General features: G+C 45.2%; 1 protein-coding gene and 1 long non-coding RNA gene across 3 annotated transcripts; one reads left to right on the plus strand and one right to left on the minus strand.

Annotated features, from left to right (window-relative positions):
* Positions 1-19,226: 19,226 nt before the first annotated feature.
* Positions 19,227-51,193, plus strand: LOC121855171. Of its 2 annotated transcripts, XM_042350038.1 has the most exons (4): positions 19,227-19,477; positions 28,099-28,221; positions 28,950-29,078; positions 43,674-43,897. In XM_042350038.1, the coding sequence occupies exons 2-4, from the start codon at positions 28,177-28,179 to the stop codon at positions 43,821-43,823; spliced, it is 324 nt and encodes a 107-aa protein (XP_042205972.1). In that variant the 5' UTR covers positions 19,227-19,477; positions 28,099-28,176; the 3' UTR covers positions 43,824-43,897. The 2 variants fall into 2 exon arrangements, 1 of the variants encoding a protein (XP_042205972.1); XR_006086727.1 differs by lacking the exons at positions 19,227-19,477; positions 43,674-43,897 and adding an exon at positions 50,566-51,193 and having other exon boundaries at positions 28,097-28,221.
* Positions 23,548-27,374, minus strand: LOC121855172. The gene is made up of 3 exons (XR_006086728.1): positions 27,057-27,374; positions 25,655-25,774; positions 23,548-25,198 (listed from the first exon to the last, which is right to left on the minus strand). It is a non-coding gene; the product is annotated as an uncharacterized LOC121855172 (long non-coding RNA).
* Positions 51,194-56,613: the final 5,420 nt, after the last annotated feature.

Genomic DNA, 56,613 nt, shown 5'->3' on the forward strand with positions numbered 1-56,613 from the left:
TCAGTGTACTTCGTTCGGTGCGTGTTGCTGTCAGAGGTGTGCAAGTGTCAGGGTGCATGGGAGTGTCAGGTGTGTGCCTGGGAGTGTCTTAGGTGTGCCTGGGGTGTCAGTGGTGTGCCTGGGAGTCAGAGGTGGCACCAGAGTGTCAGGGGTGCACCTGGGAGGTCTGAGGTGTGCCTGGGGTGTCAGAGTGTACCTGGGAAGTGGGGTGTGCCTGGGATGTCAGGGGTGTACCTGGGGAGTGTCGGAGGTGTGCCTGGGGTGTCTGGGGTGTGCCAGGGGTGTCAGAGGTGTGCCTGGGGAGTGTCAGGGGTGCACCTGGGGTGTCAGAGGTGTGCCTGGGGTGTCAGAGGTGTGCCTGGAAGTGTCAGAGCCTAGTGTCTGAGAGGTTAACATGCAGGTGTCAGAGTGTGCCTGGGAGTGTCAGGGGTGCACCAGGGGTGTCTGAGGTGTGGGGTGTCTGGTGTTCCTGGGGTGTCAGGGGTGTGCCTGGGGTGTCTGGGGGTGCCACAGGTGTTGGGGTTTGCCTGGGGTGTCTGGTGTACCTGGGGTGTCAGGTGCCAGGAGGGTCAAAGGTGTACCTGGGGAGTGTGGAGTGTGTACCTGGGGTGTCAGTGGTGTGCCAGGGGTGTCTGGGGGTGTGCCTGGGAGTGTCTGGGGTGTGTGCCTGGGAGGGTCAGTGGTGTGTACCTGGGGAGGTCAGAGGGTGTGCCTGGAAGTGTCAGTGGTGTACCTGGTAGTGTCGGTGGTGTCACTGGGGAGTGTCAAGGTGTGCATAGGGTGTCAGAGTTGTACCTGGGAAGTCTGGTGTCCTGAGGGAATGTCTGAGGTGTGCCTGGCAGTGTCTAGGGTGTACCTGGCAGTGTCAGGTGCGCCTGGGGTGTCAGAGGTGTACCTGGGGTGTCTGGGGTGTGCCTGGGGTGTCTGAGGGTGTGCCTGGGGAGTGTCTGGGAGGTGTACCTGGGGAGTGTCAGGGTGTAACTGAGGTGTCAGAGGTGTGTCTGGCAGTGTCCGAGGGAATGTGCCAGGGAGTGTCAGAGTGTGTACCTGGGAGTGTCAGGGGTGTACCAGAGAGTGTCAGGGGTATGCCTGGGAGTGTCGGAGGTGTACCTGGGAGTGTCTGGGGTACCTGGGGAGTGTCAGAGATGTGCCAGAGGAGTGTCAGTGGAGTGCCTGGCAGTGTCACTCAGGTGTACCTTTGACTCCGTCAGTGGTGTACCTGGTGAGTGTCAGAGGTGTACCTGGGAGTGTCAGAGGTGTGCCTGGGGTGTCTGAGGTGTGCCAGAGTGTCAGAAGTGTGCCTGGGAGTGTTAGACGTGTGTACCAGGGGTGTCGGGGGTGCACCTGCGTCTGGGGTGTGCCTGGAGTGTCTGGGGTGTGCCTGGGGTGTCAGAGGTGTGCCTGGGGTGTCAGAAGTGTGCCTGGGGTGTCAGAGGTGTGCCTAGGGTGTCTGGGGTGTGCCTGAGGGAATGTCTGGGGTGTGCCTGGGGTGTCAGGGGTGTGCCTGGGTGTCAGTGGTGTGCCTGGGAGTGTCCAGTGGTGTACCTGGGTGTCAGGGGTGTGCCTGGGGTTTCAGAGGTGTGCCTCAGGGAGTGCAGGGGTGTACCTGGGGTGTCGGAGAATGCTGCAGGTGTCAGTGGAGTACACAGGGGTGTCAGGGGTGCATCAGGAGTGTCCAAGATGTGCCTGGAAGTGTCTGGGGTGGCACCTTGGGTGTCTGAGGGTGTCCTGGGGTGTCAGAGGTGCACCTGGGGAGTGTCTGAAGTGCACCTGGGTGTCTGAGGTGTGCAGGTGTCAGGGGTGTGCCTGGGGTGTCAGAGGTGTGCCTAGGGTGTCAGCGGTGTACAGGGTGTCAGGGGTGTGCCTGAGAGTGTCTGGGGTGTGCCTGGCGGTGTCTGGGGTGTGCCTGGCAGTGTCAGAGGTGCCTGGGGAGGTGTCTGGGGTGTGCCTGGGGAGTGACTGGGGGTGTCCTGGGGAGTGTCTCAGGTGTTCCTGGAAGTGCCAGGGGTGTGCCTGGGGAGTGTCAGAGGTGTGCCTGGGGTGTCAGAGGTGTACCTGGCAGTGTCAGAGTGTGCCTGGAGTGTCAGGGTGTGGGGAGTGTCAGAGGTGCTTCACAGAGTGTCTGAGGTGTGCCTGAGAATGTCTGGTGTGCCTGCTGGGGTGTCAGAGGTGTGCCTGGGGTGTCAGAGGTGTGCCTGGGGTGTCAGGGTGTGCCTGGGGTGTCTGAGGGTGTGCCTGGAGTGTCTGGGGTGTGCGTGGGGTGTCAGAGGTGTGCCTGGGGTGTCAGGGGTGTGCCTGGGAGTGTCAGGGGTGGCCTGGGGAGTGTCGAGGTGTGCCTGGGGTGTCTGGGGTGTGCCTGGGGGTGTCAGAGATGTACCAGGGGTGTCAGTGGAGTACCTGGAGTGTCACTGGTGTGCCTTTGACCGTCAGTGGTGTACCTGGTGAGTGTCAGAGGTGTACCTGGGAGTGTCAGAGGTGTACTGGGGGTGTCACAGAGGTGTGCCAGAGTGTCAGAAGTGTGCAAGTGTCAGAGTGTGCCTGGGGTGTCAGGGGGTGCCTGGGGTGTCTGAGTGTGCCTGGGAGTGTCTGGGGTGTGCCTGGGGTGTCAGAGGTGTGCCTGGGGTGTCAGAGTTTGCCTGGGGTGTCAGGGTGTACCTGGGTGTCTGGTGTGCCTGAGAATGTACAGGGGTGTGCCTGGGGTGTCAGAGGTGTGCCTGGGGTGTCAGAGGTGTGCCTGGGGAGTGTGAGGGTGTACCTGAAGTGTCAGGGGTGTACCTGGGGAGTGTCTGAGGTGTGCCTGGGGGTGTCAGAGAGCCGGTGTCAGGGTGCACCTGGGAATGTCTGGGATGTGCCTGGAAGTGTCTGGGGTGTGCCTGGGGTGTCTGGGGTGTGCCTGGGAGTGTCTGGGGTGTGCCTGGAGTGTCAGAGATGTGCCAGGGGTGTGTGGTGCCTGGGAGTGTCACTGGTGTGCAACTGACCGTCAGTGGTGTACCTGGTAGTGTCAGAGGTGTGCCTGGGGTGTCAGAGGTGTGCCTGGGAGTGTCAGGGTACCAGGGGTGTCAGGGGTGCCTGGGTGTGTCAGAGATGTGCCAGGAGTGTCAGTGGAGTTACTGGGGGTGTCAGTGGTGTACCTGGGAGTGTCAGTGGTGTGCCTGGGAGTGTCAGAGGTGTACCTGGGAGTGTCAGAGGGGTGCCTGGGAGTGTCAGGGGTGTGCCTGGGATGTCTTAGGTGTGCACCTGGGGGTGTCAGTGGTGTACCTGGGAGTGTCAGAGGTGTGCCTGTGGTGTCAGTGGCACCTGGGATTGTCGGGGGTGCACCTGAGGTGTCTGAGATGTGCCTGGAAGTGTCTGATTTTCCGAGTGTCTGAGGTGTGCCTGGGGTGTCAGAGGTGTACACAGTGTCAGAGTGTGCCTGGGAGTGTCAGGTGTGTGCATGGGGTGTCAGCGGTGTGCCTGGGGTGTCTGAGGTGTGCCTGGGGTGTCAGAGGTGTGCCTGGGGAATTGTCAGAGTGTGCCTGGGGAGTGTCAGAGGTGTGCCTGGGAGTGTCTGAGGTGTACCTGGGGAATGTCTGAGGTGTTCCTGGCAGTGTCAGGGGTGTTCCTGGCAGTGTGGGGTGTACCTGGCAGTGTCAGAGGTGCACTGGGGAGTGTGCAGAGTGTACCTGGGAGTATCTGAGGTGGCTGGGAGTGTCTGGGGTGTGCCCCCGGGGTGTCTGGGGTGTGCCTGGGGTGTCTGACGTGCCTGGGGAGTGTCAGGTGTACCTGGGTGTCAGAGGTGTGCCTGGCAGTGTCAGAGGTGTGCCTGGGAATGTCAGGGGTGTGCCTGGGAGTGTCGAGGTGTACCTGGGGAGTGTCTGGGGTGCCAGGGAGTGTCAGAGGTGTGCCTGGGGTGTCAGGGGTGCACCTGGAGTGTCTGAGGTGTGCCACGGGGTGTCTGGGGTGTGCCTGGGGTGTCAGAGATGTGCAGGGGGTGTCAGTGGGTTCCTGGGAGTGTCAGTGGTGTGCCTGGGAGGTGTCAGTGGTGTGCCTGGGGTGTCAGAGGTGTGCCTGGGGTGTCAGAGGAGTACATGGGAGTGTCAGGTGTGTGCCTGGGGAGTGTCTTAGGTGTGCCTGGGGAGTGTCAGTGGTGTGCCTGGGAGAGTCAGAGGTGGACCTGAGAGTGTCAGAGGTGCACCTGGGAGGTCTGGGGTGTGCCTGGGGTGTCAGAGGTGTGCGTGGGGAGTGTCAGAGGTGTGCCTGGGGGTGTCAGGTTGCCTTGGAGTGTCAGAGGTGCCTGGGAGTGTCTGAGATGCCTGGGGTGTCAGAGATGTGCCTGGAAGTGTCTGGTTGTGCTTGGGGAGTGTCTGGGGTGTGCCTGGGGTGTCAGAGGGTACCACCGAGTGTCAGAGAATGCCTGGAAGTGTCAGGGGTGTGCCTGGGGTGTCTGGGGTGTACCAGGGAGTGTCAGAAGTGTGCCTGGGAGTGTCAGGGGTGCACCTGGGGAGTGTCTGAGGTGTGCCTGGGGAGTGTCTGGGGTGTTCCTGGGGTGTCTGGGGTGTGCCTGGGGTGTCTGGGGGTGCCACAGAGTGTTGGGGTTTACTGGGTGTCTGAGGTGTACTGGGGTGTCAGAGGAGTACCAGGGAGGGTCAGAGGTGTGCCTGGGGAGTGTCAGAGTGTGTGCCTGGGGAGTGTCAGTGGTGTGCCTGGGGTGTCTGGGGTGTGCCTGGGGTGTCTGAGGTGTGCCTGGGGAGGGTCAGTGGTGTGCCTAGGGGTCAGAGGTGTGCCTGGAGGTGTCAGTGGTGTGCCTGGTGTCAGTGGTGTCACTGGGGTGTCAAGGTGTGCCTGGGGAGTGTAGAGGTGTGCCTGGCAGTGTCGGGTTGTGCCTGGGAGTGTCAGGGGTGTACCTGGGGAGTGTCGGAGGTGTGCCTGGGAGTGTCTGGGGTGTGCCTGGGTGTCTGGGGTGTGCCTGGGGTGTCTGGGGTGTGCCTGGGGTGTCAGATGTGCAGGGGTGTCTGAGATGTACCTGGGGAGTGTCTGAGGTGTGCCTGGGGTGTCAGAAATGTGCAGGGGAGTGTCAGTGGGTTCCTGGGCGTGTCAGTGCTGTACCTGGGGTGTGGTGGTGTGCCTGGGGTGTCAGAGGTGTGCCTGGGGTGTCAGAGGTGTGCCTGGGGTGTCAGGGGTGTGCCTGGAGTGTCAGGAGGTGCTGGGGAGTGTCTGGGGTATGCCTGGGAGTGTCTGAGGTATACCTGGGGTGTCTAGGGGTATGCCTGGGAGTGTCTAGAGGTATGCCTGGGGTGTCTGAGGTGTGCCTGGGGAGTGTCAGAGATGTGCCAGGGGAGTGTCGGAGGTGTGCCTGGGGTGTCGGAGGTGTGCCTGGGGTGTCAGAGATGTGCCAGGGAGTGTCAGTGGGTTCTGGGAGTGTCAGTGGTGTGCCTTGGGGTGTCAGTGGTGTGCCTGGGGTGTCAGTGGTGTGCCTGAGGTGTCAGAGGTGCATGGGGTGTCAGGGGTGTGCCTGGGGTGTCTTGGGTGTACCTGGGGAGTGTCAGTGGTGTACCTGCGAGAGTCAGAGGTGTGCCTGAGGTGTCAGAGGTGCACTGGGGAGTGTCTGAGGTGTACCTGGAGTGTCTGAGGTGGACCTGGGGGTGTCAGAGTGGTGTGCCTGGGGTGTGGGGTTTGCCTGGGGGTGTCAGAGGTGTGCCTAGGGTGGGGTGGACCAGGAATATCAGAGGTGTGCCGGGTGTCAGAGGTGTGCCTGGGGTGTCAGGGGTGTGCCTGGGGTGTCAGGGGTGTGCCTGGAGTGGCTGGGGTGTGCCTGGGGTGTCTGAGGTGTGCCTGGGGTGTCAGAGGACTGCAGGGTGTGGGGTGCACCTGGGGTGTCTGAGATGTGCCTGGAAGTGTCTGGGGTGTGCAGTGGGTGTCTGGGGTGTGCGGGGTGTCTGGGGGTGTGCGGGGTGTCGAGATGTACCGGGAGTGTCAGTCCGTGCCTGGGGAGTGTCATGGTGTACCTTTGACCGTCAGTGGTGTACCTGGTAGTGTATGAGTGTGCCAGGGAGTATCAGAAGTGTGCCTGGAAGTGTCAGAGGTGTGCCTGGGAGTGTCGGGGGTGCACCTGGGAGTGTCTGAGGTGTGCCTGGAAGTGTCTGGGGTGTGCCTGGGTGTCAGGGTGTGCTGGGGTGTCCAAGAGTTTGCAGGTGTCAGAGGTGTACCTAGGGGAGTGTCTGAGGGTGTGCCTGAGAATATCTGAGGTGTACCTGGGGTGTCAGGGGTGTTCCTGGGTGTCTGGGGTGTGCCTGGAAGTGTCTGGGGTGTGCCTGGGGTGTCAGGGGTGTGCCTGGGGTGTCTGGGGTGTGCCTGTATCTGGAGTGTGCCTGGGGTGTCAGGAGGTGCCTGGGGAGTGTCAGAGGTGTGCCTGGGAGTGTCAGGGGTGTGCCTGGAGTGTCTGAGGGTGTGCCTGGGTGTCAGAAGAATGCCACGGGTGTCAGGGGTGCACCTGGGTGTCTGAGATGTGCCTGGAGTGTCCGGGGTGTGCACCTTGGGTGTCTGGTGTGCCTGGGGTGTTGGGAGGTGTGCGGAGTGTCAGAGATGTGCCAGGGTGTCAGTGGGTGCCTGGGAGTGTCACTGGTGTGCATCTGGCCGTCAGTGGTGTGCCTGGTAGTGTCAGAGGTGTACCTGGGAGTGTCAGAGGTGTGCCTGGGAGTGTCTGGAGTACCAGGGGTGTCAGAGGTGTGCCTGGGTGTGTCAGAGATGTACCAGGGGTGTCAGTGGGTGCCTGGGAGTGTACTGCGTGCCTTGTGCGTCAGTGGTGTGCCTGGTAGTGTCAGGGTGTGCCAGGTGTCAGGAGTACCTGGGAGTGTCAGGGGTGTGCCTGGGGAGTGTCGGAGGTGTACTGGGGAGTGTCAGGGTGCCTGGGGTGTCTGAGGTGTGCCTGGGGTGTCTGGGGTGTGCAGGGTGTCAGGAGAGCCAGAGTGTCAGGGGGTGCACCTGGGATGTCTGAGATGTGCAAGTGCTGGGGTGTGGGTGTCTGGGGGTGCCTGGGGTGTCTGGAGGTGTGCCTGGGGTGTCAGAGATGTGCCAGGGGTGTAGTGGGTGCCTGGGGTGTCACTGGTGTGCCTGTTGCGTCAGTGGTGTACCTGGTAGTGTCAGAGGTGCTGGGGTGTCAGAGGTGTGCCTGGGTGTCTAAGGAGTGCCAGGGGAGTGTCAGGGGTGTGCCTGGGTGTGGGGATGTGCCAGGGGTGTCAGTGGGTTGCTGGGGTGTCAGTGGTGTGCCTGGGGTGTCAGTGGTGTGCCTGGGGAGTGTCAGAGAAGTGTACCTGGGGTGTCAGAGGGTACTGGGGAGTGTGGGGTGTGCCTGGGGTGTCTTAGGTGTGCCTGGGGTGTCAGTGTGCCTGGGAATGTCAGAGGGTGTGCCTGTGAGTGTCCAGAGTGGCACCTGGGATTGTCAGGAGTGCACCTGAGTGTCTGAGATGTACCTGGAAGTGTCAGGTTGTACCTGGGGTGTCTGAGGTGTGCCTGGGGTGTCAGAGGAGTACCACGGAGTGTCAGGTGTGTGCGTGGGGTGTCAGTGTGTACGTGGGAGTGTCAGCGGTGTACCTGGGGAGTGTCTGGGGTGTGCCTGGGGTGTCAGGGGTGTGCCTGGGGTGTCAGGAGTGTGCCTGGGTGTCAGAGGTGTACCTAGGGGTGTCTGGGGTGTGCACAGGGAATGTCTGAGGGTGTCCTGGCAGTGTCTGGGGTGTTCCTGGCAGTGTCTGAGGTGTGCCTGGCAGTGTCAGAGGTGCAGCTGGGAGTGTCTGAAGTGTGCCTGGGGATGTCTGAGGTGTGCCAGGGAGTGTCTGGGGTGTGCCTGGGGTGTCTGAGGTGTGCCTGGGGTGTCTGACGTGTACCTGGGGAGTGTCAGGGGTGTACCTGGCAGTGTCAGAGGTGTGCCTGGCAGTGTCAGGGGTGTGCCTGGGAATGTCAGGGGTGTGCCTGGGAGTGTCGGAGGTGTACCTGGGGGTGTCTGGGGTGTGGGAGTGTCAGAGGTGTGCCTGGGAGTGTCAGGGGTGCACCTGGGTGTCTGAGGTGTGCCTGGGAGTGTCTGGGGTGTACCTGGGGAGTGTCCAGAGATGTACCAGGGGTGTCAGTGGGTTCCTGGGAGTGTCAGTGGTGTGCCTGGGGAGTGTCAGTGGTGTGCCTGGGGAGTGTCAGTGTACCTGGGAGTGTCAGGGTACATGGGAGTGTCAGGTGTGTGCCTGGGGAGTGTCTTAGGTGTGCCTGGGGGTGTCAGTGGTGTGCCTGGGAGAGTCAGAGGTGTACCTGAGGTGTCAGATGTGCACCTGGGGAGGTCTGGTGTGCCTGGGAGTGTCAGAGGTGTGCATGGGGTGTCAGGGTGTGCCTGGGGTGTCAGAGTTGCACCTTGGAGTGTCAGAGGTGCACCTGGGAGTGTCTGAGATGCACCTGGGGTGTCTGGGATGTACCTGGAAGTGTCTGATTTGTGCCAGGAGTGTCTGGGGTGTGCCTGGGGTGTCAGAGGTACCACCGAGTGTCAGAGGAGCCTGGAAGTGTCAGAGGTGTACCTGGGAGTGTCTGGGGTGTGCCAGGGATGTCAGAAGTGTGCCTGGGAAGTGTCAGGGGTGCACCTGGGGTGTCTGGTGTACTGGGAGTGTCTGAGTGTTCCTGGGAGTGTCAGAGGGTGTGCCTGGGGAGTGTCTGAGGAGTACCACAGGTGTTAGAGGTTTACCTGGGGTGTCTGGGGTGTGCCTGGGAGTGTCAGAGGTACCAGGGAGGGTCCAGGGGTGTACCTGGGAGTGTCAGGTGTGTGCCTGGGAGTGTCAGTGGTGTACCTGGGAGTGTCTGAGGGTGTACCTGGGTGTGGTGAGGTGGAGGGTCAGTGGTGCCTGGGAGGTCAGAGGTGTGCCTGGAAGTGTCAGTGGTGTACCTGGTAGTGTCAGTGGTGTCCTGGGAGTGTCAAGGTGTGTACCTGGGGTGTCAGAGGTGTGCCTGGCAGTGTCGGGTTGTACCTGGGAGTGTCAGGGGTGTGCCTGGGAGTGTCGGAGGTGTGCCTGGGGTGTCTGGGGTGTGCCTGGGGTGTCTGGGGTGTGCCTGGGGTGTCAGAGGTGTGCCTGGGGTGTCAGATGTACAGGGGTGTCTGAGATGTGCCTGGGGGTGTCTGGGGTGGCCTGGGGAGTGTCAGAATGTGCCAGGGGTGTCAGTGGGTTCCTGGGGAGTGTCACTGGTGTGACCTTTGACCGTCAGTGGTAGTGCCTGTGGTATTAGTATGAGGTGTACCAGGGGAGTATCAGAGTGTGCCTAGGGGTGTCAGAGGTGTACCTGGGGTGTCAGGGGTGCACCTGGGAGTGTCTGAGGTGTACCTGGATGTCTGAGGTGCCTGGGGTGTCAGAGGTGTGCCTGGGTGTCAGTTTACCTGGGAGTGTCAGAGGTGTGCCTAGGAGTGTCTGAGGTGTGCCTGAGAATATCTGAGGTGTGCCTGGGGTGTCAGAGGTGTGCCTGGGTGTCTGGGGTGTGCCAGAGTGTCTGGGGTGTGCCTGGGGTGTCAGAGGTGGCCCTGGGGTGTGGGGCATGCCTGAGAATATCTGGAGTGTTGCCTGGGGTGTCAGAGGTGTGCCTGGGGTGTCAGAGGGTGTGCCTGGGAGTGTCAGGGGTGTGCCGGGGAGTGTCGGTGTGCCTGGGGTGTCAGAAGAATGCCAGCAGGTATAGAGGTGCACCTGGGAGTGTCTGGGAATGTGCCTGGGTGTCTGGAGTGCCAGGTCTGAGGTGTGCCGGGGTGTGTGGGGTGTGCCTGGGGTGTCAGAGATGTACCAGGGAGTGTCAGTGGAGTACCTGAGAGTGTCACTGTTGCCTTTGACCGTCAGTGGTGTACCTGGTAGTGTCAGAGGTGTACCTGGAAGTGTCAGAGGTGTGCCTGGGGTGTCTAAGGAGTACCAGGGAGTATCAGAGGTGTACCTGGGTTTCGTCAGAGATGTGCCAGGGAGTGTCAGTGGAGTACCTGAGAGTGTCACTGCGTGCCTGACACGTCAGTGGTGTACCTGGTAGTGTCAGAGGTGTACCTGGGGTGTCAGAGGTACCTGGGGTGTCAGGGTGTACCTGGGAGTGTCCGGAGGTGTACCTGAGAATGTCTGAGGTGTTCCTGGCAGTGTCTAGGTGTTCTGGCAGTGTCTGAGGTGTGCCTGGCAGTGTCAGGGTGCACCTGGGAGTGTCTCTGAAGTGTACCTGGGGTATCTGGGGTGTACCTGGGAGTGTCTGGGGTGTGCCTGGGGAGTGTCTGAGGTGTACAAGTGTCTGACGTGTGCCTGGGAGTGTCAGGGTGTACCTGACAGTGTCAGAGGTGTGACTGGGAGTGTCAGAGGTATGCCTGCAGAATGTCAGGGGTGTACCTGGGAGTGTCGGAGGTGTACCTGGAGTGTCTGAGGTGTACCAGGGTGCTGCCTGGGAGTGTCAGGGGTGCACCTGGGAGTGTCTGAGGTGTACCTGGGGTGTCGGAGGTGTGCCTGGAGTGTCAGAGATGTAGGGAGTGTCAGTGGAGTCCTGGGATGTCAGGTGTGCCTGGGGTGTCAGGGGTGGCCTAGGGGTGTCTGGGGTGTGCCTGGGGTGTCTAAGGAGTACCAGGGGTGTCAGCGGTGTGCCTGGGAGTGTCAGAGGTGTGCTTGGGGTGTCTGGGGTGTACCTGGGGTGTCTAGGGTACCAGGGAGTGTCAGAGGTGTGCCTGGGGTGTCAGAGTGTGTGCTGGAGTGTCGGCAGTGTACCTGGGAGTGTCTGGGGTGTACATGGGGCATGCAGGTGTACCTGGGAATGTCAAGTGTGCCTGGGGAGTGTTAGAGGTGTGCCTAGTGTCTGAGGTGTATCTGAGAATGTCCAGAGGTGTACCTGGCAGTGTCTGAGGTGTTCCTGGCAGTGTCTGAGGGTATACCTGGGAGTGTCTGAGGTGTACCTGGGATGTCTGGGTGTGCCTGGGGAGTGTCTGACGTGTACCTGGGAGTGTCAGGGGTGTACCTGGCAGTGTCAGAGGTGTACCTGGCAGTGTCAGAGGTGTGCCTGGGAATGTCAGGGGTGTGCCTGGGAGTGTCGGAGGTGTGCCTGGGAGTGTCTGAGGTGTACCAGGGAGTGTCAGAGGTGTGCCTGGGAGTGTCAGGGGTGCACTGAGGTATCAGCAGTACCTGGGGTGTCTGATGTACCTGAGTGTCAGAGATGTACCAGGGAGTGTCAGTGGGTTCCTGGAGTGTCAGTGGTGTACTGGGAGTGTCAGTGGTGTACCTGGGAGTGTCAGAGGTGTACCTGGGGAGTGTCAGAGGAGTACATGGGAGTGTCAGGTGTGTACCTGGGGTGTCTTAGGTGTACCTGGGGAATGATGGTGTGCCTGGGAGAGTCAGGTGTGCCTGAGAGTGTCGAGAGGTGCACCTGGGAGGTCTGAGGGTGTACCTGGGGTGTCAGAGGTGTGCGTGGGAGTGTCAGAGGGTGTGCCTGGGAGTGTCAGAGTTGCACCTTGGGTGTCAGAGGTGCACCTGGGGAGTGTCTGAGAGATGCACCTGGGAGTGTCCTGAGATGTGCCTGGAAGTGTCTGATTTGTACTTGGGAGTGTCTGAGGTGTGCCTGGGAGTGTCAGAGGGATACCACCGAGTGTCAGAGGATACCTGGAGAGGTGTGCCTGGGAGTGTCTGAGGTGTACCAGGGAAGTGTCAAGAGTGCCTGAGATGTCAGGGGTGCACCTGGGATGTCTAGTGTGCCTACGGGAGTGTCTGAGGTGTTCCTGGGAGTGTCTCAGGGTGTACCTGGGGTGTCTGAGGAGTACCACAGAGTGTTAGAGGTTTACCTGGGGAGTGTCTGAGGTACCTGGGAGGTCAGAGGAGCACCAGGGAGGCCGAGGTGGAATCTGGAGTGTCAGGAGTGCCTCTGGAGTCAGTGACCTGGGAGTGTCTGAGGTACCTGGGAGTGTCTGAGGTGTACCTGGGAGGTCAGTGGTGTACCTGGGAGGGTCAGAGGTGTACCTGGAAGTGCTGGGGGAAATGGTAGTGCCGGTGGTGTCACTGGGAGTGTCAAAGGTACCTGGGAGTCTCAGAGGTGTACCTGGCAGTGTCCGGGTTGTACCTGGGAGTGTCAGGTACCTGAGGTCGGAGGCTCTGGAGTGTCTGAGGTGTACCTGGAGTGTCTGAGGTACCTGGGAGTGTCTGAGGTGTACCTGGAGTGTCAGATGTACCAGGGAGTGTCTGAGATGTACCTGGGATGTCTGAGGTGTACCTGGAGGTCAGAAATGTACCAGGGAGTGTCAGTGAGTTCCCGTGTCAGTGCTGTACCTGGGAGGTTGGGGTGGTACCTGGAGTGTCAGAGGTGTACCTGGGAGTGTCAGGAGGTACCTGGAGTGTCAGGGGTGTACCTGGAGTGTCGGAGGTGTACCAGTGTCTGAGGTATACCTGGGAGTGTCTGAGGGTATACCTGAGTGTCTGAGGTACACCTGGGAGGTTCTGAGGCATACCTGGAGTGCCCGAGGTACCTGGGAGTGTCAGAGATGTACCAGGGAGGCTTGAGGCCTGGAGGCCGGAGGTACCTGGGAGTGCCGAGATGCACGGAGTGTCAGTGGAGTTCCTGGGAGGTTGCAGTGTAACTGGGAGGTCAGTGGTGCACCTGGGAGTGTCAGTGGTGTACCAGAGGCAGAGGAGTACATGGAGCAAGTTCAGGGGTGTACCTGGAGTGTCTTTAGGGGATACCTGGGAGTCAGTGGTGTACCTATGAGAGCCAGAGGTGTACCTGGAGGTCAGAGCACCTGGGAGTGTCTGAGGTACCTGGAAGTGTCTGGAGGGACCTGGGAGGTCAGAGGTACCTGGAGTGCTCAGAAGTTTACCTGGGAGGTCAGAGGTACCTAGGAGTGTCTGAGGTGACCTGGAGAATATCTGAGGTGTACCTGGGAGTGTCAGGGTGTACCTGGGAGTGTCAGAGGTGTACCTGGGGTGTCGGGGTGTACCTGGGAATTGTTGAGGTGTATCTGGGGGTGTCTGAGGTGTACCTGGGAGTGTCAGAGAATACAGAGTGTCAGGGGTGCACCTGGGGTGTCTGAATGTACCTGGAAGTGTCTGAGGTGTACCTTGGAGTGTCTGAGGTGTACCTGGGAGTGTCTGAGAGTGTACCTGGGAGTGTCAGGAATGTACCAGGGAGTGTCAGTGGTGGAGTACCTGGGAGTGTCACTGGTGTGCCTTTGACCGTCAGTGGTGTACCTGGGCCAGTGTCTGAGGTGTACCAGGGAGTATCCAAGTGTGCCTGGGAGTGTCAGAGGTGTACCTGGGGAGGTGTCAGGGGTGCACCGCAAAGTGTCTGAGGTGTACCTGGAAGTGTCTGAGGTGTACCTGGGAGTGTCAGAGGTGTACCTGGGAGTGTCAGGATTTACCTGGGAGTGTGTCAAGGTGTACTAGGAGTGTCTGAGGTGTACCTGAGAATATCTGAGGTGTACCAGGGTGTCAGAGGTGTACCTAGAGGTATGCAAGGGTGTACCTGGGAAATTGTCTAGAGAGTGGCCCGCACCAAGTGTCCAGAGGTGTACCTAGGAGTGTCTGAGGTGTACACAAAGAATATCTGAAATTGTACCTGGGAGTGTCAAGTGTGTACCTGGGAGTAGTAGAGGTGTACCTGCAAGTGTCAAGAATTGTACCTGGGAGTGTCTGAGTGTACCTGGCAGTGTCAAGAAAAGAATACCACGAGTGTCAGGGGGTACACCTGGGAGTGTCTGAGGAATATACCTGGGAGGTGTCTGAGGTGTACCTTGAGTGTCTGAAATTGTACCTGGGAGTGTATGAGTGTACCTGGGAGTGTCAGGAATGTACACCAGGGGAGTGTCAGTGGAGTACCTGGGAGTGTCACTGGTGTACCTTTGACCGTCAGTGTGGTGTACCTGGTAGTGTGAGAGGTGTACCTGGGAGTGTCAGAGGTGGCCTGGGAGTGTCTAAGAGTACCAGGAGTGTCAGAGGTGTACCTGGGTGTGTCAGAGATGTACCGGGAGTGTCAGTGGAGTACCTGAGAGTGTCACTGGTGTACCTTTGACCGTCAGTGAGTGTACCTGGTAGTGTCAAGAAGTGTACCTGGGAGTGTCAGAAGGTACACAGGAGTGTCAGAAATTGTACCACCAAGTGTCTTGGGAATTGTACCTGGGAGTGTCAGTGGTGTACACAGGAGTGTCAGAGGTGTGCCTGTAGTGTCAAGAAGTAGCACCACAGGAGTGTCAGAGTGCACCTGAGAGTGTCACAGAATGTACCTGGAAGTGTCTGATTTGTACCTGGGAGTGTCTGAGAGGTGTACCTGGGAGTGTCAGAGAGAGTACACAGGTGTCAGAGTGTGTACGTGGGAGTGTCAGTGTGTGTACGTGGGAGTGTCAGCTTGGTGTACCTGGGAGTGTCTGAGGTGTACCTGCAAGTGTCAGAGGAATTGTACCTGGGAGTGTCAGTGGAGTACCTAGAGTGTCACTGGTGTACAGCGACCATCCAGTGGTGTACCTGTCAGTGTCAGAGGGTGTACCTGGGAGTGTCAGAGGTGTACCTGGGGAGTCTAGAGTACCAGGGAGTGTCAGGGGTGTACCTGGAATTGTGTCAGAGATGTACCAAGTGTCAGTGGAGTGCACAGGAGTATGGTGGTGTACCTGGGAGTGCCAGTGGTGGCAACTGGGAAGTGTCCAGAAATTGTACCTGGGATGTCAGAGGAGTACCTGGGAGTGTCAGGGGTGGCCTGGGAGTGTCTTGGAATTGTACCTGGGGTGTCCAGTGGGTGTACCTGGGAGTGTCAGAGGTGTGCCTGTGAGTTCAGAGTAGCACCTGGGAGTGTCAGGGGTGCACCTGAGAGTGTCTGAGATGTGTACCTGGAGTGTCACAGTTTGTGCCTGGGGTGTCTGAGGTGTACCTGGGAGTGTCAGAGGAGTACCACGGAGTGTCAGGGGTGTGTACGTGGGAGTGTCAGTGTGTGTACGTGGGAGTGTCCAGCGGTGTACCTGGGAGTGTCTGAGGTGTACCTAGGAGTGTCTGAGGTGTGCCACGAATGTCACAAGGTGTTCCTGGCTTGGCAGTGTCTGAGGTGTTCTGGCAGTGTCTGGGGTGTACCCGCGGTGCAAGGGAGTGTCTGAAGTTACCTGGGAGTACATCACGAGGTGTACCTGGGGTGTCTGAGGTGTACCTGGGGTGTCTGAGGTGTACCTGGGAGTGTCTGACGTGTACTGGGGCAGCCAAATTCTGCCTGACAGTGTCCAGAGGTGGCACCTGGGAGTGTCAGAGTATACACCAGGAATGTCAGAGGTGTACTTGGGAGTGTCGGAGGTGTACAGAATTGTCACAGAGGTGTACCAGGGGAGTGTCAGAGGTGTGCCTGGGGGTGTCCCGGGGGGTGCACCTGGGAGTGTCTGGCAGAGGTGTACCTGGGAGTATCGGAGGTGTACCTGGGAGTGTGGGGCTGTACCAGGGAGTGTCGGAGGTGGGTCCCTGGGAGTGTCCAGGTGTACCTGGGAGTGTCAGAAGGTGTACCTGGGAGTGTCTGAGGAGGTGTACTGGGAGTGTCACAAGGTACCAGGAGTTTCAGCGGTGTGTACCTGGGAGTGTCAGAGGTGTACCTGGGAGTGTCTGAGGTGTACCTGGGAGTGTCTAAGGTACAGGGGAGTGTCAGAGGTGTACCTGGGAGTGTCAAGAGTGTGTACGTGGGAGTGTCAGCGGTGTACCTGGGAGTGTCTGAGGTGTACATGGGAGCGTCACAGGTGTACCTGGGAGGTGTCAAGTGTACTAGAGTGTTAGAGGTGTACCTAGGAGTGTCTGAGGAGGTGTATCACAAGGAATGTCAGGGTGTACCTGGCAGTGTCTGAGGTATTCCTGGCAGTGTCCCAGAGGTATACCTGGCAGTGTCAAGTGCACCTGGGAGTGTGGAGTGTACCTGGGAGTGTCTGAGGTGTACCTGGGAGGGTGTACCTGGGAGTGTCTGAGGTGTACCTGGGAGGTCAGAGATGTACCAGGGAGTGTCTGAGGTGTACCTGGGAGGTCTGAGGTGTACCTGGGAGGCAGAGATGTACCAGGGAGTGTCAGTGGAGTCTCAGGATGTCGGTGGTGTACCTGGGAGGCAGTGCAGGTACCTGGGAGTGTCAGTGGTGTACCTGAGGTCAGAGGAGTACATGGGAGTGTCAGGGGTGTACCTGGGAGGTCTTAGGTGTACCTGGGAGGCCAGTGGTGTACCTGAGAGAGTCAGAGGTGTACCTGAGAGTGTCAGAGGTGTACCTGAGAGTGTCAGAGGTGCACCTGGGAGTGTCTGAGGTGTACCTGGGAGGCAGAGTTCTGGGAGGTCTGAGATGTACCTGGATGTCTGATTTGTACCGGGAATGTCTGAGGTGTACCTGGGAGTGTCAGAGGAGTACCACGGAGTGTCAGAGGAGTACCTGGGAGTGTCTGAGGTGTACCTGGAGATCAGAAAACTGGGAGTGTCTGAGGTGTACCTGGAGTCAGAGGAGTACCACGAGTTCTCAGGAGTACCTGGGAGTGTCAGGGTGCACCTGGGAGGTCTGGAGATGTACCTGGAAGTGTCTGAGGTGTACCTGGGAGTGTCTGAGGTGTACCGAGTGTCAGAGGAGTACCTGGGAGTGTCTGAGGTGTACCAGGGAGGTCTAAGGATTACCAGGGAGGTCAGCGGTGTACCTGGGAGTGTCAGAGGTGTACCTGGGAGTGTCTGAGGGTGTACCTGGGAGGCTCTGAGTGCCCAGGAGTGTCAGAGGTGTGCACCGGAGTGCTGAGAGTGTGTACGTGGGAGGCTCAGTACCTGGGAGTGTCTGAGGTGTACATGGGAGCGTCACAGGTGTACCTGGGAGTGTCAGAAGTGTACCTGGAGGTGTTAGAGGTGTACCTAGGAGTGTCTGATGGAGAATGTCTGAGGCACTGGCAGTGTCTGAGGTGTTCCCAGTGTCTGAGGTATACCTGGCAGTGTCAGAAGTGCACCTGGGAGGTGTGTGAGGTGTACCTGGGAGTGTCTGAGGGTGTACCTGGGAGAGTCTGAGGTGTACCTGGGAGTGTCTGAGGTGTAACCTGGGAGGTCAGTGGTGTACCTAAGAGGCCGGAGGTGTACCTGGGAGTATCGGAGGTACCTGGGAGTATCTGAGGTACCTGGCAGTGTCAGCGGTGCACCTGGGAGTATCAGGTGTACCTGGGAGGTCAGATGTATACCTGGGAGTATCAGAGGTGTACCTGGGAGGTCAGAGGTGTACCTGGGAGTGTCAGAGGTGTACCTGGGAGTGCCAGAGGTGTACCCAGGAGTGCCAGAGGGGTACTCCTGGAGTGCTCGGAGGTGTGTACCTGGAGGTGGGAGCCAGGCGGGAGCAGGTGTACCTGGAGCAGTGGGAGTGTTGAGGTGCACTGAAGTCAGAGGTGTACCTGGGAGTGTCAGAGGTGTACCTGGGAGTGTCAGAGGTGTACCTGGGAGTGTCTGAGGTGTACCTGGGAGTGTCAGAGATGTACCAGGGAGTGTCAGTGGAGTACCTGGGAGTGTCATTGGTGTACCTTTGACCGTCAGTGGTGTACCTGGTAGTGTCAGGTTGTTACGCCGTCTCTTAATTTACTTAAATATCCAGGCTCTAGGCGTAACCAAACAAAAAGTGAAGTAAATTAAAAGAGAATAAAAATAAATAAAGTAAACCTTTAAGAATTTAATTGATTAAATATTAACACAATAAAGAGCCTCGTAGGCTGTCACAACAAATTGATTCACCATCGAAACTTTTAAGACACAAGTGATACTAAACATCGAAACATCAAAAGAATAAAAATAAAGCATTGGATTACGTTAACACTGCATAAACATATAAAAACTATCACTGAAATTAACTAACGTGAAACAACACTGAATTACTTGAATACAACTAAGCAAATACTGATGGACACAAACAGAGACATAAATAGGTACTCACAGATATACCACATTGGTGGCGACAGGAACAACACAAATAAATTAAGTATAAGTAACAAGTGACACTCAAAGGATGTGGACTGTATGACAAGAGGACTGAACTAACTCAAGTCAGTTGGTGGGTCCTATATATAAGGTCGGCTCCCGCCACGCGACCCGCCGGTGGGTCGTTTAACGATGCAGATGGTCGTTAGAGAACAAAGAATGCTGGTTACAATACAAAATAAAGAAATAAGATGGGCTTGAACAAATAATGACAGTTAAAACTTTAACAGCACAGGGTAAGGTGACTAGAATATATAATAGTAAATTTAACACATCATTACAGGAATAATATGGAACATGGGAGCACGTTATATATACAAAAATAGAAAAAATTCGACCAAGTCGTACTTGGGTGTGTCTGTTGTGTACCTCGAGCCCCCACAAGGGCCCTTCAGGTGTACAAAATAAAAAGAAATTACACTCCAATAGCCTACTGTTATGCAAATTAAACGTAAAATCCTCAACCAATCAATAGCAGAATTGACTCACGCAGATATGAATACATTCTACATATTATCTTATCTTCAAAAAAGCAATTGAAACACACAATACAAATAATATTATACATTTGACATTTAAAATTGCCCTCAAATATTAGTCACATCACATACTAAAACACATTACTTATTGCCAACTCAATCGAAACAGATTTTCAGTAAGTATCTCACAAGGGAAGTAAACCCTGAGTTGGTAACAATTGCTTAAAACTTTACCCCACAATCTTTTTGTATCTCAAACTAATTCATTACACACAGGCTCTCCAACAACCTAACACCCAACAAAATTTCGCATTTTGTATTATACACATGATAAAATATATCAAAAGATTTCATCAAACACATAACATACAGTAATAATAGACAAACGCACATAGTCTCAAGACATAAGGCAATAAGTGTACATTACAAACAGGAAATAATACCAAAAACGATTTTGGTATGTATTTCAGCAAATTACAGACTCATTTGATCACAAAACATCAAAGTTACATCTAACCTCATTTAAAAAACGCATAGAGATCAATGTAACTGAACAAACCTTTATATAAATCTTACAAACATTAATATTATATGAGCCTGACCCCCACACCGACACAAATCACCAATTAACATAATACAAATTACAACTTCTACCAATAACATAACTATTTCACAACACAAAACTAAAACTAGGACAACCACAATTTTTTCCGTTAATACATAAGATCAATGTCAACTGAAACTAAGTGAAATTAACTCCGACAAGTTTACAAAACATTAAAAATATGGCGGTATTACCGATTTAGGCAAGAACAAATTAGCAACTGATCCCTCACCAGTGTCAGTTACACTTTGACATTTAGTTGGGTACCACGTCTTCAGTGTTGATATCAAGCTCGAAAATTAGGGTACATTTCTTTATTAGTGTGAAGGCCTCAGGGCTGTTTTCAACACATGAGAAAACATAGGAAATCTAACATCAGGAACATTGGGCCGTCTCTTGTAGCTCACGCGGTTTCAATAACAGTTGGCCTTTGGGAGGAGTTACATTTGATACTGTGTCCTCATGGCGGCAAAAGGCAAGTCAATATTACGTTTGAGCAATTTACAATACGATAACCAGCTATGGATTTATTGTGATTCTTTTCTAATAACTAGTACAAGAAACTAGCGTCATTAAACAATGACAGAACAATAAGAGTAGATTACTACTAGTTTATTGTGTGCTGTTGTAGCCCATGATACCACTTAGTCAGTATTCTTGCTGTCTGAATAAGTGGCATTAACACTACATGATTTTTTAAGTTATTTGCATTATAATTATCTACTTATTATTTTTATACATTGTTTTGGGATCCAAAAATGTCCAATAGATACTGTAGTGTTGAGAAGAGGAGGAATAGTGCATATTGGCCAACCTGTCCTTGATAGGCATAAGTGTACAAATGGTTTAAGCAACAATGCAGAGCTGGTGTACTTATTTATGGGACATTTGTTGGAAAAGGCCAATCAGTTCATTATTTTAAACAGAGCTTTTTAGCTTTACACCTGACTGTTAGCATAAATTTTAGTTGATTCGTGGGATTCACTACAAAATTTTAGTTGTGAGAATTTTGGCCCATATTTATAAAACCAATAAAAATTTTAAATCACACATTAATGTGTCCCTGAGAGGACAAATTTTTTATGATTTTCTATACTGCATCTGGAAGTGATGAGGCCTATTTATCATGGATATAATATATGGTTATAATCTTTGGCTGTATATTGTGGTAGTATTGTATAGCTATAGTGCAATCATTACTTTTGATTCAGTTGCTGTTGAGAACATTAAAGCAAATTCTTAAAGTAACTCATTAGGAAGAAAATATGAAAATAAAGTATAAAAATGACAATGGATCACATTTTTCTTACATTATCAAATTCCAGGGGCCGGATACTCAAAAACATTTATGGGACTGTATGTCTTTGTTTACCCCGTAACTGGACTTACAGTCTCAGATCGGTATACTTAAAACACAGATGGCATACTCAAAACACAGATGGCATACTCAAAACACAGATGGCATACTCAAAACACAGATGGCATACTCAAAACACAGATGGCATACTCAAAACACAGATGGCATACTCAAAACACAGATGGCATACTCAAAACACAGATGGCATACTCAAAACACAGATGGCATACTCAAAACACAGATGGTATACTCAAAACACAGATGGCATACTCAAAACACAGATGGTATACTCAAAACACAGATGGTATACTCAAAACACAGATGGTATACTCAAAACACAGATGGCATACTCAAAACCTGAATTGTTAAGAATCCGAGGAAAACCGTGAGAATAAACTTTTTGGGTGAGGGACATAAACTCTTGGAACCGTCCCACCAGAAAGTGTTGTAATGACACGAAGTGTAGGCTCTCAGAAGACTTATTCAACACTGGAGGGTTCAAATTGCAGGGGCAGTGCATGCCCAAACCTTCTGCCAACAGTCGCGTGACAGAGGCGTGACCGGTCGCCAGGTATTTCACGAAGGCAAACGCTTTGATTGAAAATATAAAGAAAAGAGTCGTGACCGATGGCTTAAGCGGCTAACAAGCCCCGATCAATGGCGAAAGATAAAAGTAAAAAAGTAAAGTAAAACACAGATGGCATACTCAAAACACAGATGGCATACTCAAAACACAGATGGCATACTCAAAACACAGATGGTATACTCAAAACCAATATTTGACATCGAACTCCGTAAGTTACCACAAGTAACTTACTCCAGCTCCCGAGGTTGTGTAACACTCTCAACCCGGATGTAGTAGTGACTAATTCCCGATTGTATAGAAAATAATAATAATATATGTTGTAATAATGCTTGTTAGACTTGTTTTATCATAGAATAATGAAGAAAATGTTTTGTACATCAACATCTGAAATATAATATTTCACTTTGTCTTTTTCGTAACTTTTTTGTTGTATAATAAGTGTTTGTGTTTGTCTCAGTTTGGAAGAGACGCATCTTTTGTCTTCTTACACATTATAAAGTATTTCTTACCAAAATAGAAGGTTTGTATTGTTCACACTTAGGGTAAAAATATGTTTTATGACTGAGTAAACTTGCAGATAGAACTTATTAATGTTGTATAGCCGTAAATATCCCTCAGTAATGAAAGCCAAATATGAGGTCAAGTGAACATTCCTGCCAAGACTTCGCCTTGTTTTTCTAATATTCAACCAATAGTCTTAGCCTATTTTCTTATGTATATGGCTTATGATAACATGAAAGGCTATAAATTTCCATAGGCTAGCGAAAATTAAATGATATTAGGTGTAAAATATGGATTGCAATTAACTTGATTAATAGGTGCCTATATATAACTGCTTTTTCAGTCTTAGGCAAATAAATGTTTAAACATGGGGCCTACTTAATTTAGTTAGAACATGAGGATTATTTAAATAAGAAATTATACTAATAGGGTATAGGTTAGATAGGTTTGGTTTGGTTATGTTATGGTATGTTAGGTTAGAGAATGTGTACATGGTTTTTTGGTGAGCGTCAGGCCGTCAGTGAGACACTTTGTCTAGCAGCTACCTTAGGCCTAGTTCCAGACTTTCCGTGAACATTATCATAGGTAGAGTATTAATTTAAGAAAATTTACGGCTAATCCGATATATTTTCAGGTTTTAAATTGTTGTTTTTTGTATGAACTTGAAGACAATTCAGACCAAATGTTCCCAACATTGAAAGGAAAACACCAGGGTCTAGGCTAAATGAGTAATTTAAGAGAAGTGATTTGTCATTTAGGTTAGGCAAGGCTATACTATCATTAACCAATTTATTTGAATTTGCCCAGAATAAGGCTATCTTAGTATAGCTTATGTGTCTTGTCACAGGCCAACATTATGCAAGGGATTATTTACCTAAATTCTAGTGGGGTAAAACACCAAATACTGTGAGATCTCTGTTAGCCGGAACAATTGGTGAAGAGCACTACCGTGAATGAATGAGTGTTTTCCCGTTAACGAGACAGTTATCACAAATCAAGAAAATATCCCTCATCCCCAGAATGTTTATGGTAATGGAAAAATTTTCTCGGTAGTTCCTGCAATTGCCCATTACATCATCTCTCGAACCCGGAAATATATCCCCCATCTCCGGAATTTTCTCGGTTATCTGGGAAACTTTCCTCATAGTTTTCAGGAAAATGTGCCTCTCTGAAAGTCATTTACCTAAGCCGTAAGTTTCCTGCAAAATCATGCTTTGGGAATTAATTTTAGATAAAATTTCAATTACGGCTTTCAGAAAGTTCCGGGTTTCAAGGATTCCGGCTAACGGAGAAGGCTGCTGTTCCTACCAGAAATCAGTTTCAAATGCGAGTATTTGACAGACTTTGAGGCAAGAGGATGTCTTTTAAATGTTTTTAACACCCTTATTTACTTGAATAATGAACAATTTTTTTCAAATTTAAATGAATAGAGATTTTAACACGTGCATTTTTCAGTATTTTACCCCTAAGAGCCAGGCAAAACCTTAAGGCCGTAATTTTTGTTTTTCACAGGCATAACCCTTCTATTCTAGGCCTAATGATAAAACTTTGAATTAGTTAGTATCAACATAAAAACAATACTGTAACAAACTTCTAAACCATTGCATAATTTTTTGTCCTGCAGATTGATCCTGTAACACTTGGACCTCATTTTCCAGTTACCCTGCAATGGATCTTGTTGTAGCTTATCTGCATGATCGAGCTTTACGAAGTGAACGAAGGTATCGGGACCCTTTGGATCCCATAAATATAAGCGATGAAAATCTAATTAGTTATAGGTTTCCTCAATGTGAAATTCTAAGACTGTGTGAAGATTTAGATCCATTTTTAAGGCGTAGAACGAGAAGATCTCATGCTGTTCCCATACACACGCAAGTGTTAGTTGCCTTAAGATTTTACGCCAATGGAACCTTTCAACATGTACTTGGTGATACAGCTGAAGCTGTAGCAGGGACAGGCCAAGCAGTCTGAGCCAATGTAGTCCGTAATTGGTTTACTTGATGAATTAAAATCAAATATCAATTCACCAATACAATTTTCCTCTATGTTTAAATAGTACTTTTTAGTGCAGTATACAGAGGTAATGCGAATAAAGCGTACATTGATTTAACTTTTATTTTCAATATTCTGTACATAAAAAAATAAACTTCTTTATAGAAATTAAATGGCTTTCTTTTACCTTAATAATATATGTACTATATCCTTGAGCAAATTTGATTCCAATACAGTATACTTTTAATACTACTAAATACCAAAGGCACTAAAGTTTGTGAAACAAAAAACCCTTACATAAAACATATTTGAGAAATTGAAACAATAAAAAATATTGCAACTGTTTGCATCTTAAACTACACAATTTGACATGGGTCACCACATCGTTGTGAAATAATGATACAACTACTGTTATTTGTTGCCATTTTTTTTATTTAAGAATGGAATACAGTATAATTTTCATATGTCTAGAATTACCTCCATCAATACCAGTAAATTAAAAGAAACTTATAACCCAATACTGTACTACTACAAGTAATAAAGAAAAAAATAGAATACTCTTTGCTTGTTAAGCTATAAAATGTAACATGAGACAGCACATCCTTATGAAAGATCCAATGCAACAACTTGCGCTTTGGAGACTAATGTGTGTTAAATAGCAGCGATTACAGTAGGCTGTTGGTGAATTTGCACCATTATTTCTGTTTCAACCTACTTGAATCATACTTCACAAACTACAAACTAATAAATAAAACTCGTTGAACTGGAAATTGACTACGTCTTACAAAATAAAGGAACCTTTAAAAAATAAAAATGTGTACATAAGCCTGTTTTCAAACATAATTTTGAGTGTGGTAGGAACTTTTACCCAAAACCTGGGTAAACATTACCCGTAGTAGCACTGCAACCCATGTTATTAGTTGACAAATGTGTGTCTTTCACTTAGCTTCGTGATTTTAATGAACTTATGGAGAGCTAAATATTCCTGTTACATTTTCATGACTAGTATAGGCTGCAAGTGAAAGTTACACAATTTTTTAACAAGCCGTCTTCCTTCATAACAATCACTCAAAGGAAAATTTACAATAAATGTTTGATGACTTTTCAACTACGCTATTATCACATTTACCAAAAGTAAAGGACTTACCTAAGTAAACAACTACATATACACATATTGTACCATAAACACAGCATCATTGGATAGGATTTTTCGACTGCATAACTTTTGCAATGCATAGCATTGCAGATGCAATGCACTCTGTGTTAGCTACAAGCTGTAAAAAACTGTCCCTCATTTGTGTTTGAACACGAAGCATCTCTCTCGAAGATCTTCATCTTTTCGTGCAGAAGAGGTTCGTGGCCTCCTGCCACTTCTGTTCGCACTTGGGATTGGAGGTGAACCCATTTCATCAGTGTAATCACCAGTTACAGTTGACCTAACAGCTGTGGCAGAAGGGGTACTATACCTACTTCGCTGTTCCGTGGTAGCAGCAATAGGTTGACGAGTATTGCTTGAACTACATGTTTCTCTACCTCATATGTTCCGGATGATGAAAATCCAGGAATGTTTGTAGGTGCTGAAGTTTCAGGTTCTAAATGCACAATGGGTACTGTGATATCATGTTCCTGTATATCCTCATTCAGAATGAGGGTTATAGAATCATCTTTCTCTTGAACGAGCCGAAACATAAATTCCTCTCGGAAACAACTAGCTGTAAACCTAGCTCCTGAGGGTCCGGGGGTTGGTTCTCTTTCTTCTTCTGGAAAGAAATGTAGTATAATAGGTTGATTGAAGTCTATGTTAAGAGTATAATTAAAATATTACACTGTATTTCCAAATATACAAAAGCTTTTAGGAAAAATAATGGTTTGAAAAATAGTGTTGACCATCTAAATATATTTGTTTAAAATAGTTTTAAATCTAAATATCAACTAGGCGTTAAATTTCTTATATTTGCACTTCTCAATTTTGTCCATTAACATACGAGTTATAACAACAGTTAATATATAACTTAGGGAAGCAATAAACAAGCTAGAAATGAAACCAACTTACTAGTGTTGTTATTTTTCAAAATTATATAAAAAATCAGTATACTGTACAGTATTTCCAAATCAAGATGTGAAAAAATGTCTCCAAAAGTTTTTTTTAAATAAAAACAAGGACAGAAAAGAACAAAATATATCAGGGGGTTGGAAAAATATTTTGACTGAATTACCAGTAATAGGTTCTTCACTTTCAACATCCCCTGGAATCCCATGTATAGAGGCTGGATCTAATAGTTGAAGAATTGCATCTTCAATTGCAGTGTATGTAATTTCAATTTGGGGGCCGCCACCTTGAAGAGAAAATATAAATAATAACTGTCTTACTGTGAGCTGTGGTTACATACACTATACGCTAACTATGTTATATTTGGCAGAAATCATAGTTACAAAGGAATCTACTGAAATAGTTCCAAACATTATAACCTAACCTATCATTGTAGCTGTAGCCACAAAAATTCTCCTTTATCTATGTCAAAAGTTAATTAGATTTAAGGTAACAAACAATAAATGGTAAAATAAGTCAAAAAAAATAGTCGCAGCCAGAAATTTTCAACCTGTATTAGTTGTAAACTCATAGGATAGAACATCCTTGCCTATAAGCCTAACAAAGTAAAATTTACATATTAATGTATACCAAATATGAATATAAACCTATTGATGAATGAAAATTAACGACATAAAAAAAGGAATTCTATGGCAACTTATACATTATGACATTCATTACCGTCGGAAATAACGTAATTATTAATATGTAGTTTATAACAGTAACCAAACCTACCTAACATAGCTTCCTTTACCAACGAGAGGCCTCCGCCGCCCTGCCACACAAACTCATATTAACTATCTCTGTTCCACGTCAGTTGCGACACAATGACAAGTGTGTCTTAAAATTGTGTAATCTATATGATAGGTATAATAAGAAAATCCAAAAGTTCTGGGGAAATTATTAACAGTAGTACAGACTTCCCTGACTACCGGGTGGGAAGATATTGGAAGCATAATGTGTTGTCTAATGGTAGACCCTGCTGCCATATGGCATCACGAAAATTAGGAGCAAGTCTAAGGTTGCTAATCTGACTAAATGTGTCATTTACACACAATTGCAGGGTCGCAATTGTTTCTCGTAATATCGACAACACAACATACATACTGTATATTGATTCTCACTTTTTGTGTTCTCATTTCGGTATTTATCGTTATTTATTATTAATATTATTATTAATAAAGTGGTATTTTTATTAATAGTACTAAATAATTATTATTACAGGCCCCGACGTGAGTCAGTGACTGTGCCTGGGTTGGTTAATCCACGTAAAAAGAAAAAAAAATTTAGGTTGAACGGTAAAGTTGTTTACTATTTACTCACACGGAAAACTTCGAAGAACGATGTTTCTTTTAATGAATGTGCTCATATAAGGAAAATATGTGCATTCATTCACGATGGAGAGCCACCACACTACTTACTTCCTTGAGTTTACAAACACGTAAAATCGTACCAAGCCTCAGAAAAACCGTAGTTAAGTTTGTTTCATATTATCAATCAATAACCACGCTAACAATATTAAGACTTACCTGTTCCACCAGCATATTTCTTATCTTGTGCTGCTTTTTTCGTAACGCTAACACGAAGGAAAACTTCCGCCGAATTTCAGTAACATTGCGGGTGACTCTACCAACAGCATTCACCGCATTTAACACTTCACCCCAGGCTGGTTTTGAGTTGAAGTGTACAACTACTTGAGTCCAACTTCCCTAAAATCATTTCTTTTCGTTTGGCTACCTCAGTCACAAGAGCGTATACTTCAGCCTCACTGAAATTAGGTCGTCTCTTCTTGGCTGGTGGTCCTTCCATGTTTACAAAATAATATTACGTGCGTCGCTCTCAGCTGATTTCTCCTTCTCTTGTGATTGGTTGATGATTTTGTTAACTGAGCGTTGATTGGCCAACTAGCATATGCACTGACATCTACCGTCCGACAAGAGAACTTAATTTACAGGGTAAACACTAGAGTTACGAGAACTTACGGAAGTCTTACGGAACCATAATTAAATTTTGAGTATGCTAAATTTATGGTACTGTAAGGCTTCCGCAATATATGGTACTGTATCATGCTGAAAAACGTAACTTATGAGGTGTTTTGAGTATCCGGCCCTTGGTGTACTTATTTATGGGACATTTGTTGGAAAAGGCCAATCAGTTCATTATTTTAAACAGAGCTTTTTAGCTTTACACCTGACTGTTAGCATAAATTTTAGTTGATTCGTGGGATTCACTACAAAATTTTAGTTGTGAGAATTTTGGCCCATATTTATAAAACCAATAAAAATTTTAAATCACACATTAATGTGTCCCTGAGAGGACAAATTTTTTATGATTTTCTATACTGCATCTGGAAGTGATGAGGCCTATTTATCATGGATATAATATATGGTTATAATCTTTGGCTGTTTATTGTGGTAGTATTGTATAGCTATAGTGCAATCATTACTTTTGATTCAGTTGCTGTTGAGAACATTAAAGCAAATTCTTAAAGTAACTCATTAGGAAGAAAATATGAAAATAAAGTATAAAAATGACAATGGATCACATTTTTCTTACATTATCAAATTCCAGATTGATATTTGCACCGTGTCATTTTCTGATGGCAGAGCATTTTGTCTTCTTCACCATTATTAACCTGACCTGATTCCTATGGACCTTATCAACTGGCATCATACACAGAAGCTACCATCTCAGGTAAGTCTCCTGGTCAGATTTCTCATTTAATTTCTAAGTATGCTAGTCTGGGGGGTCTGCAGCAGGACCACAGTGAGTAAAGTTTCCTGAAACTGGAAATTTACCATTCCTTGAATGCACAGAAAATAAAATTGTGTATACAGTAATAATCTCCCTTAGAAACCCAAAATTGCCTTATACTGTATGAATTTCATAAATTAACTAGTATTTTTCATGTTACGAAAGCTTCCCCGCTTATAGGGAGTTTGGTACGGGCAAAACATAAACTCACACTCCCCGACAATCAACTAGGGCAGCATCATCCACCTAGCCCCCTCTCTAACAGGCTCAGGTGGGACTTGTTCCCCTCCTTCCTTGGTCTTCTTGTGAGTTACCTTGGCAAACAATTCAACCTAAGAAAACTGCTTTCAACATTAGTCTTTTTGTAAATGATCATGTCATTTAATGCTAAAAGAACTTTAATACAATGTGCTACGTGGTATGCAATGGAATCAGTACCAAATTTATTGTTGTATATGCTCCCCCCATCCCCCTCATAATTTACACATTAATATTGTAGAAATACTAAAGAGGAGCTTTGGTAAAAAGAAGTACTGTATACCTCTGTCTGTCTGTCTGTCTGTCTGTCTTTGTGGGTGACGGATTGGGTAGTGTAATCTCTCAGGTAATTTGTGTTGTTAATATTGTTATAGTATCCCCGCCTTCATATATCTCATGTTTTCCCACAGGGAGTTGATTTGATCATGTCACTGGATGACAGCTTCATTGAAATGACATACACAGACACAAGTACTAAAGAAGATTACAACCGCACGCATGCGATTGAAAGGGACAATTTGGCTGTTTTCAATGACAAGGTATGTATTGTCTCCCAGATAATATTTTTTAAGGTCATTACATAACTTATGCAGTTTGCATTTTTGATTATTTAACAGTAAGACAGTATTACGAGGCTATGTTCCTCCCCATGTAGTGGTGGGGGAACTTGAGGTCATGTTCTCCACAACACAGTTAACATTTGAATTAGTCAAGTGTATGTCTGGACTATCATCATCTGGCAGTATTTTTCAATAAAGGCATAAGATGTAGCCTGGAGGTTAAGAATCCGCTTATTTGGGCTGCCCCTCAACTCCTAAAAACACCCCTGGCCCCCATGTCCTCATTTACCGTATATACCTGTGTGTAGTTCGAGTATTTTAGACCGATTTTGGGTGCAACAAATTGGGGGGGGGAAATCTAAACGGGTAATAGTTTCGTTAGGTTGAAAAATATTTACAAGTAACTACCAGTAAACAATGGAAACGACGCAACACCAGCTGTGAGTGTCCGAGCAGTTGCCAGGGCACATCTCTTGCGTCATCATAGTAAGCCCAAAGTAGTCAAATGCATGGTATGGTAGCACAGGACGATGTAAAACATAAAGTATTCATTTTTTAAAGTTTATTTAGAGATACATTAATTTTTGTTCATTACATTTGAAACATCAATCTTTGTTAATTAAATTTTAAACAAAAGAAAACTATGTTACCATATTTCTAAATAACGGGTATTTTCATTAAAATATTACATCACAAATATATTTTTCATTAACTGTGACTGAATGAATATATTCTCAGAAATAAATATGGAAATGTAATATTTTGGCTGAAATTACGTACTTATTACAGTGGAAAGTGGGATAAAATCATGACGAAAACAATGACTTTCGCTTTCTTTTGTTTGTGGGGTATGGGATGTTTGGTTCACACTCAGGATGGGATCGAGAAAGGAAACTCACAATGTGCTCTCTGTATACATGTTGTATTGGATGTACAATGCAGCTTGGTGCTGGGAAGGCAGCATGGTTACAAGCGTGATGTAGAGAGAGCTGGTTGGTGAGGGTGCTCAGAGGAGGACAGCTTGTGGGTCGCCATGCTCGCCGACGGGAGCGAGGACCGCCAGGCAGGCGGAGGAGGAGGTGGTGTTGCTGGCTGGTTGGTGTAGGTAGAAAGAGAGAGATCACGAATCGAATCGAAAAATGTTAGTGACAGGGTGGAAGGAGGTTCAGGGGAAGAATAAAGGGAGGATTGAAGTGAATTTTAGGAGGAGAGAATAGATGCAGTGGCTAAACACCGCTTGCGTGAGGGAGTATAAGATGGAGGCAGCAGCAACTCGCCTGGACGGGGCCGGGAGGCAACAAGACAGAGCCAGGCTAGCGTCAGGTGCGTGTTGGGTTGGGCAATGGATATTCAGTGCTTGGTCGGCTTGATTGTGTGTGTTGGTTTCTCGTGTGGAGGAGATGTCTTGGTCTTCTTAGCTTGATGTCGATTTTCTTCTCACTCTCCTCCTCTTCTTGCTCTCTTGTAGTGTCCATTCGTTTGTGTTTGGGTCTTGTTGTTCATCTTCCTCGTGTATTAAGTCCTCATAGGTGTGGAAGAAGTCAGAGACGGTGAGGTTGACCACGTGGGCTTCAGCTCCACGGGCGACGTGGTGGTCTTGGTTCTGTGTGGTGGGCGTCTTCTCTTGAGTTTTCTTTTCTTGGTTTTTCTTTTCTGCTGGTTTTTTCTTTTCTTGGGAGCGTACAGCAAGGAGGGCCTCTTTGTAGCTCAGTTTCTTCTCAAGACGAGCCTTGGCTACCCTGCATTCCTCCTTCCATTTGGGGCAGGTCCGATCGGCGGAGGAGTGTGGGCCACCACAAGCAGCGCATTTTTTTACTTTGTTGGGGCAGACCGTGTAGCGGTGTCCAGGGCTGCTACACATGGAGCAGGTGTCCTCCTGCGCCTCACACTTGTTTACAGTGTGTCCATAGTGCTGGCATTTGTAACACCGTTTCGGTCTGCAGTAGGGCTTGACTGGCACAGTTACCCACGCCAGTTGAGCCTCCTCGGGTAAGGTGGAGTGGTGTCCGATGAGGGCAGTGGTGTTGGACAGCTTCTTCGCAACTTGAAGTTACCCCTTGAGGAGCTCACTCAGCTCTGCTTGGTCCATGTGGGCAATTTCGGTGTGGGAGATTACTCCCAGCTTCAGGTTGTCCCACATGTAGGCAATCATTTTAAATGGAATGCCGTTAATGTCTGGGATCTCCGCGAGCTGTACGGGCATGCCCTTCTCGGCGAAGGTGATCTTGATGTCACCATGGAGCTTTAGACGTTCCACCTTGGTGACTCCCATGATCCCATTACTTTCAAAGAACTTCTGGATAACTAGGAGGTTTAGTTTCTTGGGGCAGGTCGGCGTATCCGGACGTATCCGTGCCACGTTATCAAACTCGTAACCGTTCATGGTGAGAGAGAGGGTTAGAGAGTGACTGACAACTGAGAGATCACCACGAGGTCAGGTCTTAAATAGCGGGGGTTGGCGTGGCTTAGTAGTTGACCCCCGCTCCGTGGGCGGAGCTGGTTGACCCAGACCACTAGGCATACACTGGGGAATTCAAGGGGTGGGCTACGCAGCGACAAACAGCGTTTGTAGGGGAGAAATCCACTACACATTGTTCTAAAGATTTTACCGTAATCGCTTTTCGAATGGTTTTCAGTTAAAAACTGTTGTACAGTATTACAATAATATTCTATCCTAATTCACTTGAATAAATACTACGATACCTTATTTCTGAACATTTTCATTAAAATTCATCAAAATTATTTTCCTTGTCATCGTCTTCAGCACCAAACAGCTCCTCCCAGTCTTCTCCTTGAACAGGGCGAGAGGGTACGTGCTTTTCGAATCGTTTTCAGTTAAAAAACTGTTACAGCACATGTATATTTTACCTAAACTGCACCTCAATGAATATATACTCAGAAATAAATAGTAGTTTTGCTGAAAAGTAATGTATTTCAATGTAAATTAGGATGAAATACATGACGAAAACAAAAGACTTTACCTAACCTTACGATGTTCAAGAGATGTTACTCGTTTTCTAATAGTTTTCAGTTAAAATACTATTATATTACAATGATATTCCATTCATACTGTGCTTGATTTAATACATTCACGGAAATGTAAGATTTTGCTGAAATGACGTACGGACTTGTGGAAAGTGGGATAAAATCATGACGAAAGCAATGATTCGCTTTCTTTCGTTCAAAAGATGTTACTGTAATCGCTTTTCGAATGGTTTTCAGTTCAAAACTTTTGCATCACAAGTGAATTAGGATACAATATTATTGAAATAAAACAGTTTTTAACTGAAAACCATTAGAAAAGCGATTACGGTAACATCTTTTGAACGAAAGAAAGCGAAAGTCATTGCTTTCGTCAGTTTCCACTGTAATACAAACATCATTTCAGCAACAATAATACATTTCCATATTCTCAGAAATAAATAGTAGTTTTGCTGAAACGTAATGTATTTCAATGTAAATTAGGATAAACTACATGAAAACAAAAAACTTTACATAACCCTCCAATGTTCAAGATATGTTACTCGTTTTTTTAATAGTTGCGGTTAAAATACTGTAATACAGTCAACCCTCACTTTACGCGGTCCCACATTCCGCGTTTCCACGTTTACGCAGTGCCCTGCCGGAACCCAGGATGCTCACATTCCGCGGTGAGTGTACCCCTTTACACGGAGAGTGTCCGGCTCGTCGCTATTTTTAGATTCGCCCCACCCACCTGCTCCCGCCTCCTCCCTCCTCTGCCTCCGTCTGGCCAAGCCGCGCGGTAAGGTTGCACAGTGCATGTCTCTGTTGCGTTATCACTGACGTCATATGACGTATTGGACTGTGATTGGCCATGCATCCCTACCTCCCTCCGCTGCTAGCTGTAATTGGTTTAAAGTAATATGACGTGTCCACCCGGGGGAGGGAGGGAGGGAGGGAGGGAGGGAGAGAGGGAGAGAGGGAGGGAGGGAGGGAGGAAAGACGACGCTTGACCTAGCCACGGCAGTTTCATCCCTCCAGGCCACACCGTGTAATCGTGCATCCATTGTTCTGTAAAATGGCTTCCGCCGGACCACCACCCCCAGAGAGAAACCTTTCCTTGCCTGGACCCAGCCGTCCTAAGCCCAAGAAGAAATGACGTTCCTTAAGCTTCGAGGTGAAGTACAAGATCATCCAAGAGTTAGAGAAAGGAACAAGACAGGTTGATTTTGCGCGCCAGCATGGTGTGAACGAATCTACGATCCGGACGATAAAGAAGGATGCAGCCAAGATAAAGGAACACATGAAGATCACAAAGTCTACAGGTGCTTCTATGATCAAGTATTTTCACAACCAGGTGCTTGTCAAGACAGAAAAATTACTTGTGAGCTACTTGGTGCGTCAGGCGCGACGGAACATGGCGGTCGACACGCGCTCTGTTAAGGAGTACGCACGTGAACTGTATGCTGCAGTGTCAAGAAAAAGATGGTAATTACAGAGCCCAAACCCTTTAATGCTTCCTCTGGGTGGTTACAGAGGTTTAAGATGCGGAACAAGATCACCAATATAAACATTGGTGGTGAAGAAGCCAGTGCTGACCGTGCTGCGGCTAGGGAATTTCCTCAATTTTACGTGAGATTATGGAGGAAGGACAGTACACCGACGACCAGGTGCTTAACATGGACGAATCTGGTCTTTTCTGGAAGAAGCTACCTTCCAAGACCTTCGTTGTGAAGAATGCCAGCAAGTGTCGGGGCCGGAAGATGCAGAAGGAGTGCATCACCGTCCTGTTTACCACCAATGCCTCCGGTACCTGTAAGCTCAAGTTATCGGTGATCCACACAGCCCGCAAGCCGCACGCCTACAAGAACGTGGACATGACCAAGCTAAATGTCCACTGGCTGACCGCACGTAAGGCGTGGATGTTCTCTACACTGTCCCTCTCCTGGTTTGATGACTGTTTCGTTCCGGATGTAAAGAAATTCTGTGAGCAACAGAATGTGCCATTCAAGATTTTGTTGCTGCTGGACAACGCACCAGGACAGTCGCCCCTACTGTTAGATCGTCACCCCAACGTAAAAGTGCTCTTCCTTCCTCCCAACACTACGTCTATATTACAGCCCATGGACCAAGAGTTAATCTGCAATGTAAAAGCTGCATTCTCAACAAAAAAATACCAGCTCCTGAACGACTACACCAACACCAGGGAAGAGTTGCGTAACCTGAGTGACACCACCACCGATAGCAAGAGCGAAGAAGACGAGGATCAACAGTTGGCAGAGCAAAAAATACTTTTCAAACAATTCTGGAGAATATTTAACATCAAGAAAGCTGTGGACTTCTTGGTGGAGGCATGGGATCAGCTGTCTGTAGCAACTGTTCGTCACGCATGGAGACATGTGTTGCAAGGCATTCCGGGCATAAGGCAGAGTCAATCTGTGAATGGTGAGGTTCAGACTGTTACAGTAGTAGTGGACCTTGCCAGAGAAGCTGCGCAGAGTGTTACAGCTGCAGGCTTCTCCGAGACCACCAACGACGACATCCTGGAGGTGATAAGGGATCCTGATGTGACTACCGACGAGATGGTAGATGATGATGACGATGACGTCAGTGAAGAGGCAGGTGGTGCGTCATCCCAAGAAGAACACTGCTTATCCCACAGTAATGTTAGGGGTGCCATCGAGTGTGTCGAGAAAATCAAGCTCCTCCTTTCCGACGACCATGACACAAACAGGTATGAAATCTTCACTACCCAGCTGTTGCAGACTATGGAGCCCTACTTCAAGGTTTATCACGACAACATAAACACCAGCCGTCAGCAAAGCATAACAGAGTTCTTCGCCCGCAACCCACCACAGCCAGCCCAAGCCAGTGATAGTGACAGAGGTAGAGACAGTGAAGATGACTTTGAGGGATTTGTCAGGGAGGCCCTGACAAGTGTGGATGACAGTGATGGTGACTCACCTGAGGGCCAGTAGCCTGCCCTCTGCCTCGGAACCAGCCTCCATCCCTGTACGCCGACCCATCTCTTCTACTAACGTAAGTCTTAAACCTAACTTTTAGTTGTCCTAACCTAACTTTTAGTTTTCCTAACCTAACCTTTATTTTTCCTAACTTAACCTTTATTTTTCATAACCTAACTTCTTCTATATTACTTGTGTGTGCATACCATCATAAAGTTAAGATAAAATTTTTACAACAACATAGTTGGGTGTCGTGAAAAAGTGGAGTCTGGGGGGTCGGCCCGGTCTCTATTTCAATTAATCCCATATGTTATGTTGTTCACTTTACGCGGTACCCTGTGGGTTATATTGACCGCGTAAAGTGAGGGTTGACTGTATTAGTGATATTCTATTCTTACTGTGCTTGATATAATACATCCCCGTGTGCCCAGCCATCTTTTCTACTAATGTAAGTGTTAAAAAACCTAATATTATTGATATTTCTCTTAATTATTAATTGTGTGTGCATACCATCATAAAGTTAAGATAATATTTTTACAACAACATAGTTGTGTGTGTCGTCAAAAAGTGTAGTTTGGGGGTCGGGCCAGTTTCTATTGGAATTAATCCCATATGTTCTGTTGTTCACTTAGCGCGGTTTTCACTTAACACGGTACCCTGTGGGTTCTATTGACCGCGTTAAGCAGGGTACTACTGTAATCGGTTCTAGGGCTTATATTCCTTAATATTTTAGTAAATATCAAGAAGTTTATACTATTCAATAATTTTAAAAGTTTAATTTTATTTTTTTTAGAAATTTTAACAATTATTGAACATAATTGAAGATAAGGTAACTAGTTTTATGCGCGCCATCCAGCCTGTCAACACACCAAACAGACGCCAGTCTCTCTGTCTTTTCAGTGGAGGTAACATCTTGCTTGAGACTCTCTTCAACTAAATGCTTTTTCTGTGTTTGCAAGCAAATTAGTGGTCATTTTTAAATGTATTTTACATATTGATAATACATAGCACAGTGCAGTGTTATTTTAAAGAAAATATTCTTTATTTACAGCAAGTTTAAACTGAAAATATCACGTGTTGAGATTGTTTGAATCCAGCATGGGGCATAAGAGATCAAGAAAAGCGATTTTAATCCAAGTACAGCGGAAAATTATTAAAAAAAAAAGAAGGCATTAGAAGAAATGCGCTATGCAAAGAATATGGCATGTCGACATCAACTGTGTAAACGCCTTAGTTAAGGTCGTTCAGGTGACGGGCAAGTCGAAGGGAATGATTGAAACCCGTCTTTTGACGCATTCAATATTTATTGATGTGGTCAAAACCTGCAGACAACAAGGCGTTCATTAGTATTACATGGTGATCTATCTGATACATAATTAGTTAGTCTCACACAATTTATCTTAATTATAATTGATTACTGAGCATAATGACATGATACAAAGTTCATAACTCTATTAATCTTAGCTACACTTCATTCCGCGTTGTCTTATTGCTCCATATAAGGCAGGAACGAGTGGGCATAATTAGTCCACAATATTTCAGTACTGAGGGGTATGTCATTACTTTGGCTGTACTTAAAAGTGCGGGTCAATGCGAACCAGTATGGTGTTCCAAGGGAAGATAGTTCTGTGCAAATTGTTTCAGTACAAAACTCGGCCAGGATTGGGAGTTGTTGTTCACCAATGCTAGCAGATTGTTGATCCTCACAGCATCACTTGAGGGGGCAGTCTCCTGGAGTCCAGGTGGCCACACCGCCTTTTAAATCATACATTAGCAGAGTCATGATGTCTTCTCCGCAAACACCGCCCACCCCCTAATCTTTGTTGGGTAAGGCAGCAAAAACGTCAGCACTGACACTAGTGTTGACGCCAGACGATGAAGACACTCCCGGCGATGCCAGCACTTACGCCAGTAGCGATGACAGTCCCGGTGGTAAAGTGTCCAGATGGCCACGCCGCCGTAAACACCGCCCACCCCCTAATCTTTGTTGGGTAAGGCAGCAAAAACGTCAGCACTGACACTAGTGTTGACGCCAGACGATGAAGACACTCCCGGCGATGCCAGCACTTACGCCAGTAGCGATGACAGTCCCGGTGGTAAAGTGTCCAGATTGCCACGCCGCCGTAAACACCGCCCACCCCCTAATCTTTGTCGGGTAAGGCAGCAAAAACGTCAGCACTGACACTAGTGTTGACGCCAGCGATGAAACACTCCAGGCGATGCCAGCACTTACGCCAGTAGCGATGACACTCCCGATGGTAAACACTCCCCCCACCCCGTCAGCTGCCAAATCTGTCGAGGCAACAGGTCGCGTGGGGGGTGGGAGGATCACTCGAGAGGGTGATCTGTGTTATGAGATCCATGACGCCCTCTCAGCGCTCACGCCAGTGTTGATGACACTCCCGATGGTAAACACCAGCCCCCCCCCCCCGTCGCTACATCTGGTGTGGTAACAGGCCGCGTGTTGGGTGGGGGAGGCACATGGTTGTTGACGCCAACGATAAAGCCAGCGGCGATAACAAACTGTGTCGACAATTCTTGCACAGAAAGACAAATTTAAAGAAGTGAAAGTGAGAGACAAATCTACCAGAGTGTTTAAAAGTAGATCCCTAATTGCAGAAACAGAGGTTACTTCTCATCTGGATTAGGGAAAAACAGATGAAAGGTGATTCAGTTTCTACTGAATTTATTTGTGAAAGAGCCAGGGAGATTTACGAACATTTAAACAAAGATCGACCTGGTTCTTCAGGCACAGAATTTGAAGATTTTAGGGCCAGGAAAGGCTGGTTCGAAAAATTTAAGAAAAGAAGTGACGTTTTTAGTGTAGTTAGGCATGGTGAGGCTCCTAGTGATGATAAGGAAGGGGCAGCAAAGTTTTTAGTGGAGTTTAAAGAACTGATGGATGAAGAAAATTATCTTCCACAGCAAGTGTTCAATGTGGACGAAACTGGGCTGTTTTGGAAAAAGATGCCCAAAAGAACATTCATCACCAGAGATGAAGCCTCTTTACCTGGGCATAAACCCATGAAAGACCATCTCACTCTATTGCTTGGTGCCAATCCTTCAGGGGATTTCCGACTGAAGCCTATGCTTGTCTACCACTCTGAGAACCCCAGGGTCTTCAAACAACAAAAAGTGGTAAGAGGAAAGCTTGGAGTTTATTGGAAGTCCAACCATAAGGCATGGGTGACAAGACAGCTCCTTAATGAATGGTCTGTTGAGGTGTTTTGCCCTTCTGTGAAGAGCTACCTAACCACCAATAAATTCCCTTTCAAGGCTCTTCTCCTCATGGATAATGCCCCTGGACATGACCCTCAACTTGCCAGAACTTTGGAGTCTCAATTTGACTTTGTGAAAGTGTTGTTTTTGCCTCCCAACACTACATCAATCATACAGTCAATGGACCAGAATGTGATCAGCAACTTCAAGAAGTTGAACATGAACAAAATGTTTAGGAGGTGTCATCAGGCATTTTCCACTGATCCTGAACTAACACTGAAACAGTTCTGGAAGACACAATTCAACATCCTGGAGGCTGTAAAATTGATTGTGTCATCATGGCAAGAAGTCTCCACTACATCCCTCAATTCTTCATGGAAAGCACTGTGGCCATCAGTAATCCATGATTTTCAGGGATTTGAGGAAGAAACAGAGTTGGACCAGGAGATTGTGTCCATTGGTCAGTCATTGGGCCTTGAAGTGGAGAAGGATGATGTCGAAGAGCTTGTGATGTCTCAAGAGGAGGAACGTACTCCTGAAGACTTGAAGCAACTAGATGAGATGTTAGAGGCTGACAATGGTGAGGAGGAAAAGGAAAGTGATGACCATATGTCAACTTCATAGTTGAAAGATGTTATTCACCACTGGAAGAAGTTCAGGAAAATGGCTTCAAGGCACCCAGATGTCCAAAAATATGAACTAACTTTGTGTCATGTTGAGGACACAATGGTCTCCTTCTTTAAACATGAGTTAATGATGAGGAGGAGAGATGCCCCACAGGCAAAAAATGACACTTTCTTCAGTAAAAGATAGAGGGAACAAGATGCTAGCCCTCAGCCTTCCACTTAAAGAAGGAGAGAGGATGTTCCTGGTGAAGAATCTGTCAGTCCAGAGGTTCCTGACAGTAAATTGCTTCTCCTCCACCTCCACTTCCTTCTCTTCTCCCTTCTGCTCCTGCACCTCCCACTTCAAATTCACATCACCATCATCATCCAGGAGCCTTCTACATACACACCTCAAAGTAAGTGTACTTTTCTACCTTTTTAGTTGAATTTAAGCAATTTTCGGTAAGCTGTAATCGATTACCCAAATACCCATTGAAACAATGGTTTCAGTTAATGAGTTTTCGGTTAACGAGCAACCTTCTAGAACGGATTGTGCTTGTTAACCGAGGGACCACTGTACTTGATAATTTATTAGATTTATCACTATTCAAGTTATTAGCTATTAGACAGTCACTTACCTCCTGGCTGACCACTTCACATTGTCACCAGGCACTGGGCTGCACAGAGTCTTGAATAGTCCATAGCACGTACCCGTACTAGTATAGTCCAGTCGTCACGAAACTCTTTATACTTAAGGCACTCACGACATTAGTTAATTATTTATTCTGTGAATTATTAATCTGTTTACATGAAATGTTCTAGGCCAACAAATTAGTTCTCATGGTCTTACAAACAAGACAATGTTAATTCCCTAAGTCTGAAACTTCCGTAATTTGAACACGCTCCAGCTTGGGGGGGTTCAGTTGTTGTTGTGCTCCACTCTTGTTTGTTCTTTTCATCTGTATATACTGGTTCCCAAGTGTATTATTAGGGCCTGTAAAGGCAAAGCAACACCACCGAGAACCATAACGTTGGCCAGATTTACCGTAAGTGCATAATAGATAATGTATAAACGTAACTCAGTATAAGTGTGAGTATGTACCGTAAGTCCTACACTGGACCTTAAGAGTCATCTGCTACAAAAAACTAAGTACAGTGTGAATGTATACTGGCAATTTTAAATTTTGGGGGGAAGGAATTTTTCAGCCAATTGATGGTTGAAAGATTCCAGGGAGGATAGGTTACACTTACATCATAAGTCTAGATAAGAGGGATAGCCTCAAGCCCCAAATAGTCCGACTTAGGGAGGTCTTACTGCAAAAATAACTATGAGGGATTGATCTCTGTCTGCTATCTGTATAATAAATCAATTTGATACAATATACAGTAATGTTTGTTTCACAGTTGATATAAGTTGTGTAAGTGAACTATGTTAATATTTTTCTAATTGGGGCCAGATCAGAGCTTGCCAGTTGAGTGGGTGCAGCACTTTCCTTCTGTTCTGGGGTTTAGTGGTTCGATTCCAGCCTCCCATGTGCCGAAGGCTTCGTATACTATGTGCCGTATCCTCGCTGTCCCTTATGGGCAGTCGTGCTTTTGTGACTCACTTGCAATTGGGCCAAAAGTTATTTAAATTTAGATGAAATATGGATTTGTAAATTGTCTAATTTTGATTGAAACAGGCTAATATTTATATTTTGGTTCAAGCTGGAATGCGACGTCAGCAATGTTACCTAGGTATGTTAATTCCTAGCCAATTCGCCAGGCCAACATGCAGGCAATTAAAACATCTAATAATTACTTAATAATTAATATTAGGAGGACACGTTGCTACCTGGCATTTAATTGCAATTCTCAAACCCCCTCCTTCACCCCCAACCTTACGCATCACGATCCTTATCTCTTGCCTGGCGATTCAGCTATAAATGTACACAAAGGAAAGCTCCGTGAATTTGTGTTCTAATTGCTGAAATACTCACCTCCAACAGGATATTGTATACGGTATTTGTACTTAATAGCACAGTGATGAAGTAAGAGTGACTTTTATTTTGTTAAGTCTCTCATTTATTGTATTTGGGACATTTTCTTATACGACTTTTGGTCAGCATGGCGACCAAAACACATTTTCTCTGTGAAGTCGTTTTGATCGTTGTGACTATCCCTTGCCTTTAAGTCACTCAGTGAATGTCGCTGCGCCCTCCCGGGCTCGTCTTCACTGAAAGAGAATATGTGAATAGATCTAATTATATATACATATATATGTATATTGTTTATGATCTTCTTTGTCAAAATTATTCACGTGCTAGTAGAATGCCATGACTGTCTGTTCCTACTCTTATGTTCGTTCACAAAAACCTTTGGGCTTCCGCCCTCGGGTTTCTAATTGCTCTCAGCATAAAGGCCAGAGTTGAGTTTTTCTCTTCATAATTTTATTTCATTCATGTCCTCAGTAGCGGGTTCAGCCTTTCCAGGCGAACTTTGAGGTTGCTAGACTTAGCGTTCCTTCCGGAATGTTGACCTTCCGGTCTTCCTAGCAATCTAGAGTTATGTTGAAATGGACTTTACATCCTTATATGGGTTATACGAGAACAATTCAGGGTGGAATTCTCAACCCAATAAATATTGCTAGAGTAACAGTGAACGTTGCTGCCAATAGAGCGCTATGTTAGTGTCTCAGCACTGTCAACCCTGCCGGGTGATAGTACGCACTAGGAATTTTCCCTTAAGTGTTTACTTGGTGGATAATGTCTGTGTCCCTGATTGGCAACTAATACAAATCTTGATGATCCCTCTAAATAAAATTTTCTGATTGAAATTATTTTGTAAAAATAAAAAATACAGTGGTCCCTCGGTTAACGAGCACAATCCGTTCCAGCAGGTTGCTCGTTAACTGAAGTTAAGAATCTTATGGAAGGTAAATTGTTAACCGAGGCGCTCGTTAACCGAGGGATCACTGTAAATAAATAAGTTTCATTGAGTTAAGGGATACTTGATATAAGAGTCTTATAATCCCACAACTGAAAACCATTCGAAAAGCGATTACGGTAACATCTTTTGAACGAAAGAAAGCGAAAGTCATTGCTTTCGTCACTTTCCACTGTAATACGTACATTATTTCAGCAAAAATATGACATTTCCATGTTCTCAGAAATAAATGGTAGTTTGGTTGAAACGTAATGTACAGTATTTAACATTAAAATGCAAAAATAGCTATAAAAACAATTAATACACACGTAATGTACTGGCTGGCATCTCCACTCGTCCCTGCTCCCGCCAGTCACCTCCTTCCCGCTCTATCCCTCCGCCTCCTCCACATCGTCACTACTGTTGTATTACAATAATATTCTATCCTAATTGACTTGAATAAATACTACGATACCATATTTCTGAATATTTTCATTAAAATCCATCCAAATCATTTTCCTTGCCATCGGCAGCACCATACAGCTTCTCCCAGTCCTCTCCTTGAACAGGGCTAGAGGGTACGTGTTTTTCGAATCGTTTTCAATTAAAAAAATGTTACATCACACGTATATTTTACCTAAACTGCGCCTGAATGAATACATTCTTGGAAATAAATAGTAATTTTGCTGAAACGTGATGTATTTCAATGTAAAATAGGATAAAATACATGACAAAAACAAAAGACTTCACCTAACCTTCCAATGTTCAAGAGATGTTACTCGTTATTTTAATAGTTTTCGGTTAAAATACTGTTATATTACAATGATATTATATTCATACTGTGCTTGATATACTACATTCACAGAAATGAAATATTTTTGCTGAAATGACGTAAGTATTACAGTGGAATGTGGGACAAAATCGTGACGAAAACAATGACTTTCGCTTTCTTTCGGTCAAAAGATGTTACCGTAATCGCTTTTCGAATGGTTTAGTTAAAAAACTGTTGCATCACAAGTGAATTAGGATAGAATATTATTGTAATACAACAGTTTTTTAACTGAAAACCATTGGAAAAGCGATTACAGTAACATCTTTTGAGCGAAAGAAAGCGAGTCATTGCTTTCGTCACTTTACACTGTAATATGTACGTCATTTCAGCAAAATATTACATTTCAATATTCTCAGAAATAAATAGTACTTTTGCTGAAACGTGATGTATTTCAATGTAAATTAGGATAAAATACATGACGAAAACAAGAGACTTTACCTAACCTTCCGATGTTCAAGAGATGTTACTCGTTTTTTAGTAGTTTTCGGTTAAAATACTCTTATATTATTGATATTCTATTCATACTGTGCTTGATATAATACATTCACGGAAATGTAATATTTTTGCAACTACAATGCTGATGTCAACACAAGCGTGGTTACAGCGAGACTGACTGAGTGAGGGAGAGCTATGCGTGTGTGTGAGGTTGCGGGAGCGGGCGGTGTCCCGTGTTCGGTGCCGCGCGCGAGTTGAATGGCGCGCGATTTGAATGTATTTAAATTACTTCAATGTACAGAATATTCCTCTGGCAGGGCAATCTGCGTATTTGCGAATCCGTGAATGCTAAACCCGCGTATGTGAAGGGCCGACTGTACTTTCATCAGGGACACTGGTTGCTCGTGCATTATTGTCTCTGAGGAAGCCCTGCCTGACGATGACATCTCCAGGTACCCGAAGGTTAGTGTCTCCGATTATTTAGGCCGTGTTGACCAGTTCCCTGTTGTTAGGTGCTACCTGCGTTGCTCCTATTTCACTGGTTGGTCTAATGTGGTAAGAGCTCCCATTAAATTTGCTAGTGTCCTCATTGGTAATGTTCTCGGTGTTCGTGACCCTAACGAGCTGGAACCTTTAAAACTTTCCTCGCCACCAGCACCAGTCTCCTCGCCACCAGCACCAGTCTCCACGCCACCTGCCGACATCGACAACTCGCCACCAGCACCAGTCTCCACGCCACCTGCCGACATCGACAACTCGCCACCCTCACACACCGCCACGCCTCCAGCCAAGTTCCAAGCTGTAGAGACACGGACGGCGAAGGTGAAACGGCTGCATCCCCTGATTCTGCTGAATTTGTTGCCACTGACTGTGACGCCCAAGGAGTTCACCAAGCTTCAAGACTCGTGTGCCAGGGTAAGGGAGAAGGTGACTTCCGTGGAGGAGGATCCGGTGAGAGATGGGTTGGTTTTCAAGTTTGTTTCTATTAATGGGGTGTTACACAGGTCTTGTGTGTCATCCAAGCGACCAGCTAAAGTAGGTCGGTTTTTACTTGTTGTCCCTGCTGTTTGTCGGAGTAACATTCTCTCTGTAGCTTACAAGAGCCCTCTAGTAAGTCACTGTTCTCGTAGGAAAACTTATAGGAAGGTCGCTGATCAGTTTTACTGGCCAGGTATGGGGGTGGATATTAGAGCTTTTTGTAGGAGTTGTGATCAGTGCCCACGTATGTCCGCCAAGGGTAGAGTCCGTCCTGTTCCACTTGTTACGACCCTTGGGCCTCTTAAGGGTGTAACAATATCACAAATTACACATTGTACTATAGGTCCAGGAATAGATCCCACCAAATTATCACCTCATTACTATGGGGTATATTGAAATACATGCAGCAGTTTTAATAGCAGAATATATTAACAAATAAACATTAAAATAAATATATCAGTATGTACAAAAATTAACAAATACAAGTTAAATCTGATCAAATAATTGACTCAACCAAGTGACAAAATAATGAACACAAAAGTAAAGACTTATTTAGTCTAAAAACTACGATGAACAACGTGGTCTATCCACCACACGAAACCTCATAAATAAGTAAGTTATTTTCCGTGGAACTCCAAAATATGATTAACAATAATCTTTTACAAATAATACTTTACTTGGTGTTATAAAAGTCGAGCAAGGTTTACACGTTATACCACTAGAAACATACAGTACAATAAGAAAGGAGATACTCTGTACTTAACTTAAAACTGCCGGGCCCATACTACTGTAAACAAAGCGAGCGGACGCGGCAGAAATGACGTCACAAACAAAAGACGTTCACGTTGCGAATGCACAACCAACGATGGAACGCTCACTCGTAACACACCAGGTGGTTATGTGATATCCCTTACACAAAGCACCCACAGGTCTAACCACTACATATATATTTACTTTTACTTTTATCCTAAATGAGAGTTTGCTGTATCATTTAATTTGTTGTAGTTAATAGTGTTTTGGTGAATATGAATGGAGAGATGGTGTAAAAAGAAGAGACAGAAGAAACCTGTTTTATTATACTATATTGTCCTTCAGACTCAGCCTTTATATTCAACTCATGAACTGTGCCACATACCCCTCAGCCATTTAGTGTTGAACACCAAGGTGCTCAATATGGGGGAACACCAGTCCTTCCTGGCTCTGGCTCCACGAAAGTTGGCTGACATAAATCAAACTATTCTCACACTGAAACGGGCCAGTGAATTGCATACATGATGCTTTTGTTATTAATGTTGAACTGTAAGTTTGATGCTGATAAATGTCTCTTGTTAGGTAGAACTATTGTCTTTCCTGCATGAATGCTTTTATCATGCAATTATCAGTTTGATCCAAAAAAAATAACATTTGCTGCTCGAGCTGGCCACATCCTCTGGTGTGCTAGAGTAAATGTCCAAGAAGCTATAAGGATGGTTATTAATACCAGAGACTACTGATTAAAGTCATCTTGAAGTCATGTTAACATGTACATTATTTACAAACCTAATTTATTTATATCCACTGCAATGTTTAGCACAAAGTGCAGAATAGCTAAATTTACTTCCTTTGTGGTGTAGTAATTATCAACAGATGTTGAACTTTTGCTGGTACATAAATAATCAAACACCATACACGCGTTCCTGATCAACAGGATCAACTTGCTAACATTCTTGATCTTTGTTTTACCTCTAACCTCTCACACTATTCATACTCAATTTTGGCCCCCTTAGGGTCTTCTGATCACAACCTTATTTCTATTAAATCAAACTGGGCACGACCACCTACCCCACCCCCCTCTAAACATCAACTATGGCACTATCGGAGGGCAAGCTGGCAATCCTTACGAGAATTCTTCACCGACTTTCCTTGGGATGAATGTTGCTTTTCCACTCGGGACGCCTCGGTATGTGCTGACAGCATTGCTGGGGCTATACGGGGCGGTATGAGTGCATTTATCCCATCTTCTACCAAAACTTTCACATTTCAATCATGGTTTGATCGGGCCCGCTCTCTTGCTTGCAGGGTGAGAGATAGGCATATCGAGCTATGAAACTATCTCCTTCTCCTATTACCCACACCTCTTTCATTACTTAGGAATCGTTGTAAGACTATTCTTCTCAGAGGCTGCTGAATTTGATTAAAAGAAAGACCGCTGTCCTGAATTTTCCTGTAATCCTTCTGTCTTTAACTAAAAACATTCGTAACAACTTCTTGCACGCTTTCTTTCTCCCCTCTTCCGGCCCCAATAACTTATAGCCAATTATCCCCTTATTATTAATCTTTTGGCTCCTTATTCTCCTGATTCCACCTTAGACTATCTCACTTCCATCCTCCTACCCTGAACCCACGTGACTTTACTGTAATCACCCAGGGTTACGTGTTATCCAGGTTGATGTGAATACATGGACCGACGAATACCCCTGCTCTGAGGGAGCAGCCCTGGCCCCGCGGTTACGCGCCTCTTGCCTTTTGCCTCAAAAAACTCAAACTTTTCCTTCTTCTGGAAGAACGCTTTGTCCAGCCCCAAGTATCCCAAGAAGGGTGACCATTCTAATCCTCAACCATTTCCATTGCCCAACTTCATCCCTCTCTAAGATTTTCGAAACTCTAACTCCCCATTTTCTCCGGGCCACCTTGAACGCCTCTCTTTGTCGGATCATCAGTATGGAGCCGCCAGGCAAGATTCCTACTGGTGATCTGCTCTCCATTGCACCCATCTTTGTCATCCTCTCTTAGGGATTATAGCGTGAACTTTTGTCGTGTGGTTTCTTGACATCTCCCAAAGCATTTGACAGGGTATGGCACAGTCTTTTGCTTTTCTAAACTTCCTTCGCTTTCCCCACTTTTGTTTTCATCTCTAGCTTCCCTTTGGAGAACCATCCATGGCAGTTAAGGTCGTGAGGAATCGATTTCTCGCCTTTTCTATCAGTAGTGTATGCCCCCACAGGGTTCTGTTCTTTCACCTACTCTTCCTTCTTTTTTATCAAGGATTTACTTCACACTACAACTAATTCTCTCCATTCTACGCTTGATGATTCTACTCCTCACATTTTCTTCTCCCTTCCCCAACTCTCTCAAAGTAGATCTTGTTTGTAGAACTGATATCATTACTTTATCAACGAGATCTGTGCAGCATCTCTGAATGGGGGAGGAAACTTGCTGGGTTCAATAGTAATAAACTCAATATTTACTAATTAGACGCATCTCCACCAATTACATTTCCCAGGATGCTAATATCCTCCCAAATTCTGAAATGTATATGTTAGGCCTCACCATTTCTCCAATATGTCCTGAAATCACACACCCTTAGGTATAACTAAAGCTGTCTCCCCGAAGCTGGGAATAAGCACAGATGCCTCAAGAGCTACTTAATTCTGAGCAGTTGCTCCAAGCATATAAGTGATCTATCTGTTCCCTAACTCTGGAGTACTGCTCTCATATTTGGGGTGGCTAATTTTCTGTCCAACTATTAGGATAGGAGGAATCAAAAGGTATTTCTGCCTTATTAACTCTCAACCTTTTAGCTGTCGGTCAATCTCTCTTCCTTTCTCTTCGGCCGCTAATGTTGTTTTACCTCTTTTTCTCTTTTATGGTGTACTAACAGGCAATGTTAGTGATTTGGCATCCTAGGTATCACGCAAGGCCGTGGGGTCTGCATCATTGCCAAGAGTGCCCACTGCTTTCTTCTGTGGATGTCAGGTCACACGGCTAACAACCCATTATAGTACCTCCTTTCTTTCTCACATTAAAATAAACTGTGGAATGCACTGCCTTCTTCTGTATTTCCATGCTCATACAATGTCTCACTCTTAAAAAGCTGGTTTTCCTGCTCCTTCGTGCTGTAGATTAATACAGCATAATTTTTTTCTACAGCACACCCGCTTTTGTTAATGCAGTTTCTACTCCTTTCCATGATTTCTCATTTATATGTACTCACAGAACCGGACTTTCACTTTCCATGCACATGGCGCCTCTTGCTTATATGGGTGCATCTACTCATATATATGTGAAGTAAAATTTTTTTTTTTTATTCATTTCATACAATTCATACAAATTACTCGCCAGAATATAATTTATACTGCTGGAATTCTACAATATGATGATCAGTTTTGTATATAAACACTATGGATTTTGCATTAGATATCCCACCCTAAGATCTACGTAATAATTTGGTTAACACAAAGCAAATATTTTATCATTTGTGCAAATATATGAAGTTTAGCATTCAAAAAATATTCCCCTGACCTACAAGGAATCCAGAAAACAATTATTATCCCAATATCTTGATATTTACAAACAAATATATTTTCTCCCCAAAGCTTCTGGGAGGAGGAGGGGGAGGGAAGGATCCACCCAGCTAGGGCGGGAGTATTTGATTGACAGATAGTGTCCCTTGAAGAAATATTTTCAGATGTATTTACTGAAGATATATGTTTTAGCTTATAAAATTCATACAATACTCTGGCTAAGAATATACTTATATTTAAATTTTACAATATATGATCATTTTGAATATAAACATCGCGGATTTTGCATTAGACATACAAATTTTTGTGATCTAATGTAACAACTTGCTTGCTAATAAAGCAACATTTTATCTTTAGCAAGTTATAGTTTAGTATTCAAAATATTCCTGACCTGGGTAAGGAACCCAGAATGTTTAAATTATATTATCCTTAACTTTAGTCTGAGATATATTATTTATTAAAAGAAAAATTAGTATTTTCTCCCAACATTTCTCTGGTAGGAGGAAGGTTGGGACAGACCCACCCAGTTGGCGTGAGGAGGAGGGGGAGGCACAGGGGTACTTGGATTGACAGATAGTGTCATGAAGAATATTTTTTTTTTTTTATTAACTGAAGATATTTGTTTTAGCCTGGTAAAATTCATACAAATTACTCTCACCAGAATTTAATTTACATTGCTGGAATTCTTACAATATGATGAACAAAAATTTTATCTTTTGTGCAAAATATATGAAGTTAACATTCAAAATATTCCCTGATCTGCAAGGAATCCAGAAGTGTCAATTATATTATCCTAACATTATCCGGAGGTATTATTTATTACTAAACGTTAACATTTCTCAGAGAGGTAGATGCTAGTGAGCTGGGAAGAGGGGTGGGGGGGGGGATTTGAGTCCATTATATGAATGGACATTAACCTGGCGACTGTATTTCTCTTAAATATTAATTGTGTGAGCATACCATCATAAAATTTGATGTCCTTTTTATTACAACATAGGTATTGTGTCGGAAAAAGTGGAGTTTGGGGGTCGGGCCAGTCTGTATTGGAATTAATCCCATATGTTCTGTTGTTCACTTTACGTGGTTTTCACTTTCTGCGGTACCCTGTGGGTTCAATTGACCGTGTAAATTGGGGTACTACTGTATTTACAATTTCTTTCCGTTCTTTTTTTTTCTCGCCCCCCAGGCTCCTTTGTGGGTCATTTGACCTGTGTCCAGGTGGGCTAATTCCCGTAAAAAACAAAAAAAAACAAAAAACATGTACTGTAAGGTCAAAAAACCACACCACCACCATATTCAATGGGTATAATTATCTGATGAGAAGTCACCTCATAAGTATGTACTGTAACATTTGCAGGCAAATGTTGGTCACATTAAATTTTAATTCAAACTTTGGTTATCCACAGATACAACAATATGTTACCTCACTGAGCATCTTGGTCCTGATCATTTATAACAAAGAATTACTCTTTTATAAACAAAAGGTCACTGGTCCACCTTTTGGACAATTTGGACCTGTAGCTACAACGATCACTCGTAATGGGTGTGATTATCTAATGGCATCTCTTTTAAGTAATGCAGGTGGTAATCACTCCGCTAAATCAAATACGTACAGTTATCCGTAAATTGGGCAATGAAGTGGGTAGTATATCCGTGAAATCCACTTTCTTCTCAGAAACTTCATTGTCAGAGTTAGATTTAAATTTTAATAGGTTTTAATCCTTTGTTATTGTGTATCTTGCATGTGTCAAAAATTAACCCAAACTGCTATAATAAACAATAAAATGATACATAGCGCTTCATCATATATAGTAGCACATATTTTAAGTTAACAAAATTGCTCTAGGCAATGCTAAGAATTAACCACACAATTCAGTCAGCCAGCTGACTCAGATGTGTGTGGCTGCTAAACTGTGCTGTGTGTACACCATGACATCACAGGTAGTGGCCTGGAGCACAGCTGGCTGGTGACTGTTTCAGTTATTGTTGCCCCCACACATTTGTTTACTTCCCACACATACACACCCATGCTCTACATTGTTTCTTTTATAGGTACATCCTGCTATAGTTGTACAATGTTCTACACCCACTAGATATATGACACCTGATCTCCTGCCTAAAAGAATGTGATGAAACAAAGTGTTTCAATATCTTATGACAACTCTTGTGTTGCTCATGTTACATCAAACACAAGTCTTCCCCCTCACAACATTTCACCCTGTGCAGTATATATGTATTTAGTTGTTTATTTATTTAATTTCATTAATGTTCTATCTTTTGGAACAGATGGGTGCTCTTGCTGTCAAATAATCTCATGGTGAGATGCCTTCCCTAGATGGTAATTTATCATTCTTAGGAGAGGTGCTTGTAGCCCTTCCACTTCACCCCCATCTTGCCAAGCTGATTGTGATTGGCTATCTGTTCGGTTGTGTCATGGAATGTAAGATTATTGGTGAGTAAAGATGTTATTCTCATTTAAGATCTTAAAATTTGTCTCTGTTTTCTGCCTCTTTGTTCTACAGGATCCATATGGGTTAATTAGTTTGTCATGGTAGAATGGATGCTTCACTTGTAACAGTACTTTGACTTAATGGATCATACTGTTTACTGTCAAGCATTGTATGCCTTCTTGTTTTGTATCCTAGTTAATTTATGGAGTTCTTTTGGCTGTCATAAAATTATTGTTGGGGATGGGGAAGACAACATATAGTGGGAAGATAGTTTTTATGATTAATAATAGATGGGTGAGTGTATAGGCTGTCTGGCCAAACTGTCTACACTGCTTTATAGATTTTATTATTAATTGTGTGAATGATTGTATTATAACAGCCACATTCTTTTTGTAAGGCAGTGCATAAATTTTTTGATAATCTGTATATTATAACTTACTCAAGTAGAATAAACATGTTAATTCCTTAGGGGTTACATTCCAAACCAAATCACCATTGAGGTTGAATCTGGGAAGTGAAGGAAGAAAAATTAACATTACATTAGCCTCTTACCACTGATTGGCCTGTAATCCACTTTGACTGTCAATCAGTACTCTGTTACACACTGTTGGCACAAACTGGGTATACACTGGCTCCAGAGTGTATCTGTGCCAGCATTGGTCAAGTCAGGTCTTGAATGATCTAACTCTTGGTGCTGTCTCTCATTGTCAGATTATTCATATTCATCTGACAGTGATGGCCAATAACAGGCACATTTTAACATTGCACAATATCAAATGCAACATATCACATTCTACTTTTTTATACCACAGTATTTTTTTCCACAATACATGTTTTTTAATTATCCTTTAGTTAGCTTAGGTGTGAAGTGTGATTTATTACACTATAATCTTTGTGTATTTAATGATGCCTTTGCTTTTAATCTATTTATTTTTTATTAACATCAAACACATTTGTTTAATTAGACCCAACTTATCAAATGCTACCTCACTGTAAATAGACTTTGTAAATTTTATCTGTCAATGGTTATTTGTTTTCTCTACTGTTATTTCTTTTCAACTGCTGGTTTGTCATTGAGAGGCATCCATGCCCAACCATTCCGAGATGAGCTAAATGCCTATCTTTCCAAGGTCTCCTGGGCTTGTGGCTCCTCTGATTGCATTGCTGTTCTCAACATCTATGGTGTAAAGATACACACACACACACACTTTATTATTATTATTTATATTTACTATCAGTATTTTGTCTTTTTAACTCATTCATATTATATGCCTATAGGCTGTACACTCCTACATACAAATGTTTGCAGACAATGACAAGTTATTTAGTTAAATTAAGAATCATACTGACTGCGAAGAACTGCAGAAAGATGTCTGTGAGATTCAATCTCAGTCAAAGGAATGGCTACTAAGATTCAATGTCAAGAAGTATAAGAGGCTGCACCTGTGTCATACCAAGGGTAAGGAGGCGTATCATATGTCCCAACAGGACAAAGAAACTACATTAATTGAGACAATGTGAAAATAACCTGGGTGTATATTTTGACTACGAGCCAAAGTTCTCGCTCTATTGCGAGAAGGTGAAGCAAGCAACTAAATTATTAGATCTTATAAGAAGGTCGTTGAGATGTAGACGGTTCGTCCCTTGTAACGATCTTCAAGAGTTAGGTGCTTCTCTGTCTGGTCACCGAGATATGCTAGGGACTGTCTGTGGATTGCAAATGTCCAAAGGAGGGCCAGCAGACCAATGCCCTTGCACTACGGCACCTCAGCTATCAAGAGAGATTATAGTGCCTGCAATTGCGTTGCTTTTACTACTCACGGGCAAGAGGTGACCTACCTTTGAGGTGTATAATCATCTCAAAGGGCACTTCCCAGCTGAGTGTGTTAATACCTGGAGATGGCAGAAGCTCGCCCCACTATGGATCACAGCTCAGAGTTGATGAAGCCGCAAACCCAGAAAACTGTGAGGGCAACTTTTTCGTAGTGAGACTTGTGAACTCTTGGAACAATCTGCCAGAGAGTGTTCAGATACATGCAGGAGTCAGTGCATGCCCAGTACTTGCCAACAGTGTGTAACAGAGATGTGACCGATCGCCAAAGCAGCTTTATGAGCCAATCAAAAGTGAAGAGGATAAAACGAAAATTAACTTTCTCTAAAATTGTTGTTCATTAAAAAGAATAGGTAAAAAATTTTTACTTGTTGTAGCTGAAATGCATTCAGATCTGCAACTAGCTGTGGTCATAGTATTACTATTACTGTTGAATTGCAGTGTAGTTGGCAATTCAAAGGTTTCTTAGTTCTATAAGTCTACGATCCTTGTAGTTGTGTAGCTCCATAGTGCCGAGGTGTTTATGAACGAGGAAGATGGCAATTGGATGAGAAACAATTGGTGGAGAGTACAAAAGTTGGAAAAAAATTTCCCATCCCCGGAATTTTCCGTAAAATGTACCCCTCAGTAAGTCTTTCCCAAAGTCTCAATATTCTAAAAAATTCTGCTTTTGTGAATAATTTTCTGACCTAATTTCAGTTACAGCCAGCGGAGATATAACCATAAATTACTGTACTTGAATTAACGAAAAATGTGAAATAACCAAATTCATAATATTTTAACATTATAGTTTTTGACTATTTCCTAATTTTTTATTGGATTAATTGTTTTTATTCTAACCAACAAACATACTCAGTTACCATCTCCTGGCTGCCACAAAAAAGTAATCTATTTGTAATTACAGTACACTGTACCCTGGTTAATTACAGTACACTGTACCCTGGTTAATTAAAGTGAACTGCACCCTTGTTAATTACAGTACAATGTACCCTTGTTAATTACAGTACACTGTACCCTTTATTAATTACAGTACACTGTACCCTTGTTAATTACAGTACAGGTTGTACCTCTAGTCCGGCAACCTCGCGACCTGGCCGGTGCCGGACCATGGAAATTCACCCTTTACCTGGATAGATACACTAGCGTAGCTGGGGGGGTCCGACCCGGGCGGCACTTTTGGGTCTGCTCATCACCCATATCTGCAGCTACTGGAGACGTTAATCCATCCCTTTGTATCGGCGGCAAGTTAATCCTTGTCGTGTTTGACCTAACACCTGACCCACATCTGTCTCCTACTATTCAGAACGAGTTTATAGAAATTTTGGGAGAAAACGTAAGAAGCAAAGTCATCAAGCAAGTAAAAGAAGCAAAGTACTTTTCCATGATATTCGACAGCACTCCTGATATTTCACATAAGGATCAAACGAGCCAAGTTTTACGCTATGTTATGATCGATGGAGATAAAGTGAAGGTTGTGGAATCATTTGTCGATTTCATTGAAACAAAAGGTAAAACCGCCGAGAATATTTCAATGATGATTTTGGAACAATTAGAGAAAGACGGAATTGATATTCAAAATTGTAGAGGGCAAGCATATGTTAATGCTGCGGTGATGGCTGGTGTTCATACTGGTGTTCAGAAACGTATCAAGGAAATTAATAAAAAAGCAGAATTTGTCGCTTGTACAAATCACTCGCTGAATTTGGCGGGTGTTCATGCGGCTTCTGTTGCTGTGAATTCTGTTACCTTTTTTGGATGTGTGGAACGTTTGTTTGTATTTTTTCCTTCATCAACCCATCGCTGGGATGTTCTAACTTCAGTCACTGGTCAAAGTGTCAAGCGCATAATAGAAACTCGGTGGAGTGCGAGGGGAGAAGCTGTAAGTGTTGTAAAGAAACATTTCTCAAAAATCTTAAGTGCCCTAGAAAAGTTAACTGGTGAAGAAGAAAATACAGCTACCAGGGCAGATGCTGGTGTTCTACTTGGTGCGTTGCAATCATTTTCCTTTTTGTGCTTTCTTGGCCTGTGGGGACCCGTCCTTCTAGAAATTAACGACACACAGACTTACCTCCAAACCAAGGGCTTGAACATACAACAATGTGATATAAAACTCAGGGCATTAGAAACATTTCTAGGTGAAAACAGGGACAAGCTAGTGAGTAATGGAGTTAACTATGCCAAAGAAATTTGCAATGATCTGGGGATAGTCATGGAGCGTCAGCGTCGACCCAAAAAGAAGAAACAAATGTTTGGTGAAGGATCACGAGATGCTGAATTGCCATACGACATTGAATTGAGGAGAGAAATGTTTTCTTCGCTGGACAGAGTGATCCAAGAAATAACTTTGAGATTTCAACAGCTTCATGAACTTGCTGAGAAATATGCCTCCCTTACCCCATTGAATCTTTTGGATGATAAATATGAGTGTCAAATAGATCACGATCACGACGACATTGATAAAGAGGAGTTCCTCGTTGAGAGAAAAAGACTTCAGCATTTTGTTGCTGTTGCTGCTATAACTATTAAAGACAGAATACAGACGTGGAAAGAAGGCCCCCTTGAACTTTTGCAGTTTATTCAAAAGTATAACCTTGGGAACTCGGTTCCAAATATAGTAATAATGCTGAGGATTTTCCTCACAATTGCTGTTAGTGTTGCTACCTGTGAGAGGAGTTTTTCGAAACTAAAACTGATCAAGAATTACTTAAGATCTACTATGAGCACCTTGCGGTTGAGAAATCTTGCCATACTGTCTATAGAGCGACAATTGACAGATGAAATAGTTTTTGACAATGTCATTGAAGAATTTGCCAACAAAAAAACAAGAAAAGTTACTTTGTAGAAAGTTGTAGTTTTCATTTCAGAAATAAAGATGGTCCTAATTTTTTACACTTTTTTACTTTTTTCCCTATCCTATATGTCGTTTTTGCTTTTTGTTTAACTGTTACTTATAAAGTTTAAGTATGTTTGGGGTGTATTTAAAGCATACTATATTTGAGTATGTGAAAGTAAAGTTGTAGTTTTAATTTCAGAAATAAAGATAGTCCTAATTTTTTACACTTTTTTACTTTTTTCCCTATCCTATATGTCGTTTTTGCTTTTTGTTTAACTGTTACTTATAAAGTTTAAGTATGTTTGGTGTGTATTTAAAGCATACTATATTTGAGTATGTGAAAGTACAGTAATATTATAATGGTACACAAACTATTTAATATATATATATATATATATATATATATATATATATATATATATATATATATATATATATATATATATATATATATATATATAGTTTGTGTATATATATATATATATATATATATATATATATATATATATATATATATATATATATATATATATATATATATATATATATATATATATATATATATATATAGAGTGAGTCACTGTAATATGTTATTTTTTGTGGGGAACGCAGGCAAACTCAAGGAGGCACTTTCCACACACACTCTAGCTCTACTGATCATATCAGAACTCACTGATGAAAATAATATAAGAAAATACACAGTATTAAAAGTAACTCGTTCACGGATTAGTCTTATATATTAACCGTTTTATATTCTAATTTCGAAAATATCTATATTTTTCGAGAAATTAGTAGATACTGAAAATAATAAAACAATATTTAGGGCTCTGAACAGCGGTAAGAGGCTAGCTTGTTAAACGTAATCAAACGTGACTCAAGCAACTGAATTATTAAGTCTTACAAGAAGGTTGTACAGATATCTAGACGGTCCATGTCCGTCCCTTGTAATGATCTTCAAGAGCGAGGTGCTTCCCATCCTGGAGTACTGTCACCCTGCCTGGTCCCTGAGATATGTTAGGGATTGTCCGTTGATTGAAAATGTTCAGAAGGCCACTAGACTGATGCCGGCACTTCGGCACCTCAGCTACCCAAAGAGATTAGAACGCCTGCAATTGCCTACAGACGGGCAAGGGACTGAATTGAAGTGTATAACCATCTCAAAGGGCACTCATCAGTTGAGTGTCCTTACCTTATTATTATATTTTCGCCCTCAGCCCCTA

Source organism: Homarus americanus, unplaced genomic scaffold (genome assembly GCF_018991925.1).
Source record: "Homarus americanus isolate GMGI-L3 unplaced genomic scaffold, GMGI_Hamer_2.0 scaffold55143, whole genome shotgun sequence".
Taxonomy (NCBI): domain Eukaryota; kingdom Metazoa; phylum Arthropoda; class Malacostraca; order Decapoda; family Nephropidae; genus Homarus; species Homarus americanus.

What these genes read in the sequence shown, in the direction of transcription:
- LOC121855171 (XM_042350038.1), top strand. Translation starts at nt 28,177, where the DNA reads ATGGACCTTATCAACTGGCATCATACACAGAAGCTACCATCTCAG. An exon ending in CACAGAAGCTACCATCTCAG is followed by an intron (nt 28,222 to 28,949) that starts GTAAGTCTCCTG and finishes GTTTTCCCACAG; the next exon opens with GGAGTTGATTTGATCATGTC. An exon ending in TGGCTGTTTTCAATGACAAG is followed by an intron (nt 29,079 to 43,673) that starts GTATGTATTGTC and finishes CCTCGCCACCAG; the next exon opens with CACCAGTCTCCTCGCCACCA.